The sequence below is a fragment of the Microcaecilia unicolor genome, chromosome 1 (genome assembly GCF_901765095.1).
Source record: "Microcaecilia unicolor chromosome 1, aMicUni1.1, whole genome shotgun sequence".
Taxonomy (NCBI): Eukaryota; Metazoa; Chordata; class Amphibia; order Gymnophiona; family Siphonopidae; genus Microcaecilia; species Microcaecilia unicolor.
In genome coordinates, this window is record NC_044031.1 from 13,917,157 (window position 1) to 13,989,245 (window position 72,089).

The following is a 72,089-nucleotide window of genomic DNA, read 5'->3' on the forward strand; positions in this document are numbered from 1 at the left end:
GAACTTATTTTCCAATATTTTAATTTTGGTATTTTTATCCAACAATTCTCTTCTATGCCTACGATTTTCCATGGCAGAATAACTAATTATGTGTCATCTAATAGTAGCCTTAAAAACATCCCACCACAAGAGAGCTTTTTTTTCCTCTAGGAGGTTAAAATGAAAAAAAATCATCTATTTTGGATTGAATAAATTGAATAAAGTTGACATCTTGCAACAGCATAGAGTGTAAGCCCACAGGGGTGCTCTCCAGTGTGCAGTGGCACGCTAGTGGCTCCTGCCCGGCCTCACCAGCCCTTTGCCTCAGGGAACCACCTTGAAACCAGACTTCTCTGTGACTGCGCTGACTCGGGCCTCTATGTTTGGGCCTCCCCTTTCCCTCAGGGTGACCTCTTCATTAACCTTCAGTCCTGGCCTGGCCTCCCCGCTGTATCTCCTGGTAACCAATCCCCCTTACCAGTTCTTCTGGTGGGGCCCCTCTTCTTGCAAAAATATGCAAATTAGCTGGTTGCATGTAAATTCAGTTTATTAGAGCTAGGTTACAGTCTTTTGGGAAACCTGGCTTTCCAACTCTTCTTTGACTGCGATTCACCCCCCTGAGACCATTTACTGGGGGACATCTGGGTCTCAGGGTATAACAGCCACCTCCCCTGGATAGGACACACTTTATTCACCTTAACCTTACGGTCCCTATCCTCCACCCCACGGCTGTTTGTCCTTTTTAAACTCTTCACAGTTCCAATATCAGTACTGGGGACCCACAGTCCTTCCCCTTGAACACCCAGTTCTTTCCCAGTACTGAGGACACACAGTCCCACCCCAATACTTCAGGGACTTCTTACCCCAGGATTTCCAGCCTGCTTTCCCTCTTGGACACACAGTCACTCCTCCTCAGCCCCGGGACACACAGTTCCGGATTCCGGCCTCCAGGCTCCCATCTCCTCTCCCTTGGGCAAAACTCCTCTCTTTCGGGCAAACCTCCTTCCTCTGCTGAGAGGAAGCTATTTATGAGGTGTCCAATTAACCTCCCCACCTCTTGAGACCTCGCCCCTCTGGTTCCAGAAAGATCTGGCCTAGAAGACTCTTCTCACTTTTCCAGCTATCTCTCTGGAGCTCCCTCTACTGGCCAGAATGGGCATTTTCCCGATTTCAGTGGGAGAGCGCCCTCTGGCGGCCTCCTCCTGTAAGGGCAGACACTGTGTTTATCACAAGAGTTAAATCTCCAAGGTGGTTTACTCTGGTTGTGTAATATATCATTTAAACTAAGAGATACTGGCGAGTGATCTGAGATAACTTTACTAAGGATTTCTGAATTACATGTATGAGGTAATACATTCGAGGAGATTAAAAAGTAGTCAATTCTTGAGAAACTGCCATGAGGGGGAGAGTAGAAAGTGAAATCCAGCTCTGTGGGATGAAAAATACGCCAAGGATCTACTAAACCCAGGGCGCCACATAGAAAGAGCTGCATAAGGAAATAAGCAAGTTTCAGAAACGACTTAAATGGTACCAAGAGCCAGTGGCGTAGCCAAGGGTGGGCTTGGGTGGGCCCAGGCCCACCCACTTTGGGTTCAGGCCCACCCAGTAGCAGCATACCTATTTATTTTTTATTACATTTGTACCCTGCGCTTTCCCACTCATAGCAGGCTCAATGCGGCTTACATATTATATACAGGTACTTATTTGTACCTGGGGCAATGGAGGGTTAAGTGACTTGCCCAGAGTCACAAGGAGCTGCCTGTGCCTGCAGTGGGAATCAAACCCAGTTCCCCAGGACCAAAGTTCACCACTCTAACCACTAGGCCACTCCTCCACACTTATGATGTGGCTGGCAGGGATCCCCAAGCCCCACCAGCCAAAAACTCCCAACAAGTGTCCCTCCTGCATACCTTGTAAGTAGCAGATTTTCGCCTGCAGTGAGCAGTGACATACATACTGCTCGCACCGGCCCCACAGCCTTCCCTCTGATTTATTTCTGCCTAGGTGGAAACAGGAAGTTGCATCAGAGGGAAGGGTGTGGGGCCAACATGAGCAGTGTGTATTAGTTGCTGCTCGCTGCTAGTGAAAATTTGCTATTTAAAAGGTATATGGGAGAGGGGGGATGTTTGAGAGACCATATGGCATGCAGGCGAGAGAAGGAGAAACCAAATCACCTGTGGGACTGGGCGAGGTTCAACTGCCCACCCATCTTGGGCCCAGGCCCACCCAAAATTGGGTGTCTGGCTACGCCCCTGCCAAGAGCAAATATCAATCTCACAACATACAAAGGTACACAAAAGATTTATTCATACAAACAGTTATTAAAGAACCTGTTACAGCGAAAAGAAAATGCTTCTTTACAATAATATTTATTTATTTACAAAACTTATAACCCCCCCCCCCCTTTAGACCAAAGCGGCTAGCATAAAAACATACAAAATAAAAGTTACAAACAAAAAAATGAAACAACAGTAAAACAATTAAAATTTAAGCACAACTTTTTATATGGAAATAAGGTACTGAAAATGTTAGCTAAGGAGAGCTGAAGCTGGATCTAAATGTCTTCATTCTATAAATGACAAAGCATGGGGATACCCCAGATACATTTCCATTAATATGTCAAAGCCTTGAGAAATTCTACTAAGAACCTTACATACTACTACTACTACTACTACTTAACATTTCTAGAGCGCTACTAGGGTTACGCAGCGCTGTACAAAATAAACAAAGAAGGACGGTCCCTGCTCAAATGAGCTTACAATCTAAGTAACGAAATGTCAAGTTGGGCAGTCTAGGTTTCCTGGGCAGAGGTGTAGAGGTTAGGTGCCGAAGGCGACATTGAAGAGGTTGGCTTTAAGCAGAGATTTGAAGATGGGCAGGGAGGGGGCTTGGCGTATGGGCTCGGGGAGTTTGTTCCAAGCGTGGGGTGAGGCGAGGGAAAAAGGGCGGAGTCTGGAGTTGGCGGTGGTGGAGAAGGGTACTGAAAGGAGGGATTTGTTTTGAGAGCGGAGGGTACGGGTAGGAACGTAAGGGGAGATGAGGGTTGAGAGGTAAGGAGGGGCTGTAGATCGAGTACATTTGTAGATTAGTAGCAGAAGCTTGAATTGAATGCGGTACCTGATCGGAAGCCAATGAAGTGACTTGAGGAGAGGGGTGATATGAGTGTATCGGTTCAGGCGGAAGATAAGACGTGCGGCAGAGTTCTGAACGGACTGAAGGGGGGATAAGTGGCTAAGTGGGAGACCAGTGAGGAGCAGGTTGCAGTAGTCAAGGCGAGAGGTAACGAGGGAGTGGATGAGAGTTACATGACAGAGAACAATAATGTGGAAAGCAGAGAACATTACATGCCTGCTTCACACATGCAAAATAATTACAAACGTGAAAGGTAGCTTTTCAAACCACAGAGTGGGGACAAGATGGCATTTGAAATGAAGTGCCGAATGGGAGGTTGGTTCCTGCCTTTTCTTAAATGATTATATTTTCATCCTTATTATACCTAAGAGAAGGGGAAAACACCGCACCTCTCTGACTGGGTCAGCTTTACCCGTGAAGGGACCGACGGACCGTTACGCAACTCCAAAATCGTTGTCTGGATGAGAGACCTCGCCTCAAGAGGGGAAGAGCTCCAGTTTAGTCCAGATCCTCCAAATTCTCTCCTCAATGCTGGTGCCGAATGACTGAGTGCAGGTGAAGCCCCTTATACCCGAGGAAGTCCCTGGGAGGTCCGGAGCAGGACCTGTGAGGTCAGAGGAAACGTCGGAGATAGCTGCAGGGTTTTTCTGTAGCTCTAGTTGTCGGTGGGACTGATAATGAAAGCGTTTGCAAGAGCACAGAAGGAAATCTCCCAATTGCAAGCAGACTTACTGCAATCTTCTCCTTAAAAACTAGCTGCGATAACCCTGGATTCACTTCTATGGCTGGAATGGGAGCCTCTATATTCCAGAAGCTGGTAAAAACAGTTAATTACTTTGCTAAATCTTTTGCTCAGGTAGAAGCACTGGAGCAAAAATCGATAAATATAGTTAAAAGGATTGACACTTTGGAGAAAAAGTGTAAGGAACTTCCTGAAGGGCAAAGTGTGTTCATTAAAAACAATATGAGGAAAGGCTAAAGAGGTTGGGGCTTTTCAGCTTGGAAAGGAGACAGCTGTTGGGAGATCTAGTCTACAAAATCCTGAGTGATGTAGAACGAGTAGAAGTGAATCGGTTTTTTACTCGTTCAAAAAGTACAAAGACTAGGGACACTCAATGAAGCAACATGGAAATACTTTTAAAACAAACAGGAGGAAATATTTTTTCACTCAATGAATAGTTAAGCTCTGGAACTGAGTTTAAAAGAGGTATTTTTTATTTATTTTTGTTACATTTGTACCCCATGCTTTCCCACTCATGGCAGGCTCAATGCGCAGGCAATGGAGGATTAAGTGACTTGCCCAGAGTCACAAGGAGCTGCCTGTGCTGGGAATCAAACTCAGTTCCTCAAGACCAAAGTCCACCACCCTAACCACTAGGCCACTCCTCTAGTCCTGGAGGAAAAGTTCAAAGTCTGCTATTGAGGTGGACATGGGGGAAGCTACCGCTTGCCCTGGCTTGGTAGCATTGAATGTTGCTACTATTTGGGCTTCTGCCAGGTACTTTTGACCTGGATTAGCCACTGTTGGAAATCGGATTCTGGGCTAGATGGACCATTAGTCTGACCCAGTATGGCTATTCTTGTGTTCTTAAGAGATATTTACTGATCAATCCTATCCTCCGGTTTCTAAGATTTATTATACTGCATCTCATAAAAAAGAATCAGATCAGACTGTGCCTGGCCTTACGGAGGCAGAAATTTTATTTGATACATTGAATCCGACTCAAACTTTGCAAGAAGAAAATGCAGGAGTGGAAAACGGCTACACTGATTGTAAAGATTGTTTTGGACCCCGACCGTGACTGGGTGCTGAGACTATCTTTTCGTCTTCATGATTCACTTTTCTTAAAGTGCTCCGTTAAAGTATTTCATGTACCCAAAAAAGACGTCAACGATTTTTCGAACTAAGAGTGCATGTTCAACAGTAGGGAGCTTTTATTTTGGTTGAATTTCCCATCCAAGTGTGTTATAAAATGAAATTCCTTCAAATCTATAAGTTTTGCTCCTGAACACTTAAAAGACCTTTTTGAATTCAAAATTGCCTATTTCACCACCTAGCTCGGTTCCTCTTATGTCAACTTTCACTCCACAGAAGTAGTTGGTATTGGAGAATACTTCCTTTCTTTTTCTATTAATATAATTTCTTTGAATTGTGGACTTGAATGTAATGCCATACGATAAGAATTGGTTTCACTTTATTTTCCTCATTATTGTGAAATATGGTTGCTATATTTTTCTGTGAGAAGAGTTTATATCTTGAAATTGTATTTGTAAACCCTTATAAACTACCCCCCCCACCACCACCACACACACACAGACAACGTAAACCATCCTTACTCAACAAATACGTTTCTCTATTTTAAAAAAATCCTCTCAGAAAAAAATCACTACAAACCTGTCTGTTCATACAGTCTAGTATCCCTTTCTGTCCCTTAGAGATCCTGGGGTCCTTTTTACAAAAGTGCGCTGAAAATGGTCTGTGCTGGTGTAGACATGTATTTTGGGTGTGCGCAGAATCATTTTTCAGTGCACCTCTATAAAAAAAAGGCCTTTTAAAAAGTTTTGACGAAAATGGACGTGCAGCAAAATGAAAATTGATACACGTCCATTTTGGGTCTGAGACCTTACCACCGGCCATTGACCTAGCAGTAAAGTCTCATGTGGTAGCTGGGCAAATGCTGATTACCGCCCTATTTACCGCCTGCGCCAAAAAATAAAAATATTTTCCGGCACTCAAAAATGAAATTACCGCAAGGGCCACACGGTAGCTGGGCGGTAACTCAAAATTGACGTGCGTTGGGTTTGCGTAGGCGCCACTGAGGCTTAGTAAAAGGGCCCCTCTATGTGCTAGTTCCAAGCTTTCTTGAATTCAAACACAGTTATTGTCTCTACCATCTCCACCGGGAGGCCGTTCCACAAATTCATCACCCTTTCCGTGAAGAAGTATTTCTTCAGGTTACTTCTGAGTCTATCCCTTTTCACCTTCATCCTATCCCCCCTCGTTCCACAACTTCTTTCAATTCAATGCATTTCTGCCGCATAGGTATTTAAATGTCTCTATCATATCTCCCCTCTCCCGCCTTTCTTCCGAAGAATACATATTGAGATCTTTAAGCCTGTCCCCATACGCTTTATGACAGACCACTGACCATTTTAGTAGCCTCGCTCTGGACCGATTCCATCCTGTTTATCTTTTTTCCTAGGTGAGTCTCCAGAATTGTACACAATATTCTAAATGAGGTCTCACCACCTCCTTTTTCCTACTGGCCATTCTCCTCCCTATGCACCCAAGCATCCTTCTAGCTTCACCGTCACCTTCTACCTGTTTGGCCACCATAAGATCACCCTCAAGTCCCGATTCACTTTTGTGCGCAAACGTTTATTACCCCAAACTGTATCACTCCCTTGGGATTTTTTTCAGCCTGTTAATGACCCTGCATCATCTTTGACCATTAAATCTTAGCTGCCAAATCCTGGACCGTTCTTCAAGCCTTGCCAAGTCCTTCATTAGGTTATCCATACCATCAGGAATGGATACCCTATTGTAGATTTTGGTATCATCTGCAAAGAGGCAAACCTTACCAGACAGTCCTTCCAGAATTTTGATTACAAAATTGTTAGAAAGAACCGGGCCAATAACTGTTCTGTGCAGCACATCACTGATAACATGCTTTTCCTTTACCCTCTGTCTCTTTCCACTCAACCAGTTCTTACTCCAGTCACTTTAGGGTCCATACAGAGTTCGCTTAGTCTATTTTTATATCGCTTCTGTGGAATCGTGTGAAAGGTTTTGCTATAATCTAAACATACCACTTCCAGATCTCTCCCTTGATCCATAAGAACATAAGCGTTACTATACTGGGACAGATCGAAGGTCCGTCAAGCCCAGTATCCTGTTTCCAACAGTGACGAATCCAGGTCACAAATACCTGGCAAGATCCCAGAACAGCACAATACATTTTATGCTGCTTATCCTAGAAATAAGCAGTGGATTTTCCCCAAGTCCATCTCAATAATGGCTTATGGACTTTTCTTTTAAGAAATTATCCAAACCTTTTTTTAGACCCTGCTAAGCTAACTGCTTTTACCACATTCTCTGGCAACGAATACCAGAGTTTAATTACATGTTGAGTGAAAAAATACTTTCTCTGGTTTGTTTTAAATTTACTACTTTGTAGCTTCATTGTGTGCCCCCTAGTCCTAATATTTTTGGAAACAGTAAACAAGAGATTTACGACTACCTGTTCAACTGTACGCCATATTTTATAGACCTCTATCATATCTCCCCTCAGCCATCTTTTCTCCAAGCTCAAGAGCCTACTTTAGCCTTTCCTCATAGGGAAGTCGTCCCATCACCTTTATCGTTTTCGTTGTCCTTCTCTGTACCTTTTCTAATTCCACTATATATTTTTTTATAACTTTATCCATTTTGTTTTCCATTCCTTTCCTAATTATTCTGTCTGGTCAACCGGTCAAAGAGATAATCAGATTTGTCTAACAAGACCTATCTCTAATAAAGCCATGCTGCCTCAGGTCCTGTAATCAATTGGATTTCAGAAACCTCACTATCAGCAGTGTAGCCAAACATCTAATTTAGGGTGGACCTAAGCCCAAAGTGAGCGGGCATGAAATTTCATCCTTGCACCTCCCCACCCAACTAAAACCAAAACTACCTGAACTGACAGGGATCCCTAAGCCTGCTAACCGAAAACCTCCTTCTAACCAGAACTCTTACAACCTGGCCAGCCAGAAGCAATGCCTTTGAGCCGTCATCACCACTGGTTCCTGTGCCTCTTTGTGAATGATACCAGTCTGTCTTTCTCCTCTTTCTCACTCATCTCCCTCACAACAATATCAATACAAAATATCAGTAAAACACAATAATAGATCAAAAATCTAAGATACAACCCCCTAATATATAAATATGTCAACAAATAATAAAACACATAAAATCAACATCATACTTTCAGTAGGGAGGGATCAGCTACTAATCCATCTACTCAAATAATTCCCACCGCATTTCCTCTACCAAAGCTTAGGAAAAATGTGTGCTACAATTGCATCGATGAGGTTAGGAAGTTCAAAAGTGTTCAACAATTAGTACTGAAGGAATCGGTGTTGAAGGAAAATCCTATGGTCCAGATGGTATCTATAAGGAACTGTTTGAAGAAATCGTATCACACTGAATATGCAGAAGGTGTGTAGCAACACTGTTATCAAGGTTAAATACTGATCTGAATCCTCCAAAGTGTAAGAGCCTAGATATGAGGTACAAGAAGTCAGCAACACTTCCCGATACGTTTCAGCAATTAAGGTCTCATCATTCTCTTTTTTCGTGCTATATCCTACCTTTAGAATGTAAAATTAACCACAATGTTTGATAAACTAGCATCCAGAGAGGAAGGGACTCAAATGCTTCCTCGGCACAAAATTATCCACTGTACAATAACAAACTCCTGGGAAATTTTCATGCCAGTCAACATATAGCCAAACAGTTTATCCTCAGTCTGCATGCTGAGTTAGATAAGTGACTATGCAGCCACAGTAAAATATATCACTAATCAAGGAGCACTAATTAGCATATTTTGACAGCACACATGAAATTCACTAGTTAATAATGCAGTAGGCTAAGAACAAGGGGAACTAGGTTTGAATCCCACTGCAGCTCCTTGTGACCCTGGGCAAGTCACTTAACACCTCAATTGCCCCAGGTACAAAATCTTAGATTGTAAGCCCACCAGGAACAGAGAAAGTACTTGTACATAATACATAAACTGCTTTGGTTGTACCACAGAAAGTCAGGATATCAAAAATCTAATAACCATGAACATAAACAAAACAAACATTTCCAGTACATGGTGTGAACTGTGCACTTTAGTAACTAGAAGAGAAATATTCCCCTTATGCACATCAGCTAGTCACCCCCTCTCATGGATTCGATGACCAGGAGCTTAGCTATCGCTTCTTCTAAGTTCCGGCCTCCTATTTAAAGTCTTTCTTGAACCTGTTCCTATGTGAGCTGTTGATGCTTTCTCAGCTTTATTTCTGAATGATTTATCATAGTCGGTACATGGACATGGTTTCTTTCCAATGTGAATTCTCTCATGTGACTTTAGGCTTGCCTTGCATAAAAAGCTTTCCCTGAATTGAGTACAAGAAAATGGTCTCTCTCCAGCATGACTCACGATGCATTTTCACATTCAACTTTTGCCACACAGAGTACATTTGAATGCTTTCTCTCCTGTATGGGTCCTAAGGCGATATTCCAGTGTTCTTTCTGGTATGGGTTCCTAAGGTGATACTCCCAGCTCTGCTTTTACACCAAATAATTTGTTACACTCAGTACATTTCAACGGCTTCTCTTCGGGATGGGTCCTAAAGCGATAGTCCAGCTGTGATTTTACACCAAATCTTTTGATACACTCAATACATTTGAATGGTTTCTTTCTGGTATGGGTTCCTAAGGTGATATTCCCAGCTCTGCTTTTACACCAAATATTTTGTTACACTCAGTACATTTCAACGGCTTCTCTTCGGGATGGGTCCTAAGATTTTACACCAAATCTTTTGATACACTCAATACATTTGAGTGGTTTCTTTCTGGTATGGGTCCTAAGGTGGTATTCCAGCTCTGCTTTTAAAACAAATCTTCTGTTACACTGAGTACATTTAAATGTTTTTTTCTTCAGGATGAGTCCTGATATTCCAGGTGTGCTTTTATACCAAACCTTTTGTTATACTCAGAATGTTTTTTTCTTTAGGACCCATTCTAAGGTAATAGGATAGTCCAGTGTTGCTTTTACAATAAATCTTTTGTTACACTCAGTACGGTTCAATGGTTTCTCTTTAGAATGGGTCATATATTAGTGTTTTACACTAAATCTTTTGTTACACTCAGTACATTTGAATAGTTTCTCTTCAGAATGGGTCCTAAGGTGATATTCCAGCAAAACGGGTACTGATTGTTGACTGCTCATTACAGAATAACATTAAGCACCGATTTTTTTTAGGCAGTGACCTTTGAGTGCCGTTTACTGATTTCCAGTCTTTGACTTTAGTGTTTCTTTGTGGTTTGCCACATGCAAGTCTAAGAGATATCTTCGACTGAACCTCTTACCACATTCTGTACATTTAAAAGGTTTCTCACCCGTGTGAATTCTCTGGTGTTTTAATAAAGAATCCTTGCGGTCAAAGCTTTTTCCACATTCAGAACAATGAAACGGTCTCTCACCAACGTGGAATCTCATGTGCATTTTTAGGGTAAACTTAACCTTGAAACTTTTCTCACATTCAGTGCATTTAAATGGTCTCTCCCCTGTGTGGGACCTGTGATGTATAACTAGGGTATCCCTACGATTGAAACCTTTCCCACACTCACTACATGAAAAAGGACTCTCTGCTGTGTGAGTTAACTGGTGTCTCGTTAGGTAAATTTTGTGTGTGAAAGATTTTCCACATTCTGAGCACAGAAAGGTTTTCTTTAATGTGTGAATTTTCTCATGTCTATTTAGGTATCGTATCTGTGTGAAACATTTTCCACATTTCGAGCATGCCAAGGTTTTTTTTCTTCTGCGGCCCAAGGTATTTTTTCTTTTGTGGATTCTTTGGTGCAGTAGTAAACCGGGTTTATTACAAAAACGTTTTCCACAGGTATCACACAAAAGAGATTTCTTCCGTCTCCCATTTCCTCGGTGAAGGGCACAAGGCCTAGGATCTTTGTTATTTTTTGGGTGCTCAGGGGTATTTGTCAGTTCCTTATCACTTCTCTCACATTTAGTGGCTTCTTCAAGTGAGTGTCCTGCAGGGCCTCTTGGCTTCCTATTTGATCTTTCAGGTCTCCTTGTTTCTCTCGTCCCTGTTTGTTGGGAAACACCGACATGTCTTGAGCGCAGCTTCCATTTTAAAGGATGTTGTTTCCTATTTTCCTCTTTCACTTTGTCCTGTTTCTCTGCATTTTCTGCTGGATATAAAGAGAGACATTAATTAAGCATTACCTATCAAGACTCTGACACTACCAGATTTACAAAGTAACCCACTGATCTGTCCATAAAGACCACCCTCCAGCACCGACCTGTCTCTCAGTCTAGCTCTCAGGGGCGTAGCCAGACACCCAAGTTTGGGTGGGCCTGGACCCAAGGTGGGTGGGCAGAACTCCGCCTTGTCCTACAAGTGATTTGGTTTCTCCCTCTCTCGCCTGCATGCCATATGGTCTTTCAAACATCCCCTCTCCCCCGTATACCTTTTAAATAGCAGATTTTCACTGGCAGCAAACAGCTGTTGGGAGTTTTTGGCTGGTGGGGCTTGGGGTCCCTGCCAGCCACATTATAGGAGTGCTGCTACTTGGTGGGCCTGAACCTAAAGTGGGTGGGCCTGGGCCCACCCCAGCCTACCCTTGGCTACACCACTGCTAGCTCTTTTCCAACCCCCACTCAGTCTTATTCTCTTCTACTTCCTGCTGTCTGTGTTCTGTGCCACACTGTTTTTTTCCATTTTAATTTGAACATAAATCGGTCACTTAAATCTCACCCTTGAAAACTCAAGCAATGAAGCTACAAAGTAGTAAATTTAATACGAATCGGAGAAAAAGTTTCTTCACTCAACATGTAATTAAACTCTTGAATTCGTTGCCAGAGAATGTGGTAAAGGCGGTTAGCTTAGTGGGGTTTTAAAAGGGTCTGGACGGCTTCCTAAAGGAAAAGTCCATAGACCATTATTAAATTGACTTGGGGAAAATCAGCGTAAAATGTATTGAACTTTTTCGGGATCTTGCCAGGTATTTGTGACCTGGATTGGCCACTGTTGGAAACAGGATGCTGGGCTTGATGGGCCTTTGGTCTCTCCCAGTGTAGCAATACTTATGTACTTAAGTTTGTCCAGGGTGAGTATGAATATGAAAACCTGATCAACCTCTTACAAAGTTCATGAGACAAAGGATAAAAACACAACAAACATTTCCAAAGCCTTTTCCAAAGGACAGAGAACATAACAACACAAATCCACCCTGAAATACTGTCTTTGATCTTAGCCAAAGAGGTCACATTAAACTGTGAGGAAACCAGATCTAGCGAGTGAGTTTGTCAATGAGTAACTTTGACATTCAAACATTAGGGATGGGTTTTATTTCTATTGTCCAGTGAAGGGGGACGGTGGGCTTTAGAGAGTTGCAAGGGAACGGGGTTCGCGAGAATCCCGCAGAACCCATGGGATTCCCGCGGGGACGGAGGCAGTTCCTGCGGGGTTCCCGCGGGGATGGAAGCAGTTCTGTGGTCTTCTCGTAGAAGTGTAAGCTGCACCTGCACCAGCCTCTCATCTACCAAATACCAATTTTTTTGAGTGCTGTCTTCTTGTCTTCTCCTCTTCTTCTTCCTTGCTTTAACAGCACAAATGTGGAAAGTCTTCCATTAAGGAGGTGGTAGAGTCACAAATGATGGCGGAATTCAAAAAGGCGTGGGATGAACACAGAGGATCTCTAATTAGAAAATGGAAGTTGTATAAAACCTAACCTTAAATGGCTGCATGTTTGTGGATGTGTCAAGTGACGCTTAGATGGCGACTCTGGCTGTGATGAACTAGGGCTGATACCTGGCAGACTTGTATGGTCTTTGGCTCATACATGGCAATCTGGTTTAGGATGGGCTGGAAAGGGCTTAGACAGCAACTTCAGTGGCTGGAACATGAGGACAGTGCTGGACAGAGGTTTACGGTCTGTGTCCCACAAATGAGAAGACGAATAGACTGGAGTGGGCTTCAACGACAACTCCAGTAGTTGGAACATAAGGATAGGGCCAGATAGACTTCTGTGGTCTTTGTTCCAGAAACACAAAAGAAAGACCATAATCAAGATATAATATCACACTCGTTGATTTAATGATGAATTGATCATGAGTGTGACTATTGGCAGAGTGGATGGACCGTTCAGGTCTATTTGCTGTCACTTACTGTGTTACTATTAATCCTCTTTGCTACCAGGCTGGTGCACAGACCTCAGCTCTGACACAGGCACGAGAATCAGATGTCACCTGACCTACTGGCGCGTGCATGTGGCGACCTATCAGCACACAGTGCAAGTGAATCAGAGACAAGTCTTACATGTGCGCACCAGAGTGCTCCAACTTCCATTCCTTCCTTGCCTACAGTGCTGTGGCTCAAATCCAGAGAGAGACTGAGGGAGCAGACTGGAATTTTCTTTTATGTACCATTAAATTCTTACGGGGATGGGTGGGGATGGGTTAAATTCTTGCGGGGACGGGTGGGGATGGGTTGGGATGGGATACATTTTTGCGGGGATGGGTGGGGATGGGTAAGATTTCAGCAGGGACAGGTGGGGATGGGTAAGATTCCAGCGGGGACGGGCGGGGATTGGTAAGATTTCTGTCCCCGTGCAACTCTCTAGTGGGCTTATACATGGGAAAGATTTTTGTTGATGAGCAATACAAGAACGTAAGACCTTTGAAGTCAGAATGATTGAATATTTTGACACCCAACAGACAGGACTTAATAAGGATCTGGAGCCCATTATAAACCATAAAGTTGTATTTCTCTGTTTATCACCCTCCCCTCAACTACCCAAACCCATCCTGTTAGAATATCAATGAAATGCTTTGATGTCCCCATGCATACCCCCACCCTCCCACTCTGTCAGACTGTCAAAGTAATGCTTTGATGTTTCTCTTATATACACTATCTGCTACCACATTTGCTTATTTCCGATCTGACGAAGAAGGGCAACCTTCGAAAGCTAATCAAGAAATGTCATGACTCTTGGAGCTTGGTAATAAGAAGCCCCAATATCATGGAGCATAACCCTGGCACAGCAATCACCTGAAGTCTCTATTATTTTATGAAGTCTCTTTTATTGAATAAATCACAGATAATTTACTCACAGATAGATGTTCAGGATACAGAGACTTCTTAATCTGGAGGTTGTGGGAGGTGGAGATCTGAAGAGAGGTAGTTGTATTGCAGGGGGAGGGGAAGGAAGTTGAACAGGTAGAAATAGTCCAAAGCTGGGTGACTGGAATGTGCGATATCTCATTTGGAAGGAGAGATATTGAGCATTGAGCCTGCCATGAGTGGGAAAAGCGCGGGGTACAAATGTAATAAAAATAAATAAAAAATTAAGTTATGTCCAATAAAAAAGGTATCATCTTATTTTCTTTTCCATGTTTTATTTTGTTTGATTTCTATTGATAACCTTTAAGAGTGGACTAACACGGCTACCACACCTCTCTACTGTTGATGAGCTTAAATCATGAATATGTGCCTTGGAGAAGGATGTCTGAGGGCTCTTTGGTCAACTGATTATGGCAACTCTGCGCAGCAAAACCCTGGAGGACCTGAGCAACATGAACCTCCTTAATAATATGATAATTTGGGGCATACCATAAGGAGGGTGAGAGATCTGATCCAGTATCCCAGAAATTCTTTAGACCTTGTTCTTGTGACCATTCGAAACAAAGTGCACCCCTAGGGTTCTTTCGTTGCCATTATCCAAGGCCTCATGTCCTACGTCCTTTCTAGTGATGAATATCCTGATGAAGGTTAGCTCTGGTACAATATTAAGAACACAACAACACAGGAATTGCCATACCAGGACAGAACAAAGGTCCATTCAAGCCCAGTATCCTGTTTCCATCAGTGGCCAATCCAGGTCAAAAAATACCTGGCAAGATCCCAAAAGAGTAAAATAGATTGTATGTAGCTTAGTCCAGAAATAAGCAGTTGAGTTTTCCCAAGTCCATATTAATAATGGCTTATAGACTTTGGGGGGGGGGGGGGGGGGGGGAAGGATCTTGTCTAAACATTTTTTAAACCCTGCTAACTGCTTTTATCACGTTCTCTGGCAGTGAATTCCAGAGTTTAATTACACGTTGAGCAGGCAAGATTGAAGAGGTGGGTTTTTAGGGCTGCTTTTTTTAACTTAAGATAGGAGGATTCCAACCAGAGGTAAGCAGGTAATGAATTCCTGAATAGCTGATGGCTGTAGCACAGGTAGTGTCAAGGCGAATGACAGATGGAGGGCGAAGCCAGCAGTGGAGTTGTGAAGCGGACAGGAGACAGTAGAGAGGACAAAGAGATGGGACAAATAGTCTGATACTGAGGGAAAAATGAATATGAGCAGAGGGGTAACCAGTGTTCCTGCCAGATTAGTGGAGTGACGTGATCAAATGGTTTAAAGTGGTGTAGGAAGCGGACTGCAGTAGTCTGAACCAGTTCTAAGCATTTAAGAGAAGAAAGGGGTAGGCCAGTATACAAGGAATTACAGTAGTCAAGATGTGTGATCACTAGTCAAAGAAGGAGAGAACAAATGGCAGAAAGTGAGAAGAAGGGGCGGACGGCATACCGTATTTTTCGGACTATAAGACGCACCGGACCATAAGACGCACCTAGGTTTTAGAGGAGGGAAATAGGAAAAATTTTTTTTTCCTTTTTCCCTCCTCTAAAACCTAGGTGCTCCGGTGCGTCTTGTCCGAATCCCTCCCTCCGAGTTCGGGATCGCCCTCCCCCCGGCCCTGTCACCACTTCTCCCTACTCACGTGACGCGATCTTCCCTGGTGGTCTAGTGACATCGGGGCAGGAAAGAGCCCCCTCTTTCCTGCCCAGCGCGCTGCTCTCCGTCCTCCTGTATGCTGCCTGACGGTCTCGGCGAGATTCAAAATGGCCGCCGAGACTTCAATTCTCGGCGGCCATTTTGAATCTCACCGAGACCGTCAGGCAGCATACAGGAGGCCGGAGAGCAGGGCACTTTCCTGCCCCGATGTCACTAGACCACCAGGGAAGATCGCGTGAGTGGTGACAGGGCCGGGAGGGAGGGCGATCCCGAACTCGGAGGGAGGGAGGGAGGGAAATCTCTACCTTCGGACTATAAGACGCACCCCCCATTTTCCTCCCAAATTTTGGGGGAAAAAAGTGCGTCTTATAGTCCGAAAAATACGGTAAATATGATGGAGAACAAAGAAAGAGGCTTTAAGGACAGCATTTATTTGAACTTGAAAGTAACTTCATTGAGTGCCCCCTAGTCCTAGTATTTTGGGAAAGAGTAAACCTGTGATTCATGTGTACCTGTTCCACTCCATTCATTAATTTTTATAGACCTCTAACCTACCTCCCCTCAGCCGTTTTTTTTCTCCAAGCTGAGGAGCCCTAGCTGCTTTAGCCTTCCCTCATACGGAAGTCATCCTATCCCCTTTATCATTTTCATCGCTGTGACAGAACAGTGTGTTTTAAGTCTGTAAAACTGCCTTAATTAATTCCTGGAGTGTATTTCTTCTAGTGGCAAGCAGGTGGTGCATGTTTTATGGTAAAGCTGTACTATGAAAATAGTAACGAAAAATCTTAAGGGGATCTATGAAAAGCATGATAATGTCTATGTTGAAGAGAGGAAAATGCCTCAAGAAGCTCCCAACAAATTTATGTTATTAGGGGCTGGACTTCTTCATCATAGGCATAGAAAAACCTCTCTTTCTAATATCGATGTTATTCTTCTATTTTTTAAATTATTTTTTAAAAAGTTTCTGTAATCATTAATATTTTTTTATCTATATATATAAAACTCGCCCTCAACGTTCTATTTGCACTGACGTCACTGAAGCCAGGTTCATAAGTTCGAAGCTCTGAAGCCACACAAAATCACAGTCTGTGGGCCCCGCCCTCGCGTCAAACGTTATGACGTTGAGGGCGGAGCACATTCTCAGCTCCAACGTTGTATCGCACGGAGGCTGCAGGGGGGCCAGCGACACACGGCGACACAAAGGGACGGAGGGGAGCCTTGCTAGCGCCCGTTTCATTGCGATTTGAAACGGGCCTTCGTTACTAGTATCTTTATATTTCACTCAAACTATGAGAATCCAACAAGACACCGGTTTGCACTTAACTTATAGCCGGTGTCATATCGTGCGGATCCTTCCAGCACGTCGGCCACATGCTGTACTATGAGCAATATACTTTTAAAACTTGTTGACTGAGCTCTGATTGGCCCAGGAGCTGATTTTCATTTGAAATTTACTGGCTTTTTCCCCAGTCTTAGCCAGGAAGAAAAGAGAGCAAGATCTTTGCTGAGGCCCTGTGATCAGTTATATTTGATAATCTGTGAACAGCATATTTCCTGATCTTCCCAGGTACTTTTCAGAAAGTAAACAAAGGTAAAATTATGTATAATCATACCTGATAATTTTCTTTCCATTAATCATAGCTGATCAATCCATAGACTGGTGGGTTGTGTCCATCTACCAGCAGGTGGAGATAGAGAGCAAACTTTTGCCTCCCTATATGTGGTCATGTGCTGCCGGAAACTCCTCAGTATGTCGATATCAAAGCTCCATCCGCAGGACTCAGCACTTAGAGAATTACACCCACGAAGGGACACTCTGCCCAGCTCACCACCGCCGAAACGGGGGAGGGGAATTAACCCAGCTCATCCCCACACAAGTGGGGGAGGGGAATCCGTCCAGCTCATCCCCGCGGAGCGGGGGAGGGACACCACACCCGCCGATGCGGGGGGATCTGGCTTATCCTGCAACCGCAACCGCGGGAGGAGCTGACTGACCCGAACACCGCCGAAGCGGGAGGGGTACAAAACTGCCCTACAGCCGCACGAAGCGGGAGGGAGTGCCGGCAGAATTATAAGTCTCAATCCAGCCCCGTAAAACGGAGGGGAGAGGAATGCAGCAGCTCACTGTAACACAAACTCGTCTTAACTCTTGAAGAATCCAAGTGAAAAAACTTGAACACGAAGTCTTTCTGAAGTAACTGAAGAGTAAACTTGAACCTGAAATGCAACCAGAATAAAACAATACAGATATCTGGGAGGGGCTATGGATTGATCAGCTATGATTAATGGAAAGAAAATTATCAGGTATGATTATACATAATTTTACCTTCCATATCATCAAGCTGATCAATCCATAGACTGGTGGGATGTACCGAAGCAGTACTCACCCAGGGCGGGACATAGAAATCCCTGACCGCAACACTGAAGCTCCAAACCGGGCCTCCGCCCGAGCAGCCACAGTCAAGCGGTAATGCTTGGAGAATGTATGGGCCGAAGCCCAAGTTGCCGCCTTGCATATCTCTTCCAAGGAGACGGAACCGGCCTCTGCCATCGAGGCCGCCTGAGCTCTTGTGGAGTGAGCCTTCAGCTGGATAGGCGGCACCTTCCCTGCGGCCACATAAGCCGCTGCAATGGCTTCCTTGACCCATCTTGCCACTGTAGGCTTAGCAGCCTGCAGACCCCTACGAGGACCTGCAAACAGGACAAACAGATGATCCGATTTCCGGAAATCATTGGTCACTTCCAAGTATCTGATGATGACTCGTCTCACATCCAGATATTTAAGAGCAGAGTACTCCTCTGGGTAGTCCTCCCTACGAAAGGAAGGGAGACAGAGCTGCTGATTCACATGGAAGCGAGAAACAATCTTGGGCAGAAAGGAAGGCACTGTGCGAATAGTCACTCCTGCCTCAGTGAACTGCAGAAAAGGCTCTCGACATGAGAGCGCCTGGAGCTCGGAAACTCTTCTGGCTGAAGTGATAGCCACCAAAAAGACTGCTTTCAACGTCAGGTCTTTCAGAGATGCCCTCGACAAGGGTTCAAACGGCGGCTTCTGCAATGCTCTTAGCACCAGGTTGAGATTCCACGCAGGCACCACTGAGTGCAGAGGAGGGCGCAGGTGATTAACTCCCTTGAGAAAGCGCACCACATCTGGCTGGGAAGCCAGGGAAGCACCCTTCAGGCGGCCCCTGAAGCAAGCCAGAGCCGCTACCTGGACCTTAAGGGAACTGAGCGACAGGCCTTTGTCCAGACCTTCTTGCAGGAACGCCAACACTGAAGAAATTGGAGCAGTGAAGGGAGAAAGTGAGCCTGCTTCACACCACGCTGCAAAGATACGCCAAACCCTGGCGTAAGCAGTAGAAGTAGAGCGTTTCCTCGCTCTCAGCATAGTGGCGATGACCTTGTCTGAGAAGCCCTTCTTCCTCAGACGCTGCCGCTCAATAGCCAGGCCGTAAGACCAAAGGGGGAGGGATCCTCCATCACCACGGGACCCTGATGTAACAGGCCCTGCTCCACTGGCAGCCGCAGAGGATCGTCGATTGAGAGCCTGATCAAGTCCGCATACCAGGGACGTCTGGGCCAATCCGGACCCACCAGGATTATCCTGCCGGGATGTCTTGCCACCCGGTCTAGGACCCTGCCCAACATGGGCCAGGGTGGGAACACATAGAGAAGCTCTTGTGTCGGCCATTGTTGGAGAAGAGCATCTACTCCCAGGGATCGAGGGTCCCGTCCTCTGCTGAAGAAGCGCGGCACTTGGCAATTGGCCGATGACGCCATCAGATCTAGGCTCGGCTGGCCCCAGCGCTTCGTGATGTCCAAGAACGCCTGAGCAGATAGCTGCCACTCTCCGGGCTCCAAGGTATGGCGACTGAGAAAGTCCGCCTTGACATTCATGACTCCGGCAATGTGGGCCGCTGACAGCTGTTCCCATAGACTCATAGCCTCCTTGGCTAGAGGGGCGCTCTTGGTACCTCCCTGGCGGTTGACATAGGCCACAGCCGTGGCATTGTCCGACAGTACCCGTACAGGCTTCAGCACCAGTACCGGGATGAACTCCAAAAGCGCCAACCGAATGGCTCTGAGTTCCAGGAGGTTGATAGACCACTTCGCCTCTGCAGGAGACCAGAGCCCCTGCGCTGTCCTTCCCAAGCAGTGGGCTCCCCAGCCCGACAATGAGGCGTCCGTCGTGACGACAATCCACTCTGGGGTCACCAGAGGCATTCCTGCAGACAACTTGTCTGCCTGCATCCACCAGCTCAGCGCCTTGCGCACTGCTGGATCCAAGGGAAGACGCACCGCATAATCCTCCGACATCGGAGTCCAGCGCTGCAGCAGAGAGTGTTGTAGTGGTCTCATATGAGCCCTGGCCCAGGGCACTACTTCCATCGTGGCCGTCATAGAGCCCAACAGCTGCACATAGTCCCAAGCCCGAAGAGGAGAGGCTACCAGGAACTGGTCCACCTGAGCCTGAAGTTTGACAATCCGATTGTCTGGCAGGAACACTCTGCCCACTTGGGTGTCGAATCGAACTCCCAGATACTCCAGGGACTGAGTCGGGCGCAGCTGGCTCTTCTCCCAGTTGATGATCCATCCCAGGGAGCTCAAAAGAGCAACTACCCGGTCCACAGCTTTGCCGCACTCTGCATAAGAGGGGGCTCGGATCAACCAGTCGTCCAGATAAGGATGGACTTGTACTCCTTCCTTTCGCAGGAAGGCCGCTATGACCACCATTACTTTGGAAAAGGTCCGCGGAGCAGTAGCCAACCCGAACGGGAGGGCTCTGAACTGGAAGTGTCGGCCCAGGACTGCAAAACGCAGAAAGCGTTGATGAGGAGGCCAGATGGGAATATGCAGGTACGCTTCCTTGATGTCCAAGGAAGCCAGGTACTCCCCTGCCTTCACTGCCGCTATAACAGAGCGGAGAGTCTCCATGCGAAAGTGCCGCACTTTCAAGGCCCGATTGACCCCTTTGAGGTCGAGGATAGGCCGGACAGAACCTCCTTTCTTTGGTACCACAAAGTAAATGGAGTAACGCCCCTTGCCAAGCTGACTTTCTGGCACCGGAACGACCGCACCCAGGCGGATCAGATTGTCCAAAGTCTGCTGCACTGCCACAGCTTTGACCGGAGACTTGCAGGGAGAGAGTACAAACCCGTCTCTTAAGGGTCGGCAGAACTCTAGCTTGTAGCCGTCTCTGATGACTTCCAGCACCCAAGCGTCTGAAGTTATTGTGGTCCACTCGCCCAGAAACGAGGACAGTCGTCCTCCAATCTGCACTGGGGCGTGGACCAAGACCCCGTCATTGGGTACGAGACCCTGGGGGAGGACCGGAGGGAGCACCTCCGGGACGGCGGTCTCTGCGAAAGGAACGCTGCTTGGGGGAGAAATGCCTCTTAAAGGAAGAGGGGGCAGAAGAACCCGACCTGCCCGGGCGGTACCGACGGGCTTCCTGAAACCGTCCTCTGGAGGTACCGGGACGAGCACTAGCCCGAGCCCTGACCTCTGGTAACTTCTTGCCCTTAGATGTGCCGAGATCGGTCACGATTTTGTCCAGCTCGACCCCAAAGAGCAGCTTGCCTTTAAAAGGCAACCTAGCCAGGCGGGATTTAGAGGCGTGGTCAGCAGACCAATGTTTCAGCCAAAGCCACCGCCGCGCAGAGACTGTCTGAGCCATGCCTTTAGCTGAGGCTCTCAAGACATCATACAGCAAGTCTGCCACATAGGCTAAGCCCGATTCCAGGGCTGGCCAATCATCCCTCAAGGAATGATCCGAGGGGGAAGCCCGCTGCACCATAGTCAGGCACGCCCTGGCCACATAGGAGCCGCAAACTGAGGCCTGCAAACTTAAAGCAGCCGCCTCAAAGGACGACCTTAAGGCCGCCTCCAATCTCCTGTCTTGGGCGTCCTTTAGGGCCGTGCCACCTTCCACCGGCAATGCCGTTTTCTTAGTCACCGCAGTGATTAAAGAATCCACGGTAGGCCACAGATAGGCCTCACGTTCACTCACAGCCAAAGGATAGAGGCGGGACATAGCCCTAGCCACTTTAAGGCTCGCTTCTGGGACATCCCATTGAGCCGAAATTAAGGTGTGCATGGCATCATGCACGTGGAAGGTTCTAGGCGGGCGCTTCGTCCCCAGCATAATGGCAGAGCCAACAGGGGCTGAGGGAGAGACGTCCTCCGGAGAGGAAATCTTCAAAGTGTCCATGGCCTGTAACAACAGGTTGGGCAAATCCTCTGGGCGAAAAAGCCGCGCTGCAGAGGGGTCATCCGCTCCATCCGAGCGGGGATCCGTCTCCTCCAAGGAATCCGCAAAGGACCGTTGGGAGACCTCAGACACGCTGCCCTCATCTACATCGGAGGAGACAAATTCCTCCAAGGCCTGGGAATCAACCCGAGGGCGTTTACCTCTGGGAACCTCAACCTCTTTACCAGACGAGGGAGCGGGGGCAGCGTTGTGCATGAGGAAGGCCTGATGCAGCAGCAAAACAAACTCGGGGGAGAAACCCCCCAGACTGTGCACTTCCGCAGCCTGGGCAACAGCCCTAGGCGCACTCTCAACCGGCGCTCGCAACAGCGGGGGAGAGGCCTGCTGCGCATCCAAAATGGCGTCCGGCGCGAAACTCCGCGAAGGAGCCGCGCGGGAAGAACGGCTCTTAACTTTAGCCGCTTCTGTGCCGTCGCCCAAATTAAGGGCGTTCATGGCATTAATGTCTCCAACCTCAAGGGCGGCCCAAGAAGAAGCCGTCCGAGCCGCGTGGCCGGCCAAAATGGCGGAGGCGAGGAGCGGGGGATGGGCGTTTATGGCGGGAAAAACCGCCACGCCGGAGGAAGGACCGGGACATTCATCGGCCACGAAACTGCCACCCAACAAGGGCGAATCAGGCTTTAAGACCCCCGCATCCCCTCTAGAAGCGCTCAAGCGACCCGGGGAGCGACCCTTTGCGCCCTCGCCCTCCGACGCCATGCGCCACGAGGAGAAGAATCGGGGAACCCCCGCCCGCTATAAAAAGGTAAAATTACCTGCTGTCCGCTCCGAGTTGTAACGACCTGGTGTCCCAGTGAGTAGCTGCAATAGACGCTTAAATAAACGTCGAAATAAACGCCTTTAAAGACGTTTAAAATTTTTTTTTTTTTTTTTTTTTTAACGGAGCCAGCGGGAGGGGGGAGAAAAGGAGGGACCTGGCACCACCAGGTTTGCACTTGCTCAAAAGAGCCCTCAACCCCAGGCACTCAACAAAACCTAAAAATTAGGCTTGGAGGCCTAGCCAGAGCTGCTGCTGTGTGTGACCACCACCTGCTGAGATAGAGAACATACTGAGGAGTTTCCGGCAGCACATGACCACATATAGGGAGGCAAAAGTTTGCTCTCTATCTCCACCTGCTGGTAGATGGACACAACCCACCAGTCTATGGATTGATCAGCTTGATGATATGGAATGTTTAGTTAGTGTTAAATTTGATCTATATTTCAGTTACCTGTTATTGTTCTGTTGATTGCATTTTTAAGACAATAAACAATTTTCAGTTTATAGCATCTTCATCTGGACTGATAAAAATCCTGATGGTTTGTGTGTTGGGTCTGTGAGTGCTTTCTGGTAACTGTGGGACCACTGGGAGTGTGGCCTCCAGTAAACTAGAAATCACTGGGGATAATTTGAGAGCAGGAGATTTGTCCAAAGGCAGTTGTGACCAAGTCGGTGGGAGGAGGGTGCTAGTGCAGAGCACAAGCAGCAGGTGCAGGCGGACCTGAGCTGTGCTAGGGACAGACCCTCTAAGTGGCTGCGGGGTAACCCCAGGCAGGTGGCTAGGCGTTTCATCACAATCGCCCTTCTCTGTACCTTTTCTAATTCTGCTATATCTTTTTTGAGATGAAGTGAACAGAACTGCACACAATATTTGAGGAAAGGATGTGCTGAGTTATATTTACTCCACACTTTGCTAAAGCCACCGTGGACAAACAGAAAACCTTTTGAGCCCATACCTGGCACTGGATGCCAGATATAAGCTCTCAGCCCTGGTACATGTAGAAGTCACATGCCACATTACTAGTAAACTGTTCACTGAACCACGGACCTAGAATGTTTTCTAGCACAACGCAATGGTGAAACTCATGGGACGATGCCCTCTCTGAATGAGAACAGAACTGCATGAGCACTGTCCCTGTTTTGGTCAAATGGCTATTACTGGGCCCGATAATATGCACTATGGCCCCGATATCCAAAACAATTTAACGAGGAAGAAGAGGTTTCTGCCCAGTTAAATCGCACTGACTGTGCCAGCTGCCGATGTTCAACGGTACTAAACCAAGTAGTAACGTAGTAACAGACACAGTAGGGCTGTATATCAATTAAAGGTTTTAACTGGACGATCCAAATGGGCAACATCTCCTTTCCCTCCCCTCCATGGGCACCATCTCCCTTCCCTTCCCTCTTCTCCCCTCCATAGGCACCATCTCCCTTCCCTTCTCTCCATGGGCACTATATCCTCCTTTCCCTTCCCATCCCCTCCCTTCCACTCCATAGGCACCATCTCCTCCCCTCCCTTCCCCTACATAGGCACCATCAACCCCCTTCCTTCCGTCCATGATCACCATTGTTTCCCTTCTCTTTCCTCCCCTCCCATCCTCTATTTTCAGCATCTGTCCCTCTAACATCCCCTCCCCGCATCTCTCTCCGATTCCTCTTTCTCCCATGCCTCCCCCCACCCCATGCTCCACATTTTTCTCTGTCTTCTTGTTTCTGCTTCTTCTTTCTCCCACGGCCCCACCCCCACCGTGGTCCACATAGTTTTTTCCTGCTTCCTCTTTCTCCCAGTCCCACCCCCCCCCCCCCCCCCCCCACCGTGGTCCGCATCTTTCTCTCTGTCTTCTTTTTTTTCCATGAGCGCCTTTCAGCTGGAACCTCTTCTTACATCTCCTGGCATGGCACTCCAGCAGCCCCACTCTCCTCTGTGGGCTCCTCACCGCTGCAGTGAAAACAGTGCTGCTTCTCACCCAGCCTGAAGCGTCTCTCTGTACAGGAAGTTCTGAGGCAGGTCCAATCTCTTGTCCTTTCCCCATTAGATTACTGTAACTCATTATACAAAAAAGATTTACACCGTATTCAAGCAATTCAAAATACCTCTAATAAACTGATCACAGGTTCGAAAAAATTTGATTGTCACCCCTGTTCTCAAAGGTGCACACTGGCTGCCAATCACACACAGAATCACCTACAAAATTCTTCTTCTAGTTTCTAAAATTAAGAATTCTGGTTCCCTTCTCTTCCTGGCACATCTCTTGATCCCTTACTCCATGTCTCGTGCTCTTCGTTCATCGCAACAACACCTCCTGGTCATACTTTATTTCGGCAAATCAGGTACGATATCATGCGTCTCTCCAGTTTTTGTCGCCGGCCCCACCCTATGGAATGCTTTAACCCTTCATCTCAAGTTACAGACCTCTTTATCAAAGCTCAATTCGGATCTTAAAACATTTCTTTTCGAGGACGCTTATATGCTCTCCTAAGATTGTCATTGGGGTTTGTCTGCCGGTCAAGGAAAAATTAGTTATTACCTGATAATTTTCTTTCCATGAGTCCCAACAGATCAATCCAGAGACGAATGGGTTATGTCCCCCTACCAGCAGGTGGAGATAGAGAGAACTTCAGAGTCTTGGTATATGTAGACCTATGCAGCCAGCCTAGTCTCAGTATTGTCGATACCAAAGCGGCTGAGGAAGAAAATCAATCCAATATTAACTTCCACTCCTGCCTCCAGAGAACCGTTGTAGGCTCTTCCTCTACCGCAACCGCAGGAGGGAAACCCCCTAATTGGGGATTGCACTCGTGAAAGTACTCCATCCTTTGTAGTTTACCGTTAGCTCCCAGCGGTCCCTGCGAAACAAAGAGAGAACCTCGAGAGCCATGCCCCCTGATAACAAGGGAAATGATAAAACAAAGGAATTCATGCAAACTATAGTAAAGGGCGGGCTGCTGGATTGATCTGTTGGGACTAATGGAAAGAAAATGATCAGGTAATAACTAATTTTTCCTTCCATAGCGTCCCACAGATCAATCCAGAGACGAGTGGGATGTACAAAAGCAGTCCCAAGTGTAGGGAGGCATACCAAATAGACCAAGGTCCAAAACATACTCGCCCCAACCCCAAAGACAGAGGTCGGATCAGAGACCACCACAAGACGACTCACCAACATCAGCCTAAATGAAAGACATACTCCAGAAGGCCTGATGAAAGGCGAAACTCAGCAAAAAAAAGGAAAAGATGCCCCCCAATGCCGGAAAGCACATAAATGTGCAAGACACAACAGCCAACGAAGGAGCTAAAGCGAACCTGGACCTGAGAAACTGTGTCCAGAATGCCGCGATGGAACTGAGCCCAACATAAAACGGCGGAACTGCATGGAAGAAGGAAGCTGTGCCCAACATGCCGCGGAGAAGCAGCGTACAACCTGTAGCGAAGGAGGTGCTCACCCTACAGAGATGGCACTGTACTCAACATACAGCGAAGAAGCTGAGGCCAAATACAGCGAAGGAACTGTGCCGAAGATGCAGCATACACAGATGTCGCCGCGCTCAACATACGTTGAAGTCCCCGCGCTCAACATACAGCGAAGTAGCTGTGCTCAATGTCTAGCTGGAGCTCTGCGCAACACACCGCGATGGATCTGCGCTCCCGATGCAGCGATGGAGCTGCGCTGAGCTGTGCTGCACATGCAGCGATGGAGCTGTGCTCAACATATGGCGATGGAGCTGTGCCCAATGTCGAGCTGGAGCTCTGTGCGATACACTGCGAAGGTCTGTGTTCCAGATGTAGCGATGGAGCTGCGCTGCACATGTGGCGATGGAGCAGTGCTGCCTATGCGACGACGGAGCAGAGCTGCTCAAGCGGCAAAGGAGTTGCACCGCCTATGCGACGACAGAGCAGCGCATACCCTGCGGCGACGGGGCTGCGCTCAGCATGCGGTGACGGAGCTGCACTCACCCTGCAGCGACGGAGCTGCTCTCACCATGTGGCAACGGAGCTGCTCTCAACATAGGATGATGGAACTGCGCCCAACATGCGGTGATGGAGCTGCGCTCAACATGCGGCAATTGAGCTGCGCTCCACAAGCGGCGATGGAGTTGTGTTCAACATGCGGGGATGGAGCTGAGCTCAACATGCCACGATGGAACTGTGCTATACATGGGGCGACAGATCTGTGCTCAACATGCGGCGATGGAGTTTGCTCCAAAGTCAGCGACGGAGCTGTACTCCCCCAGCCAAATACACAGACCCTGGGGCATATCCCCAGAAAGAGGTGCCGCCAGCAGGCCAACAGAAAGAACACAACTAGTGGACACACAGCCCTGGTGCTGCACTCTCCTGGCCCAGAGGGACTACACATACCAGAAGATAAAGCCCCATGCCTCAAGAGCCACCCTCGGTCCTCAGATGCTAACTGAGTCACAAAGACCGCCCTCCTAGGCAACCGAGACGGAGCAACAGTCAAAGAAGAGAAAGAACTTCCGCCAAGCGGGAGCTGCGTTTAAACAATCAAGCTGGAAATCCAGCTGAGCCTTGCTCCAAGAACATAAGAATAGCCACATTGGGTCAGAGCGATGGTCCTGACCCAGTATCCTACTGCCAGCAGCAGTCAATCCAGGTCATAAGTACCTGGCAGAAACCCAATTTATATAATTTTTTATATATAAAAGTTTTCCTCTTAATATGAATCTCTAATGTTTTCAATAAAGTATGGATAGCAGTTTCTTGGAGGTTTTTGGTCCAGGGTGGCAAGTGATTGATGTTATGCAGTAAGCTCAAGGGTTCGGAATAGCTGAACGCTATAGGAGACCTAACAGCCTGGCAACTGATATAAATCTGATGCCCCTGGTTCCTTTTTCTCAGCACTAAAAGATCTTTTGTTCCCTGTTTTATTTATGATTGCTTATGAGGAACATTAGCTGGCTTTCCTTGTTAAGGACAGTCTCTTTGAACTGATAGAAACCCACTTAGTAGTACCATTCCATGCTACCAATCCCGGGGCAAGCATTAGCTTCCTCATGTCCATGTCCCCATTCCCAAGAGGAATTCAGGCTGAAAATACATACTTAGACTAAACAGTACTTTCAATTGAATTTATATATGTGGCAAAAAGGATCTATGAAGCATATTTGGTGGGACTGTTCCAAAGCTCAGAGTTTTAATCTACAAATTATAACATTACTAGTAAAAAAGCCCCGTTTCTGATGCAAATGAAACGGGGGCTAGCAAGGTTTTCTTCTGTGTGCATGTGGGAATGTATGTGTCCCTGCCCTCTGGCCTCACTCCCCTCCCCCCTCAGTCCTTCACTGTTACAGAGCGAGCGATTTGATTTCGTACTCTGCTGTTTTCCTTCACTGACTGTGTTACAGAGAGGGCGGGGCAGACACTCATGGGGAAACCGGATATCTCGCCCCCTTCACACTTCCGGCTGGAGGCTTCATAGAACGTTGGTGTTGCCTTTTATATAGAGAGATTACAGGGGTGGGGGAGGGGGTTGAAGGTATACAAGACAGCTAAAGCATGTCTCTTGGGTTAGAGACCAGAAGGGAAAAGCCTGATATGGGAGAAATGTATTCTATATGAGAGGTTGTCTTCTCCATCAGGGCACCAGGTTCCCTTAAGCGACTGCGTGACCCAAGCTTTCTAGGGTCAGCGGCGGGAAACCCGTCCAGATGCCCGGAGAGGCAATGACCCATTTAAGGCAGCCTCAGTTTCCTTAGCCCTGCCTTTACAAAGGGTGGCTTGTTCCTTCGTTGCTCCAGCCAAGCATACATAATTATATCTGGGATGAAGGAAGAGCACACAGATTACACAAGGTAAAATTATGTATAATCATACCTGATAATTTTCTTTCCATTAATCATAGCTGATCAATCCATAGACTGGTGGGTTGTGTCCATCTACCAGCAGGTGGAGATAGAGAGCAAACTTTTGCCTCCCTATATGTGGTCATGTGCTGCCGGAAACTCCTCAGTATGTCGATATCAAAGCTCCATCCGCAGGACTCAGCACTTAGAGAATTACACCCACGAAGGGACACTCTGCCCAGCTCACCACCGCCGAAACGGGGGAGGGGAATTAACCCAGCTCATCCCCACACAAGTGGGGGAGGGGAATCCGTCCAGCTCATCCCCGCGGAGCGGGGGAGGGACACCACACCCGCCGATGCGGGGGGATCTGGCTTATCCTGCAACCGCAACCGCGGGAGGAGCTGACTGATCCTAACACCGCCGAAGCGGGAGGGGTACAAAGCTGCCCTACAGCCGCACGAAGCGGGAGGGAGTGCCGGCAGAATTTTAAGTCTCAATCCAGCCCCGTAAAACGGAGGGGAGAGGAATGCAGCAGCTCACTGTAACACAAACTCGTCCTAACTCTTGAAGAATCCAAGTGAAAAAACTTGAACACGAAGTCTTTCTGAAGTAACTGAAGACTAAACTTGAACCTGAAATGCAACCAGAATAAAAACAGTACAGATATCTGGGAGGGGCTATGGATTGATCAGCTATGATTAATGGAAAGAAAATTATCAGGTATGATTATACATAATTTTACCTTCCATATCATCAAGCTGATTAATCCATAGACTGGTGGGATGTACCGAAGCAGTACTCACCCAGGGCGGGACATTGAAATCCCTGACCTCAACACTGAAGCTCCAAACCGGGCCTCCGCCCGTGCAGCCACAGTCAAACGGTAATGCTTGGAGAATGTATGAGCCGAAGCCCAAGTTGCCGCCTTGCATATCTCTTCCAAGGAGACGGATCCGGCCTCTGCCATCGAGGCCGCCTGAGCTCTCGTGGAGTGAGCCTTCAGCTGGATAGGCGGCACCTTCCCCGCGGCCACATAAGCCGCTGCAATGGCTTCCTTGACCCATCTTGCCACTGTAGGCTTAGCAGCCTGCAGACCCTTACGAGGACCTGCAAACAGGACAAACAGATGATCCGATTTCCAGAAATCATTGGTCACTTCCAAGTATCTGATGATGACTCGTCTCACATCCAGATATTTAAGAGCAGAGTACTCCTCTGGGTAGTCCTCCCTACGAAAGGAAGGGAGACAGAGCTGCTGATTCACATGGAAGCGAGAAACAATCTTGGGCAGGAAGGAAGGCACTGTGCGAATAGTCACTCCTGCCTCAGTGAACTGCAGAAAAGGCTCTCGACATGAGAGCGCCTGGAGCTCGGAAACTCTTCTGGCTGAAGTGATAGCCACCAAAAAGACTGCTTTCAACGTCAGGTCTTTCAGAGATGCCCTCGACAAGGGTTCAAAAGGCGGCTTCTGCAATGCTCTTAGTACCAGGTTGAGATTCCACGCAGGCACCACTAAGTGCAGAGGAGGGCGCAGGTGATTAACTCCCTTGAGAAAGCGCACCACATCTGGCTGCGAAGCCAGGGAAGCACCCTTCAGGCGGCCCCTGAAGCAAGCCAGAGCCGCTACCTGGACTTTAAGGGAACTGAGCGACAGGCCTTTCTCCAGACCTTCTTGCAGGAACGCCAACACTGAAGAAATTGGAGCAGTGAAGGGAGAAAGTGAGCCTGCTTCACACCACGCTGCAAAGATACGCCAAACCCTGGCGTAAGCAGTAGAAGTAGAGCGCTTCCTCGCTCTCAGCATAGTGGCGATGACCTTGTCTGAGAAGCCCTTCTTCCTCAGACGCTGCCGCTCAATAGCCAGGCCGTAAGACCAAAGGGGGAGGGATCCTCCATCACCACGGGACCCTGATGTAACAGGCCCTGCTCCACTGGCAGCCGCAGAGGATCGTCGACTGAGAGCCTGATCAAGTCCGCATACCAGGGACGCCTGGGCCAATCCGGACCCACCAGGATTACCCTGCCGGGATGCTTTGCCACCCGGTCTAGCACCCTGCCCAACATGGGCCAGGGCGGGAACACATAGAGAAGCTCTTGTGTCGGCCACTGTTGGAGAAGAGCATCTACTCCCAGGGATCGAGAGTCCCGTCCTCTGCTGAAAAAGCACGGCACTTGGCAATTGGCCGATGACGCCATCAGATCTAGGCTCGGCTGGCCCCAGCGCTTCGTGATGTCCAAGAACGCCTGAGCAGATAGCTGCCACTCTCCGGGCTCCAAGGTATGGCGACTGAGAAAGTCCGCCTTGACATTCATGACTCCGGCAATGTGGGCCGCTGAAAGCTGCTCCAGGTTCGCTTCCGCCCACTGGCAAAGATTCATAGCCTCCTTGGCTAGAGGGGCGCTCTTGGTACCTCCCTGGCGGTTGACATAGGCCACAGCCGTGGCATTGTCCGACAGGACCCGTACAGGCTTCAACACCAGTACCGGGATGAACTCCAAAAGCGCCAACCGAATGGCTCTGAGTTCCAGGAGGTTGATAGACCACTTTGCCTCTGCAGGAGACCAGAGCCCCTGCGCTGTCCTTCCCAAGCAGTGGGCTCCCCAGCCCGACAACGAGGCGTCCGTCGTGACGACAATCCACTCTGGGGTCACCAGAGGCATTCCCGCAGACAACTTATCTGTCTGCATCCACCAGCTCAGCGCCTTGCGCACTGCTGGGTCCAAGGGAAGACGCACAGCATAATCCTCCGACATCGGAGTCCAGCGCTGCAGCAAAGAGAGTTGAAGTGGTCTCATATGAGCCCTGGCCCAGGGCACAACTTCCATCGTGGCCGTCATAGAGCCAACAGCTGCACATAGTCCCAAGCCCGAAGGGGAGAGGCTACTAGGAACTGGTCCACCTGAGCCTGAAGTTTGACAATCCGATTGTCTGGCAGGAACACTCTGCCCACTTGGGTGTCGAATCGAACTCCCAGGTACTCCAGGGACTGAGTCGGGCGCAGCTGGCTCTTCTCCCAGTTGATGATCCATCCCAGGGAGCTCAAAAGAGCAACTACCCGGTCCACAGCTTTGCCGCACTCTGCATAAGAGGGGGCTCGGATCAACCAGTCGTCCAGATAAGGATGGACTTGTACCCCTTCCTTTCGTAGGAAGGCCGCGATGACCACCATTACTTTGGAAAATGTCCGCGGAGCAGTAGCCAACCCGAAAGGGAGGGCTCTGAACTGGAAGTGTCGTCCCAGGACTGCAAAACGCAGAAAGCGTTGATGAGGAGGCCAGATGGGAATATGCAGGTACGCTTCCTTGATGTCCAAGGATGCCAGGAACTCTCCTGCCTTCACTGCCGCTATAACAGAGCGGAGAGTCTCCATGCGAAAGTGCCGCACTTTCAAGGCCCGATTGACCCCTTTGAGGTCGAGGATAGGCCGGACAGAACCTCCTTTCTTTGGTACCACAAAGTAAATGGAGTAACGTCCCTTGCCAAGCTGACTTTCTGGCACCGGAACGACCGCGCCCAGGCGGATCAGATTGTCCAAGGTCTGCTGCACTGCCACAGCTTTGACCGGAGACTTGCAGGGAGAGAGTACAAACCCGTCTTTTAAGGGTCGGCAGAACTCTAGTTTGTAGCCGTCTCTGATGACTTCCAGCACCCACGCGTCTGAAGTTATTGTGGTCCACTCGCCCAGAAACGAGGACAGCCGTCCTCCAATCTGCACTGGGGCGTGGACCAAGACCCCGTCATTGGGTACGAGACCCTGGGGGAGGACCGGAGGGAGCACCTCCGGGACGGCGGTCTCTGCGAAAGGAATGCTGCTTGGGGGAGAAATTCCTCTTGAAGGAAGAGGGGGCAGAGGAACCCGACTTGCCCGGGCGGTACCGACGGGCTTCCTGCAACCGTCCTCTGGAGTTACCGGGACGAGTACTAGCCTGAGCCCTGACCTCTGGTAATTTCTTGCCCTTAGACGTGCCGAGATCGGTCACGATTTTGTCCAGCTCGACCCCAAAGAGCAGCTTGCCTTTAAAAGGCAATCTAGCCAGGCGGGATTTAGAGGCGTGGTCAGCAGACCAATGTTTCAGCCAAAGCCACCGCCGCGCAGAGATTGTCTGAGTCATGCCTTTAGCTGAGGCCCTCAAGACATCATACAGCAAGTCTGCCAAATAGGCTAAGCCCGATTCCAGGGCCGGCCAATCAGCCCTCAAGGAATGATCCGAGGGGGAAGCCCGCTGCACCATAGTCAGGCACGCCCTGGCCACATAGGAGCCGCAAACTGAGGCCTGCAAACTTAAAGCAGCCGCCTCAAAGGACGACCTTAAGGTCGCCTCCAATCTTCTGTCTTGGGCGTCCTTTAGGGCCGTGCCACCTTCCACCGGCAACGCCGTTTTCTTAGTCACCGCAGTGATTAAAGAATCCACGGTAGGCCACAGATAGGCCTCACGTTCACTCACAGCCAAAGGATAGAGGCGGGACATAGCCCTAGCCACTTTAAGGCTCGCTTCCGGGACATCCCATTGAGCCGAAATTAAGGTGTGCATGGCATCATGCACGTGGAAGGTTCTAGGCGGGCGCTTCGTTCCCAGCATAATGGCAGAGCCAACAGGGGCTGAGGGAGAGACGTTCTCCGGAGAGGAAATCTTCAAAGTGTCCATGGCCTGTAACAACAGGTTGGGCAAATCCTCTGGGCTAAAAAGCCGCGCTGCAGAGGGGTCATCCGCTCCATCCGAGCGGGGATCCGTCTCCTCCAAGGAATCCGCAAAGGACCATTGGGAGACCTCAGACACGCTGCCCTCATCTACATCGGAGGAGACAAAGTCCTCCAAGGCCTGGGAATCAACCCGAGGGCGTTTACCTCTGGGAACCTCAACCTCTTTACCAGACGAGGGAGCAGGGGCAGCGTTTTGCATGAGGAAAGCCTGATGCAGCAGCAAAACAAACTCGGGGGAGAAACCCCCCAGACTGTGCACTTCCGCAGCCTGGGCAACAGCCCTAGACGCACCCTCAACCGGCGCTCGCAAGAGCGGGGGAGAGACATGCTGCGCATCCAAAATGGCGTCCGGCGCGACACTCCGCGAAGGAGCCGCGCGGGAAGAACGGCGCTTAACTTTAGACGCTTTTGTGCCGTCGCCCAAATTAAGGGCGTTCATGGCATTAATGTCTCCAACCTCAAGGGCGGCCCACGAAGAAGCCGTCCGAGCCGCGTGGCCGGCCAAGATGGCAGAGGCGAGGAGCGGGGGATGGGCGTTTATGGCGGGAAAAACCGCCACGCCGGAGGAAGGACCGGGACATTCATCGGTCACGAAACTGTCACCCAACAAGGGCGAATCAGGCTGTAAGACCCCCGCATCCCCTCTAGAAGCGCTCAAGCGATCCGGGGAGCGACCCTTTGCGCCCTCGCCCTCCGACGCCATATGCCACGAGGAGAAGAATCGGGGAACCCCCTGCCCGCTATAAAAAGGTAAAAATTACCTGCTGTCCGCTCCGAGCTGTAACGAACTGGTGTCCCAGTGAGTAGCTGCAATGAACGTTTAAATAAACGTCGAAATAAACGCCTTTAAGGACGATTAAAAATTTTTTTTTTTTTTTTTTAACGGAGCCAGCGGGAGGGGGGAGAAAAGGAGGGACCTGGCACCACCAGGTTTGCACTTGCTCAAAAGAGCCCTCAACCCCAGGCACTCAACAAAACCTAAAAATTAGGCTTGGAGGCCTAGCCAGAGCTGCTGCTGTGTGTGACCACCACCTGCTGAGATAGAGAACATACTGAGGAGTTTCTGGCAGCACATGACCACATATAGGGAGGCAAAAGTTTGCTCTCTATCTCCACCTGCTGGTAGATGGACACAACCCACCAGTCTATGGATTGATCAGCTTGATGATATGGAAAGGACTATTTTACATGCTCATCTTCCAATGTGGTATATATCATTCAGTGTAAAAAATGTAACGAAGGATGCTATATTGGAGAAACAGGCCAGATGCTTAAGACAAGATTCAATCTGCACAGACATCACATGAAAATAGCCGGTGCCAGTCAAGCCCCCACCCCTGTGGGCCAACACTTTACAAGACCAGAACACGGCACCAGTGATTTCACAGTAAGAATACTGAAAGGTAATTTTAAAACAATACAGGAACGTAAGACCTTTGAAATAAGAATGATTGAATATTTTGACACCCAACAAACAGGACTTAATAAGGATCTGGGTTTTCTAACTCATTATAAAACACTCATTATAAAACATAAAGCTGTATTTCTCTGTTTATTTCTCTGTTTATTACCCTCCTCTCACCTGCCAACACCATCCTGTTAGAATATCAATGAAATGCTTTGATGTCCCCCTGCATACCCCCACCCTCCCACTCTGTCGGACTGTCAAAGTAATGCTTTGATGTTTCTCTCATATATACTATCCGCTACCACATTTGCTTATTTCCGATCTGAGGAAGAAGGGCAACCTTCGAAAGCTAATCAAGAAATGTATTAAGTTATGTCCAATAAAAAAGGTATTATCTTATTTTCTTTTCCATGTTTTATTTTGCTTGATTTATATTGGTTATTCAAAGAAATCCGTTCCACCATATCTAATGCTGGGCAACGAGATCTATGAATGTTCTCTGAAATAAGTGCATTAAAAGATCAACAGGTAAAATACGATGGTTTTTAATTGGGGAGTTTTAACTAAAATGACAGAAAAACATGAAGATAATGCAGTCCTTACTTATGAAGATCAGGGCCTCATAATTCTCCTTCATCACCTCCCTGTGAAGCTCCTTCTGCCCTTCATCTAAATACTCCCACTCCTCCTGGGAGAAAGAGACAGCGATGTCCTCAAACGTCACCCGCATCTGAAACACAAACCAGAAACACACTCAGGGACACGGGGAGGTGCTAAAAACGCATTAGATTTCAGCTGCCTTTATTCTCCTGACAGTTCATGGTGGCAAATTTTCAAGATACTATTTGTAACTGTATTTACTATGTAAGCCGCATTGAGCCTGCAATGTAACATAGTAACATAGTAGATGACGGCAGAAAAAGACCTGCACGGTCCATCCAGTCTGCCCAACAAGACAAATATATGTGTAAACCTTACCTTGATTTGTACCTGCCTTGTTCAGGGCACAGACCGTACAAGTCTGCGCAGCAGTACTTCCCGCCTCCCAACCACCAGTCCCGCCTCCCATCACCGGCTCTGGCACAGACCGTATAAGTCTGCCCTCCACTATCCTCGACTCCCAACCACCAACCTCTCTTCCCCCACCTGCTCAGCCACCCAATTTTGGCTAAGCTTCTGAGGATTCATTCCTACTGCACAGGATTCCTTTATGCACATCCCACGCATGTTTGAATTCCGTTACCGTTTTCATCTCCACCACCTCCCCCGGGAGGGCATTCCAAGCATCCACCACCCTCTCCGTGTGTGGGAAAGCGCGGGGTACAAATGTAATAATAAATTAATTAATTAATGGCACCCAAATATGGTATCAGGTGAGTTCCCACCTACCAATTTCCACCCTCCCCCCGAGACAATTCCCACTTGAAAGGCCAATTCTCACCAAGGACGTCCTTCCACCCTCCCTAGCCTGTAGCTTCTTTCTTACTAGTAAAAAAGGCCCGTTTCTTAATGCAATGAAACGGGCGCTAGCAATGTAATGAGCTCCTGCCATTAATGTTTCCACGGTTGTATTCTGAATATAATTGTTGTTTACACGTGTAAGATTTCTTTATATACAATATTTTTTGTGTAAACTGGGTTACAATGTGGTAAAGGTTTTCCTTGTTCAGGCCCTTCAATCAGTTTAACAATCACATCAGAAGAGCTCCTTACTCGTGAGAATACAGTTGCGCATGTGAGAGACTGAAAGTGACAGTGTGTTTTACAGACAGTGTTACACAGAGTGAGTGATTGAGTGTGTGTGTGATGTCCGTGTGTGTGTGTATGTGTGTGAGTGACAAAGTGATTAAATGTTTGTCTTCCCTTCCGTTCTGTGCACTTGCCTCCACTGAGAGATACAGAGTGATTGAGTGTGTGTGTGTGTGTGATGTGTGTGTGATGTGTGTGAGTGACAAAGTGAGTAAATGTTTGTCTTCCCTTCCGTTCTGTGCACTTGCCTCCACTGATGTTCATACCTCCCTGTATATGATTGTTTGTTAGAGATTCAATCCACTCCACCTCCCTCCTCCAAGTTCCGTTCTGTCTGATTGGTGAGGGCGGGGACAGTGAGAGCCAATGAAACGCTGAACTACAGACTTACGAACCCTACACTGCCACAGTGCCACGGAGTCAGCTTCAGAACGTTGGAGGTGCTTTTTATTATATAGGATATGGGGTTCCATAAGATCTGGTGGTGCTGTTTTTTTTAACGGCATCTGAAGAAAGGAGGTTAGAGCAGCAAATGGATGTACTTTTCTTAGGTAGAGTAGTCATCCTATATAATAATTCTCACCTCCAATGTTCTATGCGTCTTGCTGCCTGTGTCCGTGGCTTCTTCGGAGTTGGTCTGCTAGGCACCGTAGCCATTATGGAGGAGACGAGGGAAAGGAGACACGATTGGCTAGCAGAGGGAAGAGGGGAGGAGCTGCGAAGACAGGAGTGGCGAATTCGGATGCATCAGGGCCGGAGGGAGGAGACGAGGGAAAGGAGACACCAGATTGGCTTGCAGAGGGAAGGAGCCGCGATGACAGGAGCAGCGAATCCGGACGAGTCGGGGCCGAGCCAGTGTGAGGCCAGCTGTGACGCGGAGTGCCAAAGAAAATAGCAAAACAGCCCAGCCTGCGTGTGCCGGAGGTGCGCGCCGCGTGGCTACGGCAGCCCAGGCTCCGTGTTCCCCAATGACGCCACCTGGAGAGGGGTAGGACGGAGGGAGGGAAGGAGGAAGGGAGGGACGACGATCCTGGAACTGGGAGGGAAAGAGGGAGACCCTGAAACACGGAGGGAGGGAGGGAGGGGGGACGACCCTGGAACTGGGAGGGAGGGGAGCCCCTGGCACACACTCTCATTCTCACACACACACTCTCTCTCTCACAGACACACTCACACCCAGTCTCACTCTTTCTCTGTCACACACACACACTCGCACATTCACTCTCTCTCTCTCAAAGAGTCACTCTCACACATACTCAAACATACACACTCCGAGGAAAACCTTGCTAGCGCCCGTTTCATTTGTGTCAGAAACGGGCCTTTTTTACTAGTTTCTTATAAATCGTAATCAGCGTGTCATTTTGAGGGGTTGAATTAGGTTGAAACCTAGTTTGGAGGGTGTGGGGGGGCATGTCTGGAAGGGGAAAGGGATGTGTAAAACATAATGTTGTGGGGGGGAGGGGAGGGTGTATTGGCCCTCCAAATGATGTGGAAGAGAAAAGAGAGGGAGGTTATTTGTCTTAGTGTGTTTTTTGGGTTATGAATTGGTTCAGTGGGAACTGACCTAGAACCCCGAATATATCCTTAACATGACTGAACTATCCTCAAGAAATGCCAGCCCAGAAAACAAAAACTACCTACTCCTACATCTACCCAATTGCCAAAATACCATCAACAAAATATCTACACAGCAGGATTTAGCTTCCAGGCTTCCAAATGGTGGAACTCGATACCAAAAACCGTAAGAAGCATCACAAATCTCCTCCAATTCAGAAAATAAATGAATAAAAAAACTTAACTCTTCAAAACATTCTACAGGTAATCACCTAGATATCATCGCCTTCCTTTCAAATCTACCTCTTCTATTAAGGCGTGCCGAAAAATGGCCTGCGCTGGTGTAGGCGCGTGCTTGACACGCACAGGTCTATTTTTCAGCACGCCTGCAAAAAAGGCCTTTTATTTTTTTTGTGGCTGAAAATGGACGTGCGGCAAAATTAAACGCTGCGCATGTCCATTTTCGGCATGAGACCTTTCCGCCACCCACTGAAATAGTGGTACGGTCACACGCGTTAACCGGGCGGTAATCGTCAGCGCGCGCACACTGATGATTACCGCCGGGTAAGCGCCACGTGGTAGAAAATTTCTACCACACGTTTCGGACGCGCGTCAAAAATGGAATTACTGTCTCTTCAAAAACTCGATGAACAACCACACAGACTATACAGTAGATGCCCTCTCCATATTGCACAATACTATTGTAACTCCACTAAAATGTAAATTGGAAGCCACTTTGAACCAAACTTTGTTTTTGGATAATAGCGGGATACAAGAATGCATAAAAAAATAATATATAAAGAAAAAGGAACCATGACCCCTTCTCACTGGAGTCATTTTTCTCTACAGCCTTCACGGTTTGCAAGGATAACTATGAGAAGATCCCCTTCACCCCTGCTGATCAAAGTACACAGAGATGCCAGGAAGGAGAAAGTGACAGTCAGAGGGAGAGGGAGAATGTAAAGCAGAAAGTGAGAGTCTGGTAAAGCAGGAGGAGCAACTGCTGTATGAGGGGAGGAGAATGAGGAAGAAGAGCCTTCTGTGTGTGTGGCATTGCCTGGCACTGCATCCCCTGCTGCCCACCTCCTGCCAGTGAGGGCAGGAGAATCAGGAAGAAGAGCAGCAGCTGCTGTGTGTGGGGAGGAGAATGAGGAAGAAGAGCCTGAGGGGCTACAGGAGGGAATGGATTGAGCAGTGCCAGGCTCATTTCTTCTTGTGTGTGTGTGGCATTGCCTGGCACTGCATCCCCTGCTGCCCACCTCCTGCCAGTGTGAGGGGAGGAGAATGAGGAAGAAGAGCCTTGTGTGTGTGTGGCATTGCCTGGCATAAGTACATAAGTAATGCCATACTGGGAAAGACCAAGGGTCCATCGAGCCCAGCATCCTGTCCACGACAGCGGCCAATCCAGGCCAAGGGCACCTGGCAAGCTTCCCAAACGTACAAACATTCTATACATGTTATTCCTGGGATTTTGGATTTTTCCAAGTCCGTTTAGTAGCGGTTTATGGACTTGTCCTTTAGGAAACCGTCCAACCCCTTTTTAAACTCTGCTAAGCTAACCGCCTTCACCACTTTCTCCAGCAACGAATTCCAGAGTTTAATTACACGTTGGGTGAAGAAAAATTTTCTCCGATTTGTTTTAAATTTACTACACTGTAGTTTCATCGCATGCCCCCTAGTCCTAGTATTTTTGGAAAGCGTGAACAGATGCTTCACATCCACCTGTTCCACTCCACTCATTATTTTATATACCTCTATCATGTCTCCCCTCAGCCGTCTCTTCTCCAAGCTGAAAAGCCCTAGCCTCCTTAGTCTTTCTTCATAGGGAAGTCGTCCCATCCCCGCTATCATTTTAGTCGCCCTTCGCTGCACCTTTTCCAATTCTACTATATCTTTCTTGAGATGCGGCGACCAGAATTGAACACAATACTCAAGGTGCGGTCGCACCATGGAGTGATATAACGACATTATAACATCCTCACACCTGTTTTCCATACCTTTCCTGATAATACCCAACATTCTATTCGCTTTCTTAGCCGCAGCAGCACACTGAGCAGAAGGTTTCAGTGTGTTATCGACGACGACACCCAGATCCCTTTCTTGGTCCGTAACTCCTAACATGGAACCTTGCATGACGTAGCTATAATTCGGGTTCTTTTTTCCCACATGCATCACCTTGCACTTGCTCACATTAAACGTCATCTGCCATTTAGCTGCCCAGTCTCGTAAGGTCCTTCTGTAATTTTTCACAATCCTGTCGCGAGTTAACAACTTTGAATAACTTTGTGTCATCAGCAAATTTAATTACCTCGCTAGTTACTCCCATCTCTAAATCATTTATAAATATATTAAAAAGCAGTTGTCCTAGCACTGACCCCTGAGGAACCCCACTAACTACCCTTCTCCATTGTGAATACTGCCCATTTAACCCCACTCTCTGTTTCCTATCCTTCAACCAGTTTTTAATCCACAATAGGACATTTCCTCCTATCCCATGACCCTCCAATTTCCTCTGCATCCCCTGCTGCCCACCTCCTGCCAGTCTCCTACCTGCTCAGCACAACCCCCCAGAGCCATCCTCCTGCCCTTCTCCACACCTCCAGCTCCAGAAAGAAAGGGGAGAGGGGGAGGAAGGAGAATGTAAAGAGATGTCAGGAAGCAGAAAGTGACAGAGTGAGAATGTAAAGCAGAAAGTGAGAGTCTGGTAAAGAAGGAGGAGCAGCTGCTGTGTGAGGGGAGGAGAATGAGGAAGAAGAGCTTTCTGTGTGTGTGGCATTGCCTGGCACTGCATCCCCTGCTGCCCACCTCCTGCCAGTGAGGGGAGGAGAATCAGGAAGAAGAGCAGCAGCTGCTGTGTGAGGGGAGGAGAATGAGGAAGAAGAGCCTGAGGAGCTACAGCAGGGAATGGATTGAGCAGTGCCAGGCTCATTTCTTCTTCTGTGTGTGTGGCATTGCCTGGCACTGCATCCCCTGCTGCCCACCTCCTGCCAGTCTCCTCCTGCTCAGCACAAACCCCAAGAGCCATTCTCTTGCCCTTCTCCACACCTCCAGCTCCAAAAAGGAAGGGGAGAGGGGAAGGAGAATGTAAAGAGAGGTCAGGAAGTTAGAGAGTCCTAAAGGAGCAGTTGCAGTGTGAGGGGAGGAGAATGAGGAAGAAGAGCCTTCTGTGTGTGTGGCATTGCCTGGCACTGCATCCCCTGCTGCCCACCTCCTGCCAGTGAGGGGAGGAGAATCAGGAAGAAGAGCCTTCTGTGTGTGTGGCATTGCCTGGCACTGCATCCCCTGCTGCCCACCTCCTGCCAGTGAGGGGAGGAGAATGAGGAAGAAGAGCCTGAGGGGCTACAGCAGGGAATGGATTGAGCAGTGCCAGGCTCATTTCTTCTTGTGTGTGTGGCATTGCCTGGCACTGCATCCCCTGCTGCCCACCTCCTGCCAGTGAGGGGAGGAGAATGAGGAAGAAGAGCTTGAGGGGTGCAGGGCATGGATTGAGCAGTGCCAGGCTCATTTCTTCTTGTGTGTGTGGCATTGCCTGGCACTGCATCCCCTGCTGCCCACCTCCTGCCAGTGAGGGGAGGAGAATGAGGAAGAAGAGCTTGAGGGGTGCAGGGCATGGATTGAGCAGTGCCAGGCTCATTTCTTCTTGTGTGTGTGGCATTGCCTGGCACTGCATCCCCTGCTGCCCACCTCCTGCCAGTGAGGGGAGGAGAATGAGGAAGAAGAGCTTGAGGGGTGCAGGGCATGGATTGAGCAGTGCCAGGCTCATTTCTTCTTGTGTGTGTGGCATTGCCTGGCACTGCATCCCCTGCTGCCCACCTCCTGCCAGTGAGGGGAGGAGAATCAGGAAGAAGAGCCTTCTGTGTGTGTGGCATTGCCTGGCACTGCATCCCCTGCTGCCCACCTCCTGCCAGTGAGGGGAGGAGAATGAGGAAGAAGAGCCTGAGGGGCTACAGCAGGGAATGGATTGAGCAGTGCCAGGCTCATTTCTTCTTGTGTGTGTGTGGCATTGCCTGGCACTGCATCCCCTGCTGCCCACCTCCTGCCAGTCTCCTACCTGCTCAGCACAAACCCCAAGAGCCATCCTCCTCCTGCCCTTCTCCCAAGCAGCCTCCTTCCCTGCAGCGACCCCTGGGGTCAGATCTAGGCACTGCTGCGTCAATGCTGGGAATCAGAGGTGGTCTCGAACGTAAGAAGAAAGTAGTCTATACGTCACTTCCAGAGTTCAGGAACTAATAGGTAGGAGCTTGTCCTCTTCTCCCCCCCCTCGGGAGTCTTTTGACCAATCAGTGCCAGAGGGGCGGAGCCGGGGCGGAGGTTTAAAATAGACGGGAGATGATGTCAGAAGTCTGAAACCAATTCGGTCAGTCTAAGTTTCCTCTTCACTGCGCAGCTGTCATCCCCGTTCACTCAAAACAAAGCAAGCAAATGTATGAGCTGCTGCATTCACGTTCTCGTTCTTTATTGTTGGTAGCATTTTAGTTTAATCTCATTTATAGTTCCAAAACAATAACTTTTCATAGGTAGAGTAGTAATTTGTTATAAATCGTAATCAGTGTGTTATTTCGAGGGCCTGGTTATAGGGACTCCTATCACGTGTTATATTGGTGCAGAGATTTTTTTTCTCTTGCTAATGGGCCACTAAAATAGACATCATGTTATGAGAATCAGGTGCTCAACATTCAGAATTTTTATCTATGTATTCATTTATGACATTCCATATCCCACATTTAACATAGTAACATAGTAGATGACGGCAGAAAAAGACCTGCACGGTCCATCCAATCTGCCCTACAAGATAAACTCATATGTGCTACTTTTTGTGTATACCCTACTTTGATTTGTACCTGTGCTCTTCAGGGCACAGACCGTATAAGTCTGCCCAGCACTATCCCCACCTCCCAACCACCAGCCCCGCCTCCCACCACCGGCTCTGGCACAGACCGTATAAGTCTGCCCAGCACTATCCCCGCCTCCCAACCACCAGCCCCTCCTCCCACCACCGGCTCTGGCACAGACCGTATAAGTCTGCCCAGCACTATCCCCGCCTCCCACCACCGGTTCTGACACAGACCGCATAAGTCTGCCCAGCACTATCCCCGCCTCCCAACCACCAGCCCCGCCTCCCACCACCGGCTCTGGCACAGACTGTATAAGTCTGCCCAGCACTATCCCCGCCTCCCAACCACCAGCCCCTCCTCCCACCACCGGCTCTGGCACAGACCGTATAAGTCTGCCCAGCACTATCCCCGCCTCCCACCACCGGCTCTGGCACAGACCGTATAAGTCTGCCCAGCACTATCCCCGCCTCCCAACCACCAGCCCCACCTCCCACCACCGGTTCTGACACAGACCGTATAAGTCTGCCCAGCACTATCCCCGCCTCCCAACCACCAGCCCCACCTCCCACCACTGGCTCTGGCACAGACTGTATAAGTCTGCCCAGCACTATCCCCGCCTCCCAACCACCAGCCCCTCCTCCCACCACCAGCTCTGGCACAGACCGTATAAGTCTGCCCACCACTATCCCCGCCTCCCACCACCAGTTCTGACACAGACCGCATAAGTCTGCCCAGCACTATCCCCGCCTCCCAACCACCAGCCCTGGCACAGACCGTATAAGTCTGCCCAGCACTATCCCTGCCTCCCAACCACCAGCCCCGCCTCCCACCACCGGTTCTGGCACAGACCGTATAAGTCTTCCCAGCACCATCCCCGCCACCCGCCACCGGCTCTGCCACCCAATCTCGGCTAAGCTTCTTAGGATCCACTCCTTCTGAACAGGATTCCTTTGTTTATCCCACGCATGTTTGAATTCCGTTACCGTTTTCATTTCCACCACCTCCCGTGGGAGGGCATTCCAAGCATCCACTACTCTCTCTGTGAAAAAATACTTCCTGACATTTTTCTTGAGTCTGCCCCCCTTCAATCTCATTTCATGTCCTTTCGTTCTACCGCCTTCGCATCTCCGGAAAAGGTTCGTTTGCGGATTAATACCTTTCAAATATTTGAACGTCTGTATCATATCACCCCTGTTTCTCCTTTCCTCCAGAGTATACATGTTCAGGTCAGCAAGTCTCTCTTCATACGCCTTGTAACGCAAATCCCATACCATAGCAAATGGAAACCGATCGGAGTGGTTCCCAGTCAAGCGAGGAACGAGGCAGGGGTGTCCCCTGTCCCCGTTCCTCTTTGATCTTTCTTTAGAGCCCCTGATAAGACTTCTGAATGGATCCGGGGAGATTAAGGGGGTGCAGATGGGAGGGGAGGAGGTCAAAACATTAGCTTATGCGGACGATATTTTCCTGGTTTTGCGTGACCCCCGGCCCTCACTACAATGTACCCTAGAAGTTTTGGAAGAATATGGTGAGTTATCAGGATTCGCTTTAAACCTGCAGAAATCTGGCGCCCTAGCAGTGGATAATGCTGTACGTGAGAGGTGGCAGGGAATTTTTCCACTGCAATGGGCAGATAAGGCTTTGAAATATTTAGGAACAATGATCCCTCGGGACGTGACCTCTCTGTACAGAATTAATGTGGGTCCACTGTTGGAAAGTACGAAGCATAGATTGTCTCTGTGGCAGACTTTGCCATTATCACTATAGGGGCGTATTGCTCTCTTTAATATGCTTATAGCCCCGAGATGGCTGTATCTCTTTCAGCAATTACCTTTGTACTTGAAAGGAAAAGATGAGAAAGCCCTAGATAGACAGATTCAGAGGTTTTTGTGGAAAGGGAAGCGCCCCAGACTGCCGATGACAGTGATTACAACCCCGCAGGAACAGGGGGGGATGGGACTCCTGAGTATACGGAATCTATCAATTGCCAGTGCGATGCGCCATATTAATGATTGGTATCGGGGTACCCAGGAGTTTTCTGTCACTGAGGTTGAGACTTCCATCTTTCCTCGGATACATTTCAGTTATTTGTTACACTCGGGTAACCGATTACCTACACTAGCATTTCAGAAGCACCCCTTGTTACAATCACTTAGAAACACATGGCGGTGGGTGTGTAGGAAACATCATTTCACGGCAAAAACCACTCCTCTACTATCCATTAATAATAATCCTGACTTCCCACCGGGACAGGGTAACAGCATCTTCAGACAATGGGCAACGAAGGGTATCCTTTATTTGTCACATGTAGTTAATGAAGAGGGGAAAATAAAACCTCTCCCGACATTGGTGGAGGAATTCGGTATACAGGGGAGGCATCATTTTGAGTATTTACAGTTGAAGCATTATATAGCATCCTTGTTGTGGACCGACCTAACAGAGGATGTAATAGACACTCTAACAGAGACATACACACTGGGTGCTCAGTTATCGGTTCCTCTCAGGTTTCATCACCAGCAATTAAAGGATTCTACCTCTGAAATAGATTATGGGCGCTTGGCCCGAGATTGGTCAAAGGATCTGGAAGCTGCAATCACGACCGACATATGCAAGGAGTTTATTAAAAAATTGTATCGGTTGCAATTGTCAGTCACACAGTGCGAGAGACTATACAGATTTTTATTAAGAACATATATGCCACCTAAGAGGGCTGCACGTGTGATAGAAGCCTGTGATGGGACCTGTCCTAGATGTGGTGGAGGAGAGGCAGGTTTAGGTCACATGTTCTGGCTGTGCCCCTTAATAATGGAGTTCTGGGGGGAGATCACTCAAGCATTACAACAAATGTGGGGGTGCACCGTGGTCCGTGATCCCCTCCTATTGTTCTATAAGTACAAATTTTCGGGATCACCACCTCCGGGGTTCAAGCGTTTTGTGTGTTTGGCGACACTATATGGGATCTCCACCATTTTAAAGTTCTGGCTGTCTGACTTGAAACCATCACTGGCATATTGGAGAACACAGCTACTTTATCAAATGAAACTTGAAAGATGTGGTGTCCACTCACTGGATTCTGTATCGGGGGAGAAATTCCGCATACAATGGGAACCTTTGTGGCTGACCATGCCTTCCAGAGGCCGCAGCTATATTCTGAACATCTGAACAGCTCATAAAGGGGAAGGGGAGGGGGGAAGGGGGGGACAGTTACATGAGAATGTGGGTTCTATTGTTTGTACAATTTTTTAGGTTAAGTTGTATTCATAAGTAAAGCCAACAATAATTGTTAATCGGCCGGGGAGGGGCGGGAGAAGGGTAGTCTTGGAAAATGTTAAATGGGATGACGTGCAGACAAGTGCAAATTTTGCTCAAGGTGATGTTATTGATATATATCTTGTACTTGGTTAGAAGACTGTACTGTTTCTTGTCTGTGCAATGTCATCAATAAAAACTATTGAATATAAATATACCACTGCATTCTTCAGGAGCAAGTTCCCAAAAACAGGTAAAAAAAAAAAGAAGCTTTCAAATGCTCCCAGGTTTCAACCTAATGCATAAATCCCTGGTGAGGCCCCACCTAGAGTATTGTGTTCAGTTTTGGAGGCCATATCTTGCTAGGAATGTAAAAAGAATTGAAGCGGTGCAAAGAAAAGCTACGAGAATGATCTGCGCGCCCAGTCCTGTATAAAGCACCCAAATGATCTGTATGGCCTCATCCGGCAGCCCCACCCACTTCAATAACTGTAGCAGGTATCCCCAATTGACATGATCAAAGGCCTTGGAGGCGTCTAAGCTTACTAGCATTAGGGGTTCATTATTACTTTTACAATGAGCCATGGCAAGAAGGATTCTGCGAACATGTAAAACCGAATGTCGTTTGGATACGAATCCCACCTGTGCTGAGCCTACCAAGACTGGAATGTGCTCTGCCAATCTATTAGCCAACATCTTGGCGAATAGTTTAATATCCACATTGATGAGCGATATAGGGCGGTAGGAGTCAGGGTCCGACGCCTCCTTCCCTGGCTTTAGTAACAGCGTGATTAGGGCCATGTTTTCATGTTTCGGGAACTCCCCACCCTCTGTCACTTCATGAAAATAGTCTAACAAAGTCGGAATCAGAGGCAATTGTAATGCTTTATAAAACTTTCCGGAAAAACCGTCAATCCCAGGCGCCGAGTTATGTTTCAAGCCACAAATAGCCTTCTGGAGCTCTCTCGGTTGTAAGGGTTGAGCTAAGTGCTCCCGAGCTTCTGGTGTTAACTTTGTCAATCCTGCCCTGGTTAGAAGTGCCTCTTCTGCTTGCTGTGGGGGAGAACCAGATGAATCATACAGGTCCTGAAAATGTGTCTGTACAATTTGTAAAATGTCAGTTGTTTTGTTCCTTAATTCTCCCACCTCATTCCTCATGGCCGTGATAGTGCGATTTCCCGCCCATGGCCGAACTAGTTTCGCCAGTACGCTCCCTTGTCTATTACCATGTTTATGTAATCTGTATTTTTGATATATTAGGCCTCTTTGGGTCTGTTCGTGTATTAACGAATTTAAGGTGGCCTGGAGAGCCTCATAGTTATCTCTATTAACTTGAGTCGGGGAGTTCAAATAAGTGCGCCTGGCCCCACCCAACCGATCTGACAGATTAATAATGCTAGCTGCTACTTTCCGCCGCCTTGCCGCTACATAGGAGATAACTTCCCCCCTCATCACAGCTTTTGCTGTGCACCAAAACAAAATCGGGTCAGATTTGTGCTGCTGATTATGCATGGAGAATTCCTCCCATTTTTGGTGTAAGAACTTCGTGAAATCCGCATCTTTAATTAAATAATTTGGAAATCTCCATGTCCTAGCTGTCTGACTTTCCTTATGATCTGTCAGCTGAAACCACACTGGGGAATGGTCCGAAATCAGCTCTTGTTCTATGCCAGCTGCTGTTACATTGGAAAAAAGCGGGCCAGATATAAACAGGTAATCTAAACGGGCCCAGGTCCCATGGGCCCGAGATCTGTGAGTGTAGTCCCTTACCTCAGGGAACAGGGACCTCCAAACATCCACCATCCCAAGATCAGTGACGAATGCTGGAAGGATCCCTCGGTCTCCACCACCCCCCCCCTCCCTCATTCCGTCTACCTGTGCAGTCCATATTTGGGTTCATCAGTGTGTTCATATCCCCAACAATTATTAACCTCTTATCTCTATATGGTAACAGAATACGCAGTAGCTCTGAAAAGAAATCTGGAGTAGAGGGGGTGGGTGCGTATACAGATAGCAAAAATACTTCAGACCCTTGTAGATTTAATTTAACTAGCAGATAACGCCCATTATCATCCCGTAACATGACCTCAGATGCACAGACCAGATGTTTGCGATATAAAATCGCCACTCCCCCCTTCCTCTTTCCAGATGACACATAATCCACTTGACCCACCCAGGCTCTCTGTGATTTCTGATGTTCTTCATCAGAGAGCCTGGTCTCCTGTATACAGGCTATGTCAGCTCCCAACCTCTTCAAATGTGTGAGGATCTTCCTCCGTTTTATCGGGGATGAAACTCCCCCCACATTCCATGTAATTATTTTGTAGCTAGAAGAGCCAGCACACAAAACAATCTATCAGTTGTACCTTTTCTGCTAATTTATTGGCGCCAGGGCCCCAGCCCTTCCCCGGCACCCAACTGTACCTTTTTATTGTGAGCTTAGAAAGCCTCTCCCTTCCCTTCCATATTAAAGTTCCACAGCCTGTCATCCCGCATTCATAGTTAGAACAGCCCACTATCCCTCCCGAACTTCCCCCCGCCCCCAACCCCTTTCCCTGTACCAACATAACCTGTTTTAAACATTTCCCTTCCCCCCCCTTAAACACCCCATCATAACTGCTGTATAGTGACGCCAACTTGTCGTCACCGAGGTCACATCTCTGCGGGGGTCCCTGCTCCCCTTTAACCTTACTGCTTACTGCAACTTTCAAAACTCAATTGAAACCGTCCTCTAACTTCCACTATTCAGTTTCAGCTCCACAAGTTATTTAGAGCACTGAGTCTCAGCAAAAAACAAAAACCAGACAGTCTCATACCCAAATCATGTTTCATGTAGCCTCTTCCTGTTGGCCCAGCTCTCTGTTTATGTAGTCCATGGCCAATTTCTCAGAAGTAAAGGTGCTCCACTTCCCGTCTTTCTGAATTTTAAGAGTCGCTGGGTATGCCAGAGCAAAGCGGATTTTCTTCTCCGCTAAAGTAGAACATGCTGGATGAAACCGTCTTCTCTTTTCCTGCAGTCCTGCAGAATAATCGGGGAAAATTAAAATCCGCTTTCCATCATATTGTAGAGTGTCCCTTTTTGATTTAAATCCTTGCATGATCTCTTCTTTGTGAATGAAATTATGGATTTTAATGATGACCACGCGGGGTTTCTGTTTCTCTACTTGTAATCTCCCCAGCCTGTGGGCTCTCTCGATGCAGAAACCCCCACTGCTATCCGAAAGGGCGAATTCTTGTTGCAACCATTTTTCTAGGAGAGGGCCCAAACTCAAATTTGAGCGCCGTGCTCTATTTTCAAGATCTTCCATTTTCTCGGCCTGTGTCTTGAGCTGCTGTTCTATTTCCGCCATTCGCGGCTGGCTAGCATTGCACGTGTCCTCCAGGGTAGATACCCTCTGTTCTAGCTCGTGTGTCCGCTTTGATAGCTCCGCCATGTTTGCGTCCATCTTCCCCAGTTGATTCGCCAGCGATTGAAATCTCGGTTCCAAAGCCGCCACTACCGCCGTGGTCAACTGGGTGAGCTGCCGTTCTGAAAATTCATTGCGTTCTTCCTGCCCGCTATCCGCCATCTTGGGCTCCGCAGGAGAGGGTGGTAGCTTCCCTTTCTCCACCTTTACGCTTCGTTTAGACGTTCCAGCCGGCATGGGGAGCAAGAAATGTTCCATGCACACTCCGAAAGCCTGGGTCTTACTTTAGATTCCAGTTGTTCCGCTGTATTCGGTAATTAACGTGAAATGTGAGGAGCGGGGACCCGGAGCTCAGCCTCTATGCTGTTACCGCTCCCAGCGCATCACGTGACCTCCGCAGTGGTATATTTAAAAAATGCACTTAATATTGTTTATTACTATTATTTACTACTGGTTGATATACAGCAGGAGTTAACCAAGTCAACTTCATGCTTTATAATATTTTTAATAGCATTTTCTCAGTTATTACCCAAATACAAATAAGCACTATCCCCGCCTCCCAATTACCAGTCCCGCCTCCCACCACCAGCTCTGGCACAGACCGTATAAGTCTGCCCAGCACTATCCCCACCTCCCAACCATCAGCCCTGCCTCCCACCACCAGCTCTGGCACAGACTGTATAAGTCTGCCCAGCACTATCCCCGCCTCCCAACTACCAGTCCCGCCTCCCACCACCAGCTTTGGCACAGACCGTATAAGTCTGCCCAGCACTATCCCCACCTCCCAACCATCAGCCCTGCCTCCCACCACCAGCTCTGGCACAGACTGTATAAGTCTGCCCAGCACTATCCCCGCCTCCCAACTACCAGTCCCGCCTCCCACCACTGGCACTGCCACCTAAAAGCTATTTGCACAAGAGTGACAGACTTAAAGATCTCAAAACATATGCTTAAGAAGAAGAGTAGAAGAAGAGTACAGGAGGGGAAGGGATCTTGGGGTATTATGCTCTCTGTAAAGGTTTTTATTGTGCCATGTTGGATGGTTTACTGTTTTATCTTGTTCTGTATGAAGCTTATCAACAAACATGCTTTGCTTTTAATAAAGATGATTAACAAAAAAGCATAAGTTTTGGATGTTACTGAATTCTATTATTCTGTCTCACTGTATTTCGAGTTTTGGCACAGTACGAGCTATCACAAGAACAAAATATAGGAAAACCAATGGGCTGCATTAGGGGCTTATAGCCAGGGGTGTGCTGGTAAATTTTTAACAACAGGCTCTTTCTCCGGACGTAGCCAGCTCTGCAGTTGGAAGGGCCAGGGGTGGGAGCAACACTTGCCTCTCTCTCCTCCCTCCCTTCGTGCGGGCACGCTAGGCATACCTTTGCTGGCAGCCACCACTCCCAACGTCTTGCTCTGAGCAGCATGCTGGAACTTCTCTCACATGCTCGAGAAGTCTCAGCCTGCTGCCCAGAGCTGGAAACAAGGAGCGGGGAGCAGCAGTAGTCTATTTACTTGGCTGGCAGGGCTCAGCATCTCCACCAGCAAAGTAAAAGAGAATTCAGCAAGGGGCCCAAGCCCACATTTTGGGAGCCAGTTGTTAAAGAAGCCATGGAGGGCCCTACTTTAACAACCGGCTCCCAAAATTCTTAAAAACTTAACAACCGGCTCTTGCGAGCCTGTGAGAGCCTGCTCCAACACACCACTGCTTATAGCCCATTTAGTTATGTTTCAACAAATGAGAGATCTGTTTGACAAATATTTTTTATTATTTTGAGTTATAAACCACTTGCCAAGGAAACATGCTCAAACAACAGAATAATCCATTTGTGTATCTAAAAGGTAAACTTCTACAAAACAGATGAAGATGTGATTCCATGTGCCCCAATGAGAGGAGAGTTTAATTCAACTTCCATTTAATTTCAATATATTCCATCATCTTTATAACACCAGGCTTCCCAAGGCAGATTACAACAACATTTAAGGTGAACCCATCAGGAAACAAGATATCCTCACTAATATTTGGCCATCTGTATTGTAAACAGTGTATTTATTTAGTTTTTAGTGTAGAAAAATGAGCACAAAATACAGAGTTTAAAATTGCTGTTTCTAGCAGGTATAATAATTTTTTTAAGCTGTTTTAGTGATATTCAATTGTTATTTAATATGTGTGTGTGAGTCTCTCTTACACACACAAGCATTGACTCGGGCTGCACATACTGCAGCGGGGACATGTTTATCCACTCCTACCCTAGCTGAGATAATATTTAACCATCTCTCTGACCTCACGTACAACTTTCATCAAATCAATCACCTTACTTTCTAATTCTTCCTACTTTCTTACTCATCTATATATTACAACTATGCCTTACGCTTCACTACCAATTATAATGTTCTAGTACATATTGTGTTGTCATTGCAAGTAGTATACCATGCCATACTTTGTATTGTTGTTCAAATATTTTTACTGCTCTAATTGCCTCCCGCTCATGTTTGATCTATTCTTACTGTACACCGCCTTGAGTGAATTCCTTCAAAGAGGCGGTAAATAAATCCTAATAAATAAATAAATATTTTATGATATTTATATCTACACTAGTAAAAAAAGGCCCGTTTCGTAAACAAATGAAACGGGCGCTAGCAAGGGTATAGAGAGAGTGAGAGTGTGTATATGTATGTGTGTCTGTGTGACACAGAGAAAGTGTGTGTGTGTTTCTCTGTGTGAAAGAGAGTGTGCACAGGTAGGGTGAAAATGAAGAGACAGCAGTGAAATTTTACATAGGACAGCTGTACCATTTGAGGCGTGTTTGTGTGTCTGTGTGAGAGAGTGTGTATATGTGTGTGGGTGCGTGTGTGTGTGAGATAGAGACAGTGTAAGTGTGTGTGTGTGCATCTGTGTGAAAGAGAGTGTGAAAAGGTAGGGTCAAAATAAAAAGACAGCATTATAATTGTACGTAGCACATTACAAACATTTGAGGCAGCTATTGCCTTATCTCCCCTGCCGCCCCCTCCATACCCAACGATTCGTTGCTTGTCTTCCATCCCCTCTGTGTCCCGTGTGTATGTGTGTGTGTGAGAGAGAGAGGTGCTAGCAGTGCCTATGATAGTGGCAGGTCAGTTGCTCATTATAGCCAGTTAAGAGTGAGAGTGTGTGTATGTGTATGTACTGGTTTTTTCCTTCCCTCCTATGCCCACTGTGTCCGTTGTTTGTGTGGAGAGCACAGATATATATGGTCCTTTTAGCGTTGCTGTTGACGTCGCGTAGCAACTGTGTGCTGCTGGTTTTCATTGTTCCGCGATGTGTCTTATGTCACGTTCCGTCGCTTAGTAACAGGTTCGCGATGCGATTGGTTGAGTGTCATTGGTTCGCCCTCGACGTCATGACGTTTTACATGGGGGGGCGGGGCCAACACTCATGGGCGAATTCCTGGTTTCACCACCATGCATTTAGAACATTGGGACTTGTGGAGGCTTCAGAACATTGGAGGTGCGTTTTATATAGAGAGATATGGGAAGCTTTCAAATAAATTAAAAAGCTGTCCAATAAGTTTAAAAAAAGTGTTTTGTCCTCCACCTTTTAAGGCACTGCCTATCCAATTGAAACAGCTTTAGACTTGTTACAGATGGACCAACAATAACAAGAACGTGGATGCAGCAGCTTTGCTTTGAGTGTACTAGAGATGACAGCTGCGCGGGGGAGAGTGGAAACAGAGATTAAGCAAACGGGCTTCCTTGCTGACAGTGGACTAGATAGACTCACTTCCAAGGTTGTCAGGTAGGCGGTTTTCCCACCCAATTGGGCGGTTTTCCGCGACCCGCTGCGGGAAATTTCTGCCCGCCTTGGGTTGCGGTTTTTTGGACTTCTTTTTTTTGAGCCAGGCAGGTTTTTTTTCACCACCGGCTGCGGTTTTTCGCCCCGCAGGGGGTGTGGTTAGTGACGTTGGGGGGGTGGTTAGTGACATAGTGGGCGGGGCTGTTGACGTAGTGGGCGGGGGTGTTGACATAGTGGGCGGGGCTATTGATGTAGGGGGTGGGTGGGGTGTAGGGGAGGGGTGTTGACGTAGGGGGTGGGGTGTTGACGTCAGGGGCGGGGGGCGTGGGTTTGGGCTGGAAAATTTTATTACATCTGGCAACACTGCTCACTTCCACTCCCGTCTATTAAAGCTCCTTTCAGCAGCTCATAGATTTACTTGCTTTGCTTTGAGTGCATGGCAATCACTGCTGCGAGGGGAAGTGGAAACAGAGATTAACCAAATTGGCTTCCTTGCTTACAGTGGACTGAATAGGCTCATTTCCACTCCTATTAAACCTCCTTGGTTACATAGCAGTTAAATGATGAGAGAGGAAGCACTGCCGACTCCTTCTTTAGCCTGAGATTCAGGAGCTTCTGCCACCTCTGGCCAGGTGTTTCAGCTCAAGACTCAGATACTGTGCAGAGGAAACAGCTTCCTGTAGAGTGTGTGTCTAGATATTCAGTATCTTATTACACTGTTTTTGTACAAGATCTCAATAAAAATGATTTAAAAAGAAAAGATATTCAGTATCATTCCTTCTCACCCCATTTTAAGACGGATCCCCCAGATCTTCCAGATCCTCAAAGCACTTATTAAAGGTTTTCAAACAATGATACAGAAACAACAAGAAAATACAAACAACAAATACAATTAGTTGAGCTGTAATGATTAAAATGAAAGAAATGAATAGGAGTAGTAAATGTATTTATTTATTAGGATTTATTTACCACCTTTTTGAAGGAATTCACTCAGGGGCCCTTTTACAGATCGGCTCACTACTCGCTCTTCCAGGACTACCGCCAGCCCAACACAGGCACCGAGAATAGTAACGCCCGAGCGCGTCATTTCTGGGGAGAAAAGAAAAACCCCGGGAATGGCTTGCGCAGTGATAACCCGTCGGTAATCGGGCATCGCCACCAGGTTAGCGCAAGAGCCCTTATTGCCACCTCAATGGGTGGCGGTAAGGGCTCCCAGCCGCATGGTCATGCGGTTAGAGTTCTCTTACCGCATGGCCATGTGTGCCTGGGGGAGTTTTTGCTTGTTGTGCTAAAAGGGCCCTGGAACGCAGGAAAAATGGCCCCCACCGCTAGGACAGGGTCCTTTTTCCCGAGGACCCCTCAAGGTGGTGTACAGTAAGAATAAATCAAACATGAGCAATAGACAATTACAGCAGTAAAAATATTCAAATAACAACACAAAGCATGGCATAGTACACTACTTACAAAGTCAAAACAACAGAGCTGCCAAGGGTCCCAATTTTTGAGAGGGGGATTTTAGTACGTCCCCAGCCCGCCTCCTCTCTGCCTTGGCTCCACCCACTCTCTACATGGCTCCGCCCCCTGGAACACCTCAGTCCCACTGCCATTTCAGAAAATATTTATTTCACTAGCCTAATACCTTTTCCGATTAGCTTTCAGAGGCCAAAACCTCCTGCCTCAGGTCAGGTCAGGACAGTATAATGCTGTTATGGTATCTCGAGGAAGTTACATGAAAATACTTTTAAAACAAATCGGAGGAAATATTTTTTCACTCAACGGATAGTTAAGCGCTGGAACTCTTTGCCGGAGGTGGTAACAGCAGTTAGCATATCTAGGTTTAAAAAAGGTTTGGGCAAATTCCTGGAGGAAAAGTCCATAGACAGACATGGGGAAGCAACTGCTTGCCCTGGGATTTGTAGTATGGAGTGTTGCCACAATTTGGGTTTTGGCCAGGTACTTGTGACCTGGCTTGGCCACTGTTTGGAAAACAGGATACTGAGCTAGATGGGCTATTGGTCTGACACAATTCCACCACATACATTCTGGTAATCACTGGAAAGAAAATACTCATTGAACAACTAATTTCAGAGCTATAGTAATAAGAAAATCAAATAGAACTTTATCCTCTGTGGATGAGATGGAATTAAGTGACAGTGATTTCCAAATAATGTGCTTTAGAGGGAGGCATTCAGTGAAATTGAATCTTGTCCCATCTGAAGGCTCAGATGTTTGTACAAGCTTTTGTTAACAATTTAGGACTGATGCTAGTTTTGCTTTTTGTTTTGTTTTTTTGCTTTTTATTTTACTTGTAGTATTTTATGCTATGGTTTGTGTAATGTGCTTGAAGAATAGTGTGTTATCTGTAAAGATTTTATAATGTATGTATTTTGGAAACTGCTTAGAATTGTAAGATAGTGCGGTCTATAATTAAAAATCATCTTTATTAAAGTTCATTTGACATTACAGTAATACAAAATCATATAAAGCCAAATTATGTTCATTATTAACATATTATATAGGTAAATATCAAGGAACATTTTGCTTAAGCATAAATAAATACTAAAATAAATAAATGTCGCTGTTTCGTTTTGACTGTTGCTGCTTTCGGTATGCAACAAGCCCCAGCGCTGAATTGATCGGTCTTTCACTGACTTGCTATTCTCTTCCTATGAGGGCAGGACCTGGAAGAAAGTGACTGAACAGGTCAGGGCAGGGCTTGGATTTACTGCATACTGAAAGCATCGGCGGCAGTCAGAACGGCACAGCGCACCTTGCTTATCCATTTGCAATTCAGCTTGGTACTGATGGGAGAGGGGAAATCTAATGGGAATGGGGAGCGAAGTAAGGGAGAGTGCATAAGCCGCATAATGGCATTAGCGTCCATGAAGGAGGAAAGAGAGACATTTTTAAAACATGGGATGGGGCAGAGGAAGAGAGATGCTTTAGACCAGGGGCATAGCCGGACACCCAATTTTGGGTGGGTGGGCAGAACTCCGCCCTGTCCCACAAGTGATTTGGTCTTTCCCTCTCTCGCCTGCATGCCATATGGTCTCTCAAACATCTCCCTCCTCCCATACCTTTTAAATAGCAGATTTTCACTGGCAGCGAGCAGCAACTAATACACACTGCTTATGTTGCCCCCACAGCCTTCCCTCTGATGAACTTCCTGTTTCTGCATAGGCAGGAATACATTAGAGGGAAGACTGGTATGCAGGAAGGACAGTTGTTGGGGGGCTTGTGGGATCCCTGCCAGCTGTGGTGGGGCTTGGGGATCCCTGCCAGACACTTCATAGGTGTACTGCTACTGGGTGGGCATGGGCCCACCCTTGGCTACGCCACTGCTTTAGACAATGGTGGAAAGGGGGAGACACATTCTGGAGATGAAGGGGGGGGGGGGGACAGGATAGGAAGGAGAGATCCAGGATCTAATCCAAGCAGAAGGGCTGGATGCACCCAGATACAGCACTAATTTCCACCGGAAGGTGTGAATCCACCCAGATCCAGCACTCTTTCCCACTGAAAGGGCTGGATCCAGCACTAAATCACACCGTAAGGCTGGATCAACTGACCAGTGACGACAGCCATCATGGGAAGCAACTGCTTGCCCTGGGATTGGTAGCATGGAATGTTGCTACTCTACATGTTAAATTCAACTTGGGAAAGCTTTCCTTTTCCTGGAACCCAGCATATTTATCTATCTCCAAACAGGCCAGCAAATCAGCAGCTAATTTCTCCACCTCAACGTCTTTAACTTGTCTATCTTCTTCCTCTTCAGTGGACTTCTTATCCCGATCACCATTTATCTCTTTTGCTTGCGTTTCCAGATCTCCTCTCTCCAACTTTACCTCTTCCATCACAGGCTCCTTCCTTGCTTGTTATCCCATCCAAGCACAGTGGCTGCTAAAGCCCCTCCCCTCCTGCACTCCTCCCCAAATCCCCCCCTTCTAGATTTAGTGTTGCCAGGTGGGCGGTTTTCCCGCCCAATTGGGCAGTTTTCCGTGACCCGCCGCGGGAAATTTTTGCCCGCGGCGGGTTGCGGTTTTTTGGGCTTGTTTTGGGGTCTTTCGGCCATGGGGGGCGGGGTTAGTGACGTTCTGGGTGGGGCCGGTGACGGAAGAGGCGGGGCTGATGATGGCATGGGCGGGGTTGATGACGGCAGGGGTGGGGGTGTCAGGGGCGTGGTTTGACTTTGGGCGGGTTTTGGGCTGGATTTGGGCTGATTTGGGTGGGGGAAAATTTTTCCACCTGGCAACCTTTGTGCAGATCTGCTCTCCAAAATGCTTAGGTGCTTCTCTTTAATTTGCATCAATTGCCTTTGGCAGCCCTTCCTTACTGATATTTTTCTTCAAAATTATGCAGGCTCTTCTTGGGATGGGGGAGGGGACGGGACAGAGAGCTGACAGCTTTGGAGCCAGACTGAGATGAGCAGCAGAGATTAGATACTGAAAAACAAAAGCCTCAGCAGAGCGCCTTTGAAGACAGGCACCCCCCTGCAGTGCTTACCCTGCTTACCGGGTTGGACCGGCCCTGGTTGCAGGGAAGGATATCCTCAAACTGCCGTCACAGGGATGGAGGCATAGTGAAGGACATCCTTCACCCATACTCTTTAAAAAAAATGCCCCTGACGAGCACTTGGACATTTTCACCTGGACTTGTGTTTTTCTAAGGTTGTAGACGGCTATTATACACGCAGCTTGTCTACATGTATGAAGCCATCTTTGGCATGCACAGATCAGCCACTCATAACACTTGGCTGCTCTGCACTGGTTTCCCCTCCTTAGAAAGGAAATCGTGTGCAAATGAGCTAACAGTGAGCAGCTCATTTGCATGCAATTTCCTTCATGCATGCCTGCTCCTTTCCGAATCGCTAAGGGATCGGTAAGGGAAGGGCTTTTCCATTCAGTTAGTGGGACAAGTGCACTACGAATGCTGGCTCCTCCCATGACCAAATGGCTTGGATTTGGTCGTTTCTGAGATGGGCATCCTCGCTTTCCATTATCGCTGAAAATCAGAAACAACCAAGTCCTGTGGACAACCATCTCTAAGGTCGACCTAAATTTGCTGATTTGGGCGTCCCCAACCGTATTATCGAAATGAAAGATGGCCACCCATCTTGTTTCGATAATATGGGTTTCCCAGCCCCTTGCTGGAGCCTTCCTGCGAGGATGTACCCAGAAAAACTTGGGCGTCCCTTTCGATTATGCCCCTCCACATCATCTTTCTGAGGAGTTATCTTGTTTTATTTTTCATTAAAACATCTGTGACCACCATGTTGCTAAACCATGGTACTCTGTTTTTCCACCTACGCCCGTTCCTCATTCTGCTGCATGAGAGTGTCACAACAGATCATGAGTTCTGCAGTGACACTGGAGTTCAGGTTAGAATTATGGGCCTATAAGGTTTTCTCTCATTTTAGATTCTGAACCAAAGTCAGGCCTTGAATCAAAGCTCTTAGCTATGATGACAATATACAATTGTGAGTACATATTTTGAGTGGTTTTTTTCTCCTTGTATATTGTTATTATTATGACATCTTACCAAAACTACTTAACCACATATTTGAAAAACATAACATACATAAAAGCGTACATATTCAAACAATAAAATCATACCTTACAATGAAAACTATCAATTAAAAAAGAGATCATAATATGCAATGACCACATTTTGCATGAACAAGGTGAACTGCTTTATTACATTATAATTTCAGTACATCACTACAAAAACTAATTAAATGTGACTGAGAACAAATAGTTCTAAAAGAAATAACAATGGTAAATAATAAAATATACAAATAAAAATGCATGTTAGAACATCTCAACATGAACATTTATCCACATACTTAAAAACATAATTATACATAAAACCATTCAGGTCTTTATCTAGTCACTTACTATATTAATATATAGAATTCATTGAAGATGTATGAATAAAATGAATGAATAAAAATATCATACACCACAGATAAAACATAAGGGGTCCTGTTTACTAAGGTGCGCTAGGAATTTAGAATCTCAGATGCACAAATTCTTATAGAAGATCTCGTGGGCATGGAGGAGTTTCCTCCTTCACACTTCTAGTTTTTGAAGATGTTTACGAGTCCAGTCTACAATACCAAAATTATTTGACAGTACAGGAAATCTCCTATAAAAGTCATTACTACCTTTTTTTCCTGTCAGCAATTTCTGCTTTATAGTTGTTCCTTCCACCAACAAATAAATATGCCTTCCTGTGTGGATTCTTTGATGATTAAATGAAGCTTTTATTAAACTCAGTATATGTAAATGGCTTCACTCCTATGTGGCTTCTCTGGTGTTTTGTTTTTTGAGGTGTACCTTCTGACTGAAGATTTTTCTACACTCAGTGGAGGTAAATGGTTTCATACCAGTGTGGATTCTCCAGTGTCTTCTGAGTGTTCCCTACTCACTGCAGCTTTTACCTAACTACAAGCAAATGGCTTGTCTGGATTCTCTGGTGCGTTATCATGCATTTCTTCAACCTGAAAATTTTGCCACAGTCAGTGCATGGAAAAAGGTTTTATTCCTGAATGGATTCCCTGGCATCTTTTGTCTTCTGACTGAAGCTTTTATTACACTCAATACAGATAAATGGTTTCATTCCTGTCTGGATTCTCCAGTGTCTTCAGATTTTTCCCTTCTTGGTAAAGCCTTTATCGCACTCAGTATTTGTAAATGGCTACACTCTGGTGTGAATTCTATGGTGCCTTGTCAGTTCTCCCTTGTCAAGAAAGCATTTAATACACTGAGGACATGTAAATAGCTTCTCTCCCGTGTGGATTCTCTGGTGTCTTGTGAGGTCTGCCTTCTGACTGAAGCTTTTACACTAAGAACATTTAAAGGGTTTCATTCCTCTGTGGATTCTCCAGTGTTTTTGTTCCCTTCTCAGTGAAACTTTTACCACATTCAGAACATACAAATTGCTCCACTATTGTGTGGATTCTTTTCTGTAGTATTATGTATTTTTTCAACCTGAAGCTTTTGCCACACTCAGTGCATATAAAGGATTTTACTCCTGAATGGATTTGCTGGTGCATGGTGAGCTTTTCCTTGTCAGTAAAGATTTTACAACACTCAGCACATATAAATGACTTCACACTTGTGTGGATTCTCTGGTATATTGTGAGGATTAACTTCTGATTGAAGCTTTTATTACACTCAGTACAGCTAAATGGTTTAATTCCTGTGTTCTCTGATGTATTAAGAGTTGTTCCTTCCGATTGAAAAGTTTATTACACTCAGTACAATTAAAAGGTTTTATTTTTGTGTGGATTCTCGTTTCATTCCTCTATGGATTCTCCAATGCCTTCTGAGAGATCCCTTCTCAGTGAAACTTTTACCACACTCAGCACATATAAATGGCTTCACACCTGTGTGGATTCTCTGGTGTATTGTGAGACTTGCCTTCTGATTGAAGCTTTTATTGCACTCAGTACAGTTAAATGGTTTCATTCCTATGTGGATTCTCTGGTGTATTTTCAGGTTTCCCTTCTGACTGAAACTTTTATTACACTCAGTGCAGTGAAAGGGTTTCATTCCTGTGTGGATTCTCCAGTGGGTTTGCAGTGTTCCCTTCTTAGTGTAACTTTTACCACACTCAGCACATTTGAATGGCTTCACACCCATGTGGATTCTCTGGTGTATTGTGAGGGTTGCCTTCCGACTGAAGCTTTTATTACACTCAGTGCAGTGAAAGGGTTTCATTTTCTCTGGTGTATTTAGAGGTTTCCCTTCTGACTGAAGCTTTTATTACACTCAGAACAGTTAAAGGGTTTCATTCTGTGTGGACTCTCTGGTGGTTTGTGAGGGTTGACTTCTCACTGAATCTTTTATTACACTCAGAACAGTTAAAGGGTTTCACTCCTGTGTGGACACGCTGGTGTCGTATGAGGGTTGACTTCCGACTGAAGCATTTATTACACTCAGTGCAGTGAAAGGGTTTCATTCCCGTGTGGACACTCTGGTGTTTTGTGAGGTTTGACTTCATATTGAATCTTTTATTACACTCAGTACAGTGAAAGGGTTTCATTCCTGTGTGGATTCTCTGGTGTGTTTTGAGGTTTACCTTCCGACTGAAACTTTTATTACACTCAGAACAGTTAAAGGGTTTCATTCCTGTGTGGACACTCTGGTGTACTGTGAGTTGTACCTTCTGACAGAAGCTTTCATTACACTCAGTGCAGTGAAAAGGTTTCATTCCTGTGTGGACACTCTGGTGTCGTATGAGGGTTGACTTCCGACTGAAGCATTTATTACACTCCGTGCAGTGAAAGGGTTTCATTCCTGTGTGCATTCTCTGGTGTGTTTTGAGGTTTACCTTCCGACTGAAACTTTTATTACACTCAGAACAGTTAAAGGGTTTCATTCCTGTGTGGACACTCTGGTGTATTGTGAGTTGTACCTTCTGACAGAAGCTTTTATTACACTCAGTGCAGTGAAAGGGTTTCAGTCCTGTGTGGATTCTCTGGTGTGTTTTGAGGTTTACCTTCCGACTGAAACTTTTATTACACTCAGAACAGTTAAAGGGTTTCATTCCTGTGTGGACACTCTGGTGTATTGTGAGTTGTACCTTCTGACAGAAGCTTTTATTACACTCAGTGCAGTGAAAGGGTTTCATTCCTATGTGGACTCTCTTGTGTTTTGTGAAGGTTGACTTCTGATTGAAGCTTTTATTACACTCAGTGCAGTGAAAGGGTTTCATTCCTGTGTGGACTCTCTGGTGTTTTGTGAGGCTTGCCTTCTCACTGAATCTTTTATTACACTCAGAACAGTTAAAGGGTTTCATTCCTGTGTGGACACTCTGGTGTCGTATGAAGGTTGACTTCTGACTAAAGCTTTTATTACACTCAGTGCAGTGAAAGGGTTTCATTCCTGTGTGGACACTCTGGTGTATTGTGAGTTGTACCTTCTGACAGAAGCTTTTATTACACTCAGTGCAGTGAAAGGGTTTCATTCCTTCGTGGATTCTCTGGTGTATTGTGAGGTGTACCTTCTGACGGAAGCTTTTATTACACTCATTGCAGTGAAAGGGTTTCATTCCTGTGTGGACTCTCTGGTGTTTTGTGAGGCTTGCCTTCCGACTGAATCTTTTATTACACTCAGAACAGTTAAAGGGTTTCATTCCTGTGTGGACACTCTGGTGAAGTATGAGGGTTGACTTGTGACTGAAGCATTTATTACACTCAGTGCATTGAAAGGGTTTCATTCCCATGTGGACACTCTGGTGTTTTGTGAGGTTTGACTTCACATTGAATCTTTTATTACACTCAGTGCAGTGAAAGGGTTTCAGTCCTGTGTGGATTCTCTGGTGTGTTGTGAGGTTTTCCTTCCGACTGAAGCTTTTATTACACTCAGTGCAGTGAAAGGGTTTCAGTCCTGTGTGGATTCTCTGGTGTGTTGTGAGGTTTTCCTTCCGACTGAAACTTTCATTACACTCAGTGCAGTGAAAGGGTTTCATTCCTGTGTGAACTCTCTGGTGTCGTATGAGGTTTGACTTCTGACTGAATCTTTTATTACACTCAGTGCAGTGAAAGGGTTTCAGTCCTGTGTGGATTTGCCAGAGCCTTCGGAGTGTTTCCTTCTCAGTAAAGCTTCTACCACTAGTGGAACAGGTAAATGATTTCACTCCCATGTGGATTATCTGGTGTTGTCTGAGGTATGCCTTCTGACTGAAGCTTTTATTACACTTAGAACATTTAAATGGCTTCACGCCTATGTGGATTCTCTGGTGTGTCATGAGGACTGGCATCTGACTAAAGCCATTAGACTCAGTACAGTTAAATGGTTTCACTCCTGTGTTGATTCTCTTGTGCATTGTGAGGTTTGTTTTCCAACAAGCGTTTGTACCACCATCAGCACAAGTATACAATCTCTTGTTTTTCTGGTCTTTCAAGAAGTTTGCCTTCCTGCAAAAGACTTTTTCAGTTTTAGTAGAAGCGATCAATTTCTCACCAGTTTGCACTTTATTATAATCTGTGAAAGCATCTTCATGACTGAAACTTTTCATACATTCAGTACTGGAAACTAGTGTCTCTCCTGGGTAGAATTTTGCATTTCTGATTAAGTTTTCTTCTTGATTGAAGCTTTTGTCACAACCAGGATATGAAGCTAGTCTCTCATTAGTGTTGTTTTTCTGGTATTTTGTAATATTTTCTCTATTGGGAAAGCTTTTCCCATATTCTGTACTTGTATACACTCTAGTTTTATGAATAATTTCATGTTGCTCTAGCTCTTTCTTCCTACTAAAACCTTTTCCACACTCAGAAGATGTAGAATATGTTTCTTTTATGCACGTTTTCTGTTGTCCTTGTGGTTCTCTCTTTTGACAGACGTTTTTCCCATAGTTCGTACATGTAGATGGTCTCTCTTCATTATCGGATCTAGGATGTGATTTCAGAATGAAATGATCGCTGAGGAATATCTCACATACATCACATAAACATCTTTGATCTCTCATCTGTATGATATTACTGGTACTGTGTTCACACGGAGCTGAGCCTTCTGGTGAATGTTTTTGTTTATTTCCATTTTTTCCCTTTTTTCCCCAGTCAGAACAGGAAGGAGTCTCCTCTTTCTCTCTTTCTGATAACATCTTTTCCCTTTCAGGTTTCTCACTGAGCTTCCAGTCATGTGTCTTTGTATTACTGCTTCTGGGATCATCTTTTTCTATAAATAAATAAATATATAAGAGCATTGCAGATTATTGTAGGAGAACAGTTTAGTAATACAAAAACCCTTCCTAAATCTGCCCCTCCCCAACCCCACAATCAAGTTGATATATCTTTTTAGTAATATCTTTGTTAGAATCACCCAATGGTAGGAACAATAATATCTGTAAGAAGAGATATAACATTATAGTGTGGTAATTTTTCAAGTTTCATCCCCCCACACACATTCACTGCAAGAGATCAGACTGCACATGTTGTTTCTTCACGGCAGTTTGATCCGCAAATGATAGAGCAAAACCTTACCACCCTCCACCCCTTCCTAAAGTCCATACTTCAAGTTATAGGTTCTGCAAGTAGCTACGAGCATGATGTGGCAACAATCCCACCCTGAGGACCAAATTTGTTGAAAAGACTTCCAGGCTCCAGGAGGCCACTGACTAGTGTCCAGTCTTCATTAGATCGACAAGTTCATTCCTCCAAGCAGCCTGTCTCCAACACATCAAAATATTCTTTCTGGATTAAAAAATAAGCCTTATGCAGCAGACAATTAGGGCCCGATCACAGACCCAAGGAAACAAAATTTCAAGAACTGAATGTCCGCCCAGAGAGGCAGGCGTCTACCCAGTATTACTAAAAGATGCATCTGCACCCGCATTGTGAGGAATATGAGGGTGAGAGAGAGAATGAAGGCACATGGAGGAACAAGGAGGCTCGAGAGGGAGGGAGACTGGGTAGAGAAAGGAAGGCGACTTTTCCCCTGGGGGATTGGAGAAAAGGAAAAGACTACAATTCCCAGCAGCCTCTGAGTAGGTCCCATGGTAGAAACAGGGACTTCTATCCACAACAGCCCCCAGAGGAGGTCAGGAAAAGGGCAAGAGAAGGGAGTTGGAAAAACCTGTCCCAGAGAGCCAGGATGAGGGAAGGAGTTCTCAAGCAAATGGAGAGCAGCTGAGCAATGGGTGGAGGGAGGAACCTATGGACTGGCAAGGGGAAGAACTATTTATGGAGTGGAGGAGTAGCCTAGTGGTTAGTGCTGTGGACTTTGATTCTGGGGAACTGAGTTCAATTCCTACTGTAGCTCCTTGTGACTTTGGGCAAGTCACTCAACCCTCCATTGCCCCTGGTACAAAATAAGTACCTGAATATATGTAAACCGCTTTGAATGGAGTTGCAAAAACCTCAGAAAGGCGGTATATCAAGTCCCATTTCCCTTTATTTATTTATATTTTGGTCACACCTTTTTCAGTAGTATCTCAAGGTGAGTTACATTCAGATACACTGGATATTTCTCTGTCCCAGGAGGGCTCACAATCTAAGTTTGTACCTGAGGCAATGGAGGGTTAAGTGACTTGCCCAAGATCACAAGGAGCAGCAGTGATATTTGAACTGGCCACCTCTGGATTGCAAGACTGGTGCTCTAACCACTAGGCCACTCCTCCACTATAGCAACATTCCATGTAAAATCTCAGATAGTAGCAACAGAATCTCAAATAATTTATTTGGATTTTGCTCACACTTTTTTCAGTAGTAGCTCAAGGTGAGTTACATTCAGGTACTGGATATTTCTCTATCCCAGGAGGGCTCACAATCTAACAGGAGCAAGAGGAGCCAATGGAGATGGCTGCTCTGACTAAACTGGAAGGAAAAGAGGTGAAACAGGAGAGGGCTACTACTACTAATGACATTTGTATAGCGCTACCCGGCGTACGCAGCGCTGAACACGAGACACACAGAGACAGTCCCTGCTCAAAGAGCTTACAATCTAGGTAAAACAGACAGACAAGACATTTACGGGCAAGGGAATTACTGGTAAAGAGGAACAGGGGAGAGAAGGAGGGCAAATGAGTAGGGTTAGGAGACAAAGGCAGTAGTGAAAAGGTGGGTTTTCAGCCCCCACTCACCAGAATGGCCACTGTCTTGATCTTATCCTCTTCTCAAACTGCTCACTCTCCAGTTTCTGTGCCTCAACTCTTCCCCTCTTTGACCATAATCTGTTAACTTTCACACTTAAACACCTCCTCCCCAGTCCCATCCAATCTTAACCAATACATTTAGGAATCTTCAGGCTATGGACCTTTCTACTCTGTCCTCCGGTGTTTCAAATCTCTTCTCTACCACTATGTTATCCAAGTCTGTCAATGAGGCTGTCTCCTCTGCTCTGGATACTCTCGCTCCTCCCATTCCCCGTTCTGTAAAACGTACCAAACCCTAGCCTTGGCTGACCTCTAGAATCCGCTATCTTCGTTCCTGTGCCTGCTCTGCCGAACGTCTTTGGCTGAAATCCCATGCCCATGCTGACTTCATACATTTCAAATTCTTGCTGACCTCCTTCCAGTCTGCTCTTTTACTTGCCAAACAGGACTATTACATCCAGTTGACAAATTCTCTTGGCTCAAACCCTCAACGTCTCTTTGCCACACTGAACTCTCTCGCTTCACCTCCAACTCTCCCTTCACTTTCTCCCCAGACTCTGGCTGAGTACTTTCATGATAAGGTTCACAAGATTAAACTTGAATTCTCAACCAGGTCACCTCCTCCTCTCCTTCCCTTAGTCCACTCTCTCAACCCTCTTACCCATGCCTCCTTATCTTCCTTTTCCGAAATCACTGAAGAAGAAACTACACATCTTCTTTCCTCCTCAAAACTAACTACCTGTTCCTCGGATCCTATTCCCACCCATCTACTTAACACTATCTCTCCTACTGTCATCCCTTTTATCTGTCATATCCTCAATCTGTCACTTTCCACTGCAACTGTCCCTGATGCCTTCAAACATGCCGTGGTCACCCCACTCATTAAAAAACCTTCATTGGACCCTACCTGTCCTTCCAACTATCGCCCCATCTCCCTCCTCCCTCCTCCCTTTCCTATCCAAGATACTAGAACGTGCTATCTACCGTCGCTGCCTTGACTTTCTTTCATCTCAAGCTATTCTTGATCCACTTCAATCTGGCTTTCGCCCCCTTCATTCAACTGAAACAGCGCTTGCTAAAGTCTCCAATGATCTGTTCCTGGCCAGATTCAAAGGTCTGTATTCTATTCTCATCCTTCTCGATCTGCTGCTTTTGACACTGTTGATCACAGCCTACTCCTTGATACGCTGTTCTGACTTGGATTTCAGGGCTCTGTTCTTTCCTGGTTTTCTTCTTATCTCTCCTAGCGTACCAGTGTAGTGGATCCTCCTTTACTTCTATCCCATTGTCAGTTGATGTACCTCAGGGATCCATCCTAGGACCTCTCCTTTTCTCTATCTATACTTCCTCCCTTGGTGCTCTGATCTCTTCCCACGGTTTTCATTATCACCTTTACACTGATGACTCCCAGATCTACGTCTCCACACCAGAAATCTCAGCAGAAATCCAGTCCAAGGTATCTGCCTGCCTCTCTGACATTGCTACCTGGATGTCTCACCGCCACCTGAAGCTCAATATGTCCAAAATTGAGCTCCTTATCTTCCCACCTAAACCAACCTCTCCCCTTCCCCCTTTCTCTATTTCTGTCGACAACACACTCATTCTTCCTGTCTCATCTACTCGTAACCTTGAGGTTATCTTTGACTTCTCCCTCTCCTTCTCTGCACATATTCAACAGATTGCTAAAACTTGTCGTTTCTTCCTTTATAATATCACCAAAATTTGCCCTTTCCTTTCTGAACACGCTATCAGAACCCTCGTCCACACTCTCATCACCTCTCGCTTAGATTACTGCAACTTGCTTCTCACAGGTCTTCCACTCAGCCATCTCTCTCCTCTTCAATCAATCTGTTCAAAATTCTGCTGCATGACTAATATTTCACCAAAGTCGTTATGCCCATATCAGCCCTCTCCTGAAGTCACTTCACTGGCTCCCTATCTGTTTCCGTATAAAATTCAAGCTCCTCTTATTGACTTATAAGTGCATTCACTCTGCAGCCCCTCACTACCTCTCCACCCTCATCTCTCCCTACACTCCCTCCTATGAACTCTGTTCACTAGGCAAATCTCTCCTAATTGCACCCTTCTCCTCCATAGCTAACTCCAGACTCCGTTCCTTTTGTCTCGCCGCACCTTATGCCTGGAATGGGCTTCCTGAGCCGTTACGACTAGCTCCATCCCTGGCCGCCTACAAATCCCGGCTAAAGGCCTACCTGTTTGATGCTGCTTTTGACTCCTAACTTGTCACTTGCTCTTAACCTTTATCTTGTCCTCCTTTCTTCAATAGTCCCTTTCCCTATGTGTCCTTCTGTCTGTCTGTCCTGATTTAGATTGTAAGCTCTTTTGAGCAGGGACTGTCTTTTCTTCATGTTCATTTGTGAAGCGCTGCGTACGACTAGTAGCGCTATAGAAATGATTTATAGTACTACTACTAGTAGTACTTATGATGTCAAGCTTTCTATTTTTTTTTATAACATCTGAGACTTGTGTCTATTGTTTATCAGTAGATTTTGCCTTTGAATGCAACAGAATCTATGCGGGATGTAAAGAACAACTCACAAAGAAACTCCAAACCATCCAAAATACAGCAGCCAGACTGATATTCGGTAGAACACGATTCGCAACAAAACCCTCCGAGAAAAACTGCATTGGCTCCCAATCAAAGAACGTATTACCTTCAACATCTGCACCCTGGTCCACAAAATTATCTACAGCGAAGTCCCAGGATACATGACAGAGATAGGTTTTAAAACAAACACATTCCACACCCTGCCCCTCAACCCACCCACCCCAAGACTGACACTTCCCAAATACATTTCCTAACTATTCTACTTATTGCAACTTAACTCCACCCAAATTACAACTGCCTCTGGTGGCCTATGTATGGCTGAGGAGTAAAGTTAATCTTGCACAGTATTAACCCCATCATAGCATGCCTGTTCATTCCCATTCCAACAAACAGGATGGCTTTTATTCTCTGTAATAATTGTGGTGTTTCAGTTTCAAGGCCAATTATCTGGAGACTTAAGGCTTGTCCTGTCTGTCATCAACTTGCTAGTTTAAAACAGGAGCTCAGTAAGGTAAAACAGGAATTAGATGCACTTAAAGCAGCTTCTAAGACTACACAAAACCATGCAGCACAGAATCAAGCCAAATTCACACCACTGCCTCCAAGGATAAAACCACCTAGGAATAGATGGTTCACAGTAGGCTCAGGCAGACTTCGCTATGTGCACCAGAGGCATCCGCCCTCACAAGTGTTGCCCCTACAGAATTCTTTTGCTCCATTACAGCATGGTGATGATCCTGAAAATAGAACTGAGGCAGAAGAGAAAGAAATGAAGTTGGAACAAAAGGATATGAAGGTACCCAAAGAGAAAACACAACCCCAAATCACAAATGTTGAAGCACATACCAGGAAATGTACATGGAAAGCGATGGCCACAAATGCTCGCAGTCTAAGCAATAAAGTTCATGACCTTCAAGCCCTGATGTTGGAGGCAGACTTAGGCATTGTTGCAATCACGGAGACGTGGCTATGCAAACATACCAGGCTATAATCTGTTTAGGAAGGATAGAGAGAGTCGTAAAGGTGGAGGAGTAGCTCTATATGTGAGAAATGATATCACGGCGACCGAAATGACAGGGACCTGGGGAAAGGAAGAAGCGATATGGATCACCTTAAAAAGAGAGGATAGAACCTCTATACACGTGGGTGTTGTCTACAGACCTCCGAAACAATTGGAGGAATTAGATAAAGACCTGATCGCAGATATTCAAAAGTTGGGAAACAAGAGAGAGGTGCTGTTGCTGGGAGATTTCAATCTGCCGGATGTAGATTGGAAGGTTCCGTCTGCGGAATCGGAAAGAAGTAGAGAGATTGTGGATGCTTTACAAAGCGGTTTGCTCAGACAAATGGTGACGGAACCCACGAGGGAGGGAGCGACACTGGATCTGGTGCTCACAAATGGGGATAGTGTGTCAAATATCCGAGTGGGTGCCCACCTGGGCAGCAGTGACCATCAAACGGTTTGGTTTGATATTACAGCTAAAGTGGAGAGCGGCCACTCAAAACTCAAAGTTCTGGATTTCAAGCGTGCTGACTTTAGTAAAATGGGGGAATACCTGAGGAAGGAGATGATGGGCTGGGAGGAAATACGAGAAGTGGAAGGACAGTGGTCCAGGCTGAAAGAAGCTATAAATAGGGCCACGAACCTTTATGTAAGGAAAGTAAATACAAGCAAGAGAAAAAGGAAACCGATATGGTTCTCCAAGCAAGTGGCTGAGAAAATAAAGGCTAAAGAGTTGGCATTCCAGAAATACACAAAAACTCAAGAAAAGGAACACAAGGAGGAATACCGGATGAAACTGAAAGAAGCCAAGAGAGAGATACGTCTGGTGAAAGCGCAAGAACAAATGGGTAGAAAGGTTTGGAGGGGTGACAAAAATTTCTTCAGCTATATAAGTGAAAGGAGAATGACTAAAAAGGGAATTGTGAGACTAAAAGATACTGCGAACCGCTATGTGGATAATGATGAAGAAAAAGCAAATTTGCTAAATAGATACTTTTGTTCTGTTTTCACAGAAGAAAATCCTGGAGAAGGACCGCGATGGACTGCAAAAAGTACAAATGAGATTGAAGTGGATAGAGCACCGTTCACGGAAGAGAGTGTGTATGAACAGCTTGAAAAGCTAAAGGTGGACAAAGCCATGGGACCGGATGGGATCCACCCCAGGATATTGAGGGAGCTCAGAGAGGTTCTGGCGGGTCCAATTAAAGATTTGTTTAATATATCCTTGCAGACGGGAGAGGTTCCGAGGGACTGGAGAACAGCGGAGGTGGTCCCTCTTCACAAAAGTGGTGATAGGGAAGAAGCTGGAAACTATAGGCCGGTAAGCCTCACTTCGATTATTGGAAAAGTAATGGAAGCGATGCTGAAGGAAAGGATAGTGAATTTCCTGGAAGCCAATAAGTTGCAAGATCCGAGACAACATGGTTTTACCAAAGGGAAATCGTGCCAAACGAATCTCATTGAGTTCTTTGATTGGGTGACAGGAGAATTGAATTTATGGACGTAATCTACTTAGATTTCAGCAAAGCTTTTGACACAGTTCCCCACAGGAGGCTCTTAAATAAACTGGATGGGCTGAAGATAGGACCCGAAGTGGTGAACTGGATTAGGAACTGGTTGATGGACAGAAGCCAGAGGGTGGTGGTGAATGGAATTCGCTCGTCGGAGGGAAAGGTGAGTAGTGGTGTGCCTCAAGGATGGGTGCTGGGACCGATTCTGTTCAATATATTTGTGAGCGACATTGCCGAAGGGTTAGAAGGGAAGGGGGAAAGGGAAATGGGACTTGATATACCACCTTTCTGTGGTATTTTGCAACTACATTCAAAGCGGTTTACATATATACAGGTACTTATTTTGTACCTGGGGCAATGGAGGGTTAAGTGACTTGCCCACAGTCACAAGGAGCTGCAGTGGGATTCGAACCCAGTTCCCCAGGATCAAAGTCCGCTGCACTAACCACTAGGCTACTCCTCCACAGGTAAAGTTTGCCTATTTGCGGATGATACTAAGATCTGAGGAAGCTAGAAGAATGGTCTAAGGTTTGGCAATTAAAATTCAATGCAAAGAAATGCAAAGTGATGCACTTAGGGAATAGAAATCCTCAGGAGACGTATGTGTTAGGCGGGGAGAATCTGATAGGTACGGACGGGGAGAGGGATCTTGGGGTGATAGTATCTGAGGATCTGAAGGCGACGAAACAGTGTGACAAGGCGGTGGCCGTAGCTAGGTGTGACCAGCAGAAGAAAGGAGGTGTTGATGCCCCTGTATAAGTCGTTGGTGAGGCCCCACCTAGAGTAGGATGTAAAAAGAATTGAAGCGGTGCAAAGAAAAGCTACAAGAATGGCAAGGGATTTGTGTTACAAGACGTATGAGCAGAGACTTGATGACCTGAACATGTATACTCTGGAAGAAAGGAGAAACAGGGGTGATATGATACAGACGTTCAAATATTTGAAAAGTATTAATCCGCAAATGAACCTTTTCCGGAGGTGCGAAGGCGATAGAACGAGAGGACATGAAATGAGATTGAAAGGGGGCAGACTCAAGAAAAATGTCAGGAAGTATTTTTTCACGGAGAGAGTAGTGGATGCTTGGAATGCCCTCCCGCGGGAGGTGGTAGAAATGAAAATGGTAACGGAATTCAAACATGCGTGGGATAAGCATAAAGGAATCCTGTGCCGAAGGAATGGATCCCTAGGAGCTTAGTCAAGATCGGGAGGCGGGGCTGGTGGTTGGGAGGCGGGGA

General features: G+C 46.9%; 2 protein-coding genes across 2 annotated transcripts in view; both read right to left on the bottom strand.

Moving 5' to 3' along the window:
* Positions 1 to 9,666: 9,666 nt before the first annotated feature.
* Positions 9,667 to 35,248, bottom strand: LOC115469340 (gastrula zinc finger protein XlCGF62.1-like). Its single transcript, XM_030202297.1, has 2 exons — positions 35,215 to 35,248; positions 9,667 to 11,071 (listed from the first exon to the last, which is right to left on the bottom strand). Exons 1-2 carry the CDS (start codon positions 35,246 to 35,248, stop codon positions 10,143 to 10,145), a joined length of 963 nt encoding a protein of 320 aa, XP_030058157.1. The 3' UTR covers positions 9,667 to 10,142.
* A 25,471-nt stretch (positions 35,249 to 60,719) lies between these two features.
* LOC115463030 (zinc finger protein 585A-like) overlaps positions 60,720 to 72,089 on the bottom strand; it is a 19,012-nt gene continuing 7,642 nt past the window's right edge. Inside the window, exon 2 of the mRNA XM_030193209.1 lies at positions 60,720 to 63,856. Coding sequence (XP_030049069.1) covers positions 60,966 to 63,856 — 2,891 coding nt within the window. The 3' untranslated portion in view covers positions 60,720 to 60,965. The remainder of the gene's footprint in view (positions 63,857 to 72,089) is intronic.

Bases quoted from the DNA above. Each gene is read 5' to 3' on its own strand.
- LOC115469340 (XM_030202297.1), bottom strand. From the start codon at position 35,248: ATGAAGGAGAATTATGAGGCCCTGATCTTCATAA. The intron at 11,072-35,214 runs GTAAGGACTGCA...CTTTATATCCAG, and splicing joins TGAGGCCCTGATCTTCATAA to CAGAAAATGCAGAGAAACAG.